Source organism: Manis javanica, chromosome 10 (genome assembly GCF_040802235.1).
Source record: "Manis javanica isolate MJ-LG chromosome 10, MJ_LKY, whole genome shotgun sequence".
NCBI lineage: Eukaryota > Metazoa > Chordata > Mammalia > Pholidota > Manidae > Manis > Manis javanica.
In genome coordinates, this window is record NC_133165.1 from 45,464,568 (window position 1) to 45,531,760 (window position 67,193).

Sequence of the window (67,193 nt, forward strand, 5' to 3'; positions counted from 1 at the left end):
ATGCTCTACACTCCAGACCTCTATGCCCATCTGCTTGCTGGACACCATCAGATGTTCCAGAGCCATCTTGGATTCAAGGTGTTCCAAACTCAATTCATTCTTCCCTCCCATCCCAACCCCTGGGTCTTCTGTGTCCTCATTTCAGCAAATGGCAAAACTATCCATCCATTTACTCAAGCCAGAAACCCCAGAGTTGCACAGACTCTTTTCTCCCAGCTCCCATATTCAACTTCCATGTTGCCTAAGCAAAGGTGGTGGGACACTCTGTGGTGAACCTCAGAATTGGAGAGTTTAAGCAAGAAAGGGGAATTTATTATAAGGATACAAGAATATCTCCAGGATACAGCTGGGCCATAGGAGTGAACTGGAGCTAGGGTAGCAGTTTTAAGCATTTTACATATTTAATCTTCACAACAACCCTATGAGGTAGCTAATATCATCATCATCATTTCCATTTTACAGATAAGAAAGCTGAGAGATTAATTTAACTCAGTAGCTAGTAAGGTAGCAGCCAGGTTTCAAGTCCAAGCAGTTTGGCTTCAGAGTCTGTGTTACTGACCCCTACACTATATTACTTCAAATGGTAATTAGTACTATTTACAAAAATCGTTACCCTATTTAAACACTATGAAAAGTGGGGACAACTTTAGAAGACGGGAAGGGAGGATGTAAGCACTGTTGGTGATCTTACTCAGCTGCTCTTTCCCCACCGGTTTCCCCCGCACCGTCATTTCTCTCTGGCGCCATCTGGCACCCACAAAGGATGTGAAGCGCCTTCGCTCTCTCGCCCCCCGCCCTCTGTCTCTTCACCCGGTCGACTCTGGTTCCTATACCTTTAAGATACCCTCTAAAATGAAGTTGAGCCCCTTGAAACTCGCTCGGATTGGCCCAATCTGGGTAAGGGGCGGCTGCAGTACACTCCACATAAATAGTCTTTTCTGTGGCTCCGCCCCATGCAGCTACCGCAAACACCTGTGATTGGTCAGGGGCTCTGGAGGCGGGTTGCGAGCTCGGCACGGCGATCTCTGGGAGCGTAGAGGCCGCTGTATTGTGGGCTGCATGTCCTTCGCGAGTGGGTATACGTGTGGGGCCACCGGGGGAGAGGGGATTGCTGCCGATGGCCCTTTCAGCTTTAGCCCGGAGCCCACGCTCGAGGACATGTAAGCCGTTCTTGCTCATCTTCTAAGATCGCCCCCCTCTCCCTCCTTTTGAGGAGGGCCCCTCCACGTGGTGGGTAGGAATGTTAAGCAGGAAAATAGATATAAGCGGGATGGAAAGAAAACAAGATTAGTAAAGCCCTCTAGAAAGGACTCAGTTAACCAATTAAAGCTAGAAAGCCAGAAAAGACTCAAAAGTTAATGAGCCAATCAGTTAAAGCTCCAAAAGTCAGGAGCAACTTGTCCTTGAATGTTTGAATATTCCCCAGATAAATATCTGAGCATAGCCCATGTCTTCATTGTGTCAACTAGATCATTGTAAGATTTACTATAGCATGCTAAAAGGCCCACCTATAAACAGCATAATAAAGACAGGGAGATCCCACCTTAAAGACAAAATTGCATTTTGAAAAAACCCAGGAAGTTTAAGAAGAAAGATTCTTAACATACTCTTTAGCAAACAACAAACAAATAACTCTGCCCACCCTGGAGGAAGGGCAGGCAGTCTTGATATGCTCCCAAACCTGGAAGCTGCTCTCCTGGGAGGGTAGTAAAGCAGTACATTTCTTTTGTTAAGCTAATTTTGCAGAATTACCTAGAGGACTGTTGATAAACTTAATGTCTCATCAAAGATACTTAAGACTACATAACAAGTCCACACCCCTAGCCCTTTGTCACATCCCTGAAAAATCCCTAAAAGGGGGAACCCACAACCTTCCAGGGTGCTCCTCCCTCTCTGAGGTCACCTGCACTTTCTCTCAAAGTAACTTTAAATAAAACTTTCACTCTGTTACACTACTGTCTCTGCCCTTCAATTCTTTGTTGCGGCGGAGACGAGAACCGAGGAAAATACACGGCGCCTCTCCCCCAACAAGAAGGTAGTAGCTGTGCTCTGGTCCCAGTTCTGCTGGCTGACGGGGCGAGCCTTCTAACCTCTTCATCTGCAAAATGGGTTTAGCAGTGCACACCTGAGGCAGGGGAAAGGGTGACCCGGTGAGTAATATTAGAACCAGCCCTGGGTGATGCAGGTATGCTGCCTCTGCCCTCCAGGAGTGGTTGGTAGGATGGGGGCAAATGCACTGCTGAGAGGTGGGAGACACTATTTCTTGCTGGAGGAAATCACAGAGGACTGCTTAGGGGAAATGACTGTGGAGCTGCACTCTAAAATCGGTATGCTTCAGCTATGCAGAGATACGAATATTATAGGTGGAGGAAACTGGAGAAACAGCAGTAGTAAGTGGAATCATGGGAAAGAGGGTATTGTTAGGTTTTGATAGAGTTTAGGGCCTGTGCAAGCAAGCACCCATTTTATAGGTGAGACCAAGTTCAATAGAGAAGAAATAACTTGCTTAAGGCCATCCAAGGAATTAGTTGCAGAATCCCCTGACACTTATGCCCCCAGTATATGTCACTGAGATAGCTGCCTGAGTCCTGTGTCTCCTTCTCCAATCCTTCTGCCCCTCTCCCTGGGACTTCAGCATAAATCATAGTCTGGTCTTTGATGTGGAGCAGAACAGGGCTTACTCTCCTCTTGGGTGTGGGCCTCTTGTCCTCTCTTCTGCCCTCCCAATGCCAATTTCCACCTCTACATCTAGACAGTGTTGGGTGTGTAGGATTTACCCCTTGTGTGACCTCAGGCACATCACTTACATTTCTGAGATACCCATGGCCTGCTTCCTTCACAGGGTTAGGTAATATATGAAAAAGCCCTGTAAACTATTGTTTCCCCTCTGAGCCCCTTTCCACATCAGTAAAAGGAGGAATTCCCCTTTTACTGGCCTCATTCCTTTTATTAATGACCTTACTTTCTCTTAGCCACTCAGGTAAAACAATCCAGGTTGGAACTGCTTCAGCTTTGCATTCCCAAACCTACCTTTCCTTTCCCCTACTAGTGACAGCAGTAGCCTTATCCTTACTGATCTTGAGACAGGGACCATAGGTGTAGTCAGAGTAGGGTGAGGGCCTCTGGAAAAGCAAGGCAAGATATTTGCAGTCAGAGCAATGTAACTACATGCAAGGAAACTCCCTACCAAAACTCTGTTAAACATTAAGCTCTAGGGTCATTCTTCACTGAGATCAGTTAATATTGCCCAGACAAAGAAGAGTAGCACATGTTTTTATTATGCTAATCATTTAGAATCATATGTAAGATTCACTTTAGCATGCTAAAAGGTCCAGGCCTGTGTGCTGTCTTTCTTCCTTCAGATCTGATGAGGTGATTTTGCAAACTGGGAAACTAATTTAGCAAGTAAGCCCAGGCATAAACAACATAGTAAAAGGCAAGAAGGATTCCACCTTAAAGATAAGATTGCATTTTAATACCTAGGAAGTTAAGAAGTTAGAAATTCTTAACTTACTCTTTAGCAAACAATACCTCACCCATCTTGAGGGCTGGGCAGGTGGCCTTGTTTGATAGGCAACCAGACCATATCTCAAGGAGAAATCATCAGAGCAAGAAGTTGCTTGTGTTAAGTTAATTCTAAATATTCAGGGACCACTTAATAAGTACACACCCCTAAGCTTTTTTCATGTTCCCCAAAATACTCAACTCCCTATAAAACTCCTAGACAACTCACCACCCCGAGCTCTTGTCCCCTCCTGGTGAGAGCCAGGAGCTCTGTCCTTTCACTGTATATCTCAATAAAAGCCTTTCCCTGACTATCCTACCTTGACTGTTTGCTAGTTCATTTTCGACTCTGCAAACAAGAACCCCAGCATCAATCTCATTTCCTCTCCCCTCTGCATAACTTGTCTTCCTTTCCATTAGCCCTCCCCACCCGAGGATACAAAGCCTGAAGTCTTCCCTACTGACAGCAGCAAAAACCTTCCACTCCTTCCCTCATACTTTTCACAGCCAAGCCTCTTGAAAAGGGTTGTTTACACCCATCTGCCCTGCTTACTCATTCTCCCATTTGTTCCCTACCTCACTCAAGGCTGGCTTTCACCCCACTCTCCACTGAAACTGCACTCACCACTTTAAACTCCTACGAATAAACTATCCGGCCGAGCTGACCACTCCTGTGAAACACTTTCCTCTTGATTTCCGAGACAATACCCTTATGTTTTTTTCTACATCTGGCTTTCTTTCACTACTCATGTACCCTCTTCTGGATTTAGTGTTATGCACTCCAGACCTGATGTCCCTGAGCTGTTATTTCCATTTACCTCCCACACCCCTCCACATTGGCCTCACATTTACCATGTCCAGATTGGGGTGTAACAATTGCCACCACTTCAACTCCTGTCCTGCTCCTCATCCTGTGCTCTCATCTCTCCTATCCCTCATCCCCAGGTCCACTCTAACTCCAATGAATTCTAGCTCCTTAATGTGTCTGATCTATCCTTCCCCTATAATCCCAATGAAGGGTCCCCACCAGTAAGATGGCAAACTTCCGGCTTCTCTTCGGGGTCGTCAGTTCCCGCCGGCGCCACCTGAAGCCCAATCACCTCTTGCCCCCCTCCCAATCCCAGCACCTAGCCAACAGCCACCAGCCCCATAGAAGTGACACCTCAATCAATCATGCCCCCTCCTATATAACCCAGCACCTTTCCCTAATAAAGCGGAACTCTCCGGTGAATTGCTGCTATGTGTCGCTCCTTTCCTTTCATTGGTGCCGAAACCCGGGAGACGGGACACCCCAACTGGGCCCCGTCTTCCCCCGACACCAGCAGCAGCTTGCCCTCGTCCTCTTTTTCCGGCGCTGGCTCATCACACTCACCACTCCTCTCTGGCCTTTAGGTAAGTTTTCCCCCCCGGAGTGGGTCGCTCTTCCCTGAGCTATCGCAGTGCCATTGACCGTGATCGTCCCGCAAGGCCCTGACGCTCGGGGATGAGGAGGGAACGCTCCCCGCCTCAGGCCTTCACGGCTGCGGCGGACCCTCAGGCCCCTCCTCCAAAAGCCATAAATCCCCGCCTCAAGCCTTTACGGCTGCGGCGGATGCTCAGGCCCCTCCTCCGACAGTCATAAATCCCCGCCTCAGGCCTTCACGGCTGCGGCTGACTCTCAGGCACCCCCTCCAACAGCCATAAACGAGGTGACTCCTTTGTGGATGAGAACGCTCCCTTTCCCCCCCTCCTCCTTCTGCTCCGTCCGCCGAAAACGCCTAGCGCTAGGTACCTCGTGACTCCGGCACTCTGCCTTCTTAGGGAAGTCTGGGTGACGACCCACACTTCCCAAGAAATTCCGACTCGTATACGAGTTTCCGCAGACCACCAAGGATCATCGGGGACGCCCTTTGTCTCCTTGTGGTCTGCTTCCAGTCCGAGGATCTCCGTTCGTCTTCCCCTGTTTGTCTCCTTCTCTGTCCTTTAGCCATGGGAGCCTCCTCATCCCTCCCTGAAAGTTCACCTCTTGAATGCCTGCTTAAGCATCTGGCTACCCTCTCCCTGATGCCTGATATAAAACCAAAACTTCTCCGTAAATATTGCTCCCAAGATTGGCCGACATACCCCCTAGACAATAAAAACCAATGGCCTGCAGGGGGAACTCTTGATCCTAACATCACTCGCGATCTTTTTAACTACTGCCAGCGCCTGAAAAAATGGAAGGAGATTCCCTATATCGAAGCTTTCCGCCTCCTCCTCTCCCCGCACCCTTCCAAGTTCTCCTAGCCTGCAAGCCGCCGCCCCCGCAGAAGCCTCCTGTTCACTCCCTTCCCCTTCTTCTCCTACAACAGCCCTTCTCCCTTCCTCCCCAACCATCTCCTCCCCCATCTCACCTCCTCCACATTCATTCCCTGCAGATTAAGCCTGAGCCTTTCAGCCCCCCTTTAACTAGGTCCCAAGAGCCTCCTCCGTCTTTGCCCTCACCACCTGTTTCTCCCCTGTTAGGGACCGCCTTTGTCTTCTCACATGTTTGTAGGGAGAATGGGAAAGCACCTTCCCCCATGTCTGAACGCAGCATGGGAAGGCACAAGCTAGAGAACAACCGGTACAGTCCTTAGAAGTTATCTGTCTACAAAAACATATCTTGCCAAGACTCCTCACTCTGAAAATAGGGAGACCTTGAAGATGTGTAGAAAAACTGCCCCTGCTTCTAAATATGCCCTTCCCCCACTTGCAGATGTGGCAGCAATGGAGAACAAAGAACATTCTGTTTACGTATTCCATAAGCAATTAACTAGAGCCCTGCTGCAGCTCAGTTAGTAGAGCATGGGACTCTTAATTCAGAGTCATGAGTTCAAGCCCAACTAGAGCGGCAGAAGTAAGCAGCTGGGCTGCTAGCTGGCCACATCCAACTAGAGCGGCAGAAGTAAGCAGCTGGGCTGCTAGCTGGCCACATGTGGGTCCGATTCTATCTTTCTTTATTTTCTTTGCCCCCCTTCTGCACTTCAGGACCTGCTCGACTAGGCACGGCTAGACCGCGTCACTCCCCCACAGACTGAGCCAGAACCCTTCAGTCCCCCTCAGACTCAGTCCCGAGAGCCTCCCAAAATTATCGCCCCCCTCCGGGAGGTAGCAGGATCCGAAGGCAGCGTGCGTGTTCACATCCCTTTCTCCTTAAGAGATTTAGCCCAACTAGAGAAACGCCTAAGTTCCTTTTCCACTGATCCCATGACATACATCAGGGAGTTTCAATAGACCCTCCAGTCTTACAGCCTCACACATCATGACATTTTCATGCTCCTTGCCAATACTCTCCTCCCTGAAGAGCGTAGACGAGTTTAGGACTTCGCCCAAATGCAGGCTACTGAAACCCACAGGACTGACCCCACTTATCCCCCTGGCCCCACTGCTGTCCCCGAACAAGACCCACACTGAAATTATAACACCGCCATGAGTCTCCGCTCTTGAGATATTTTTGCCTCCTGCTTAATAGCAGGTCTGAAAAAGGGCAGCTTGTAAAGTAGTCAATTTTCAAAAGCTCCAAGACATAATTCAAAAGAGAGATGAAATCCCCTCCGAGTTCTTAGACAGACTCACTCAAGCCCTATTACAGTATACCAGCCTGGACCCAGAAACACCTGAAGGAAGACATGTCCTTATGACATACTTCCTAGCTCAAGGCTACCCCGACATTAAAGCTAAACTCAAAAAGTTAGAACAGGGCCCCGCTACCCCACAGACTGAGATCCTAACAGTGGCCTTTAAAGTCTTCCATAAGCGGGAGGAGGAGAAAGAACGCGGTAAACAAAAGGCTGATCAGGCCAATTTCCAGATGTTGGCCCAGCTGATAAAACCACAACCTGGGCGCCCCTCTACAAACAAGCCCCCCCAAGAGCTTGTTTCAAGTGCAGAAAAGAGGGACATTGGTCAAGGGCGTGCCCCTCCCCCAGATCTCCTACCACCCCATGCCCCAGATGCCACAAAAAGGGCGACTGCGGGTCTGATTGCCCAACCACCCGAAGGGGAGGCTGGACGAACAACCCCCATCCTAAGCCCGCTGTAGTGGGGCTGGCAGAAGAAGATTGATGGGGCCCGGGGGCTTCTCGCCCGACCATTTCCATCACCAAACAGGAGCCCAGGGTTACTCTAACAGTAGACGGTCACCCCATCTCCTTCCTCCTAGATACAGGAGCCACCTTCTCAGTCTTGTGAGAATACCAGGGCCCTACCACGCCAGCCATTACTCCTATAGTCAGAGTAGGAGGTAAACAGATTTTCCCATTAAACCCCCCACCCACCCTTTTATGCACAATCCAAGACAATCCCATACCTTTCTCCCACTCCTTCCTGGTTATGCTCCAGTGTCCCATCCCTTTACTAGGATGAGACATCCTTTCCCTCCTCCATGTTTCCATAACTATATCCACTCCCACAGCCCCCAGTACTCCCTTTCTGATGGCCCTCATAGCCGACGACCCCCCTCTACCCAATGAAAACTCCGGTTCTGCCCTCATACACCCTGTAAATCCCAAAGTTTGGGACATTACAAGCCCCTCCGTGGCCCTATGTCCCCCTGCCTCTATCAAATTATGTGACCCCTCTCAGTATATCTGTCAGGCCCAATACCCCCTAACCACTTCAGCCCTCATAGGCCTCCAACCCATCATTCAAGCAGACCCACTCACTCCCCATTTAATACCCCCATATTAGCTGTTAAAAAAACCAACGGATCTTTCCGCCTTGTCCAAGACCTTCGCCTCATCAACATAGCCATTGTCCCTATCCATCCCTTAGTTCCAAATCCATACAGCCTCAGCATCCCACTTCTCAGTCCTAGATCTCAAAGACATACCCCCATATTAGCTGTTAAAAAAACCAATGGATCTTGCCGCCTTGTCCAAGACCTTCGCCTCATCAACATAGCCATTGTCCCTATCCATCCCTTAGTTCCAAATCCATACAGCCTCAGCATCCCACTTCTCAGTCCTAGATCTCAAAGACCCATTTTTCTATCCCTCTAGACCCCTGCTCCCAAGATTTTTTCATCTTCACCTGGACGGACCCATACACAAGACATTCTAAACAACTCACTTGGTCAGTTTTGCCACAAAGCTTCCGAGATAGTCCCCATATTTTTAGACAGGTCCTAGCTCAGGACCTCAAACAGTTTCATCATGATCACTCCAAGTCCACCTTATAATACATAGACAATCTTCTACTCTGCAGTCTCTCGTGGGAACAGTCTCAACTTGACACTGCCTCCCTACTTAACTTTCTAGCTTCCAGAAGTTACCGAGTATCCCCCGTCAAAGCTCAAATCTCTTCCCCTCCTTTCACTTACCTCAGATTCCTTCTATCTCAACAAAGAAAGTCCATTACCTTAGACAGAAAATGGCTCCTCTCTGACCTGCCCATTCCCAAAACCAAGACAAAAATCCTTTCCTTTTTAGGCCCTTTCTAAGCCTAGCTAGATATTTTAGAACGTAGATCCCTAACTTCTCCCTGCACCCTGTTGGCAAGACCCCTATATAACCTCAGCAAGAGCCCCCCTAAAAAACCATTATCCTCCTCACCCCGACACTCCTTCATTAAGCTCTGTCAAGCCCTTGTGGAAGCCCCAGCTCTCCATCTTCCTGATTTGTCGAAGCCCTTCTCATTATACATTCATGAGAGGTCCAGTCAAGCTCTAAGAGTCCTAGGCCAATATTATGGCCCATCCTTTGCCCCCCAGTAGCTTATCTCTCCAAGCAATTAGACCCCACAGTTCGGGGATGAGCCCCCTGCCTACGAGCATTAGCCGCTAGACAGCTCTTTCAGGAAGAAGCTCGTAAACTGACATTCAGGGCGCCCCTTACCATTCTGTCCCCACATCACCTAAAAGATCTCTTAACCTACAAAAGTTTACAGACTCTCCCTCCCTCCAGACTCCTGACCTTACTGTCCTCTTTCCTCCAAAATCCCGTTCACCCCCTTTGCCATCCATACCCAAATCATGACTTTTTCCTCCTTTACTGCTCTCTCGCCTTTTTTTCCTCATTCCTATTGTCTTCCCCACCACCCCAGCCTCCTTTGTATGGCGATTCAAAGTCAGAGAGACTTACACACAGCATCAAACAAAAGTTACTGCCCTCATTGCCACACCAGACTGCCCTCTGAAAAGCTGCTCTGAGCCTTTACACCTCCACTTTCCTCCCTCCACCGAAGTGTTCACTAGCAGCTACCCTTATTCTCCCTACCTCTGCTTCCTCTATGACCAAAAACAAGCCTATTGCAGGCGATGGTCAGACACCTACGGGAGATGTCCCTACTAGTCTTGCACCATTCACTACATAGGTAACTTCCAGTACCCACAGTATTACTCCTCCAACCGTTTCATGAAATATCCCAACAGCTCATTCTCCTTATCAATCCCAGATCCCTGGGACTCTTGATGGGCTGCCAGAGTCACAGCCTCAGTTTACTACGGGGAGTCCTCGACCCCCCACAGTACCCTTCATATCTCTCGAAAGTATGTTCCCTCTCATTCCCAGATCTCTCAAGTTGCATCAGATAGCAGACATTCCAAAAAAGTCATTATCCAAACTCTTGATAGCGCCTCTTCATCTTCTTATCCCCACCCCTCTTCCCATTTCTCCTACTCTTTATTACAGCTCATTCAGGACACCACCATCTTTCTCAACCACACCCTTAACACAGCCAATTGTTTCTTGTGCGCATCACTACAGCGCCCACTGCTGGCCGCCGTGCCCCTTAATATTTCCAACTACTCCTTCCATGCAGAAAGACAACCCCTCTGCCCCCTGGTAGACATACCCCTATGGGAACCAGAATACGCAGATAATCTCACCATCCACCACTGTGTAGGCCCAACTCCACCCCCCTCCAGCGCACTTCACTGCCTCTCTATCTACACCCCTACCTCCAGCTCTAAGACTTTTACGCAACCGGGACACTTCTTTTAGTGTAATAGTCTTTTCAACTCACTGCCTCTCAACTCCGATACACCCTGCATTCTCGTCACCCTAATCCCACAGTTAACACTTTACAGCATGGCAGAATTTCTTGAGCTCCAACCTCCCTTGCCCTCGTGCACAAAAAGAGCTGCTTTCCTTCCCATCATGGTCAGTAGCTCTTTGATCACCTCAGCCATTGGGGCAGGGTTTTCGGGAGAAGCCTTGGGTCACTCTCTATAGGCAGTTAGAGATCTCAACGCCAAACTTGAGGGAGCCCTGACATCCACTGCCGATTCTCTAGCCTCTCTCCAAAGACAGGTCACTTCGCTAGCTAAAGTCACCCTTCAAAACCGGCGGGCCCTAGATCTGCTTACAGACGAGAAGGGCGGCACCTGCGTCTTCCTCTGGGAAGAGTGCTGCTATTACATCAACGAATCTGGCATTGTAGAAACTGACATTACCAAACTCACCGACCTTGCCTCCAGTCTCCACTCTGCTTCCAATTCCAACCCATTCTCTTCAATACTAACAAACCCCCTCCTCACCTGGCTCTGGCCCATTGCAGGCCCCATAATAATCATTCTTCTCGCCTGTCTCTTCTTACCCTGTATAATAAAGTTCATCAAATCCCAAGTCGGAAAAATCTCTAATCAAGCTTTCAACCAGCTTTTACTCAGGAACTACCAGCTTCTGGCCACAGAAGATCCCTCACCCTCACGTGACCTCCTCACCACACGCTGAGATGGACCCCTCTCTCCACTGGAAACTGTTCCTGGAAACAATAGCCGCAGACGCCTGGCTCCTGACACCCATATCCTCTTGGCCAACCTATGGTTACAGGGAACCTTCATTGATTTCCAAACCTGAAGAAGTCCACATCTACTCGTCCTTACTGCGGGGAGTCCTATCAACCCTTTCCTCCCAATCCTCAAGCCCTCACTCCCTTCTCCGCCCCTGTTCAGCAGGAAGCAGCCAGAGAGAAAGCAACGTCCACAAACCCATAGAGGAGAAAGGGGGGAATGAAGGGTCCCCACCAGTAAGATGGCAAACTTCCGGCTTCTCTTCGGGGTCGTCAGTTCCCGCCGGCGCCACCTGAAGCCCAATCACCTCTTGCCCCCCTCCCAATCCCAGCACCTAGCCAACAGCCACCAGCCCCATAGAAGTGACACCTCAATCAATCATGCCCCCTCCTATATAACCCAGCACCTTTCTCTAATAAAGCGGAACTCTCCGGTGAATTGCTGCTATGTGTCGCTCCTTTCCTTTCACCCAAGACATTTTATTTTTTGCCTTGGGCCCCTTAACCTGACTTAGATCCCTAGTGGTCTGTCCTCTACTAACCTCATTGCTTTTTGTCTCTACATTCCACCAGAGGGGATGTCTATAAACTCTGACAAAGCTGCCATGCAGTTTCAGGGGCCCTCTCCATGCTTCGCAAACCCAACTCTTAACCTTCAATATCTTAAAGCTTGAACATCTGAGGAGAGCCTCTCTAAACTCCCAAGATTGCACTGAAGATTTCTCCTATCCAACAGCTTTCCTCATCACAGCTACAGTGAAAACGGACAGCAATTTGCCTGTTTACTTGTACCCGCCCTGCTATTCATCCCTAGCCAGTACCTATTTTGCTCATTTGCAGAAATGAAGGTAAAAGATTAACCTAACCGAGATGTTAAGAACTTGTTTGGAATGAAAATGACCTAATAATAACAACAAAGTACTTGAAGCCTTTAATGTAGCGCTATAAAGTTTCTACTACTGCTTATCTGTTCTTCACTCAAGGGGGCCTCCAGGTCTGTCTGCTCCCCAGAGCAGTGCCTGTTTGATCACAAACGTGCTACTTTTATGGACCCTTCCAGATCTGAGGTCATGAGAACATAAGGACCAAGTGTGGGATGACTGTACACAAACCCAATTTCAGGAACCCTTTTGAATGTATAGCCTTACTTGTCTCCTCCTAAGTTGGGGACAGCTCACTTAAGTCACCTCCTTTGGGGAAAAACCCAACTTTCCTCCTTTCCCCACCTACCTCATTCATAGGCACGAGTGGGGTGAGGATTAATACTTTATTCATTAACATGGGCCGAGGTGATGTAGTGAGGGAAGAGGGGAGGGTTCCCAGGGATCCCGGTAGGGGATTCTCCCTTTCTGCCAGTTCCACCGCAACCAGTCCTGCCGTCCCATCCTTTCCCAGACTCGAGCGGTGGGGAGGGGCAGTCGTCCAGCTCTTGCAGCCCCAGTCCGGGATCCCCGTATGCCCCCCAATCCCAGCCGGACTCGCAGCCCCGCGGCGACAAGAACTGCGGCTCAACTGCCCTCGCATTCTGGGCAGCGCTCAGTGGCAGTGGCTGCTGTGGCGCCCGGGGATAGTTTGAAGTCCCGGCCGCAGCCGGCGCAGATATAGAGACGGCGCCGCAGGTGAGCGCGCCGGTGGCGAATAAAGTGTGAGCTGAGGCGGAAGCGCCGGCCGCACTCGGCGCACGGGTAGGGCCGCTCGCCCGTGTGCGTGCGCGCATGCTCCGCCAGGTTGGAGCGGTGGCCGAAGTGGCGGCCGCACACCGCGCACCGGTGCGGCTTCTCGCCGGTGTGCACGCGCCGGTGCTTGGCCAGCGCCGAGCTCTGCGCAAAGCGCGTGCCGCAGTCGGCGCATGCGTACGGCCTCTCGCCTGTGTGCGTGCGTCGGTGGCGCGCCAGGCACGAACTGCCGCCGAAGGCGCGTCCGCAGTCCGGGCACGCGTACGGCTTCTCACCCGTGTGCACGCGCAGGTGCTGGGCGTAGTTGGAGCTCTGCGCGAAGCGGCGGCCGCAGTGTGCGCATGCGTACGGCTTCTCGCCGGTGTGGCGCCGCCGGTGCTGTCGCAGGTTCGAGGCGGCCGAGAAACGCTTGTCGCATTCGGGGCACTCATAGGGCCGCTCGCCCGTATGCGTTCGGCCGTGTTTGGTCAGCGCCGACTTCTGCGAGAAGCGCCGGCCGCACTCCGTGCACTCAAAGGGCCGCTCGCCCGTGTGCGTGCGTGCGTGCTTGGCCAGCGTGGAGCGGCGCGCAAAGGAGCGGCCGCAGTCCGGGCACGCGTGTGGGCGCGCCGGATCTACAGACGGCGCTGGCGCCTCCCTCGGGACCTGCGGGGAGAGGGGGGACAGGTCAGCCCTGACTGATAGACCGGATGCTGAAGACCTGGGTCTCCGCAAACTGCAATCTCTCAGTTCCCCGCTTGTGGGATAGAAAAAGCAATGGTGCCTACCTCAGGACAGTGGTTCACTTAAATGAGGTAATACATTAACGCACGTATCACAATGTCTATTAATCATTCTAGCTATTCTTTATTAATTCAACAAATATTTATTGAGGTGCCAGACTCTGGAGATTCAGCATTAAATAAACAATATTCCTGCTACCAGGAAGAACAGTAAGGGGTGCTGGCATGGGGGTAGGTGTATAATGGTATAATATGCTGCAAATTTAGACAGGGTTAAGAAACCTTACCGATATAACACGAGCAAAGACCTAGAGGAGGTGAGAGAGGGGGCTACAGGGGGAACAGCAAGGCCAAGGCAGGAGTTTGCCTGCTGAATTCCAGGAATGGCAAGAAAAAGTACCTAGGAAAGTAATGGGTGGAGTGATCCTGGAGGGGATCTCTTAGCTTAGGGCCTTGGAATATGAATGTGATGGGGAACCATTAGAGATGTTATATGGTTCTGAGCAAGGACTGAACAGATCAGACTCATATTTGAAAAGGCTCCCTTAGGTTGCTGGGTTTGAGAACAGAATGAAGGAAGGGAGAGGGCAGAAGCAGGAGTCCAGTGAGGAGGTTAGTCACCTGGCAAGAGGAGACAGTGGCTCAGACCCAGGTGACACTTGGAAAGTGAAGGTGATGAGGAGTGGTCTGCTTCTGGATATATTTTGCAGTTTGAGACAACAGATTTGATAACAGATTAAATGCTAGGTGTAAAGAGAGACGAGTCACAATGACTCCAAAGATTTTGAGCTTAGCAACTGCCAAGGTGGAGTTGCCATCTACAGTGATTATAATGGCAGGAGGGGTAAGTTGGTTAAGTGAAACCTGCTTGGAATCGTATCTCCAGTTCTCCTTGACACATCAGGAGCTCAGGAGAGAGGCCTAGGTTTGAAAATATTACTTGGGAAGCTGCTGGCCTATAGATGGTTTTTAAAACCTTGAGAGTGGATGAGAGCATCCAAGGAATGGGCAGAGAGAACCTGGTGCGGGGCGGTGAGGGGCGGCAGCAACATGGTGAGAAACAGCCAGAAAAGAAGGCTGAGCAGGAACAGCCAGTGTAGGAGGAGACCATGGTGTCTTAGATCTAGGCTTTTTGAGAAACTTCAGAGCAAGTACCTATCATTTTTTAAACTGTAAAGAAGAAAGCAAGTCCTGAAATGAAAGAATTTTGAAAATGAGCCAGTTTCATGAGGTCTGGGCCTCTAGACATAAAATCAGAAAAAGAAAAGAAATGCTTTGTAAGAGGCAGGTGAAGGGAAAATATTTTCTAACAGCAGAGTGAAGAGGAATGTTGAGGACACACTGCTGCCTTCTTAGAAAAGAGAACACTCATCCCAGCAAAAGTGATGTTGAGTATATACTGTGGGCCAAGCAATTAGATACATTAATTCATGACCAAATGAAATACCGAGCACGTATTAAGGACAAGACTGTTAGCTTCTCCCCATTGATGTCCACAATGTAGTTACTACTATTATCATATAGATAAGGAAACATGTTGAGAGGAAGAGTGGCAGCAAGGGAGCAGTAAGACCTTTTCTTTCTGAAGTTGCAAGGAAGGAGACTTCAAGGTGTTCAGGATCCTTTGTAAAAAGGCAGTTTTGGTCACCAACTCAGAAACTGGAAAACAAGGCAGTTTGAGAAATTAGTGACCAGTCAAGGGAACTCTGGTTTCAACACTATGTATGGAAACAGTGATAACATTACAGGGTAAAGTTTGACAGTGCTATTTTATGTACATTATTGTATTAAATCTTCCTCTCACCTCCTTGAGTCAGGTGTTAGTTTTGATAGTTGAGAAAAACAAGGCTCAGGGAGATAAATTTCACATAGCCAGTGGGAGTCAGGACTGACTCTAAAGTGCTCACCCTTATCCAGTAGGCTACACTGCTTTCCTGTCCACACACAACCAAGATGTGACAGAGGCTGGACTCCCAAGTTCCTGGCACTCTCCAAGAGGGATGCAAGGTTAAAATACAATTTGATACTTTAAATTGAGAAACTCCTCACAGAACATTTTGGCAGGTCTGAATTCAAGGTCACTTTCTAGTCTTGGTCTGGTTTTGACATCTATTGGGTTTAACACATCAGCCATTGTGGAGAGAACTCTTCTCATATCTACATCTTTCTGGTCCTCTTTTTGTTGGGGCTTGGGTAGGGCGGCTTTTCATTAAGATGACTTTGATCAACCTGAGGACTGCCTTATGCTGGGTTCACTGACTTACGAAAAAGAAATTCTTCACACAATTACCTTTTTTTATCTCCTGCTCCAAGGGGAGGGGACTTGGATGCCTCAGGAATAATCTTGGTAAGAAGGCCTAAGTCTAGCTTGTTAAGGCCCCTGCCAAGTCACTCTCATCCCATGCCTCACTGTCCCAAAGAAGGTGAAGTAGGCTCTATCAAAATTTCCCAAGTTGCACACCACAAGATGCAAGAGGATTTGGGTGTTATGTAGGGAAACTTTTATCTTATTACAATCATTATGTAATTATTTTCACAGACATTAAAAAAACAACAGACCACATAAAACCCACAATTTCATCAATACTATTGTTTGAATAAAAGCAAATTTATTTAACAAAACAATGTGAATCTATTTGAAGAAAAGCATGAAATATATGAGCACAATAGATGAGCAATATACATATGACTGAAGCTTGGCAAATACCAGACTAGGTGATTATTACAGGCCCTTACATGTCTGAAATTCTACTACTAGATTAAAAAATTAGAATAAATGGTATTTGCACTGCAACAAGGTGTACCATAGGAACACAATGTGGTATAATGATAGGATAGTCCAAATATTTGAAGTTAGTGATTTTGTGTTCCTGCTTAAGTACATTTTTAACCAGGGCAAACATCCCAGTTTCCTTCTCAGCCATTACTTTCTAACTAATGATAATAACTATTTATTGTGTATTCACTATGTGTCAGGAACTGTGCTGCTAAGTGCTTTTCACTCACGTTCTCATTTTAAATTCTCACAACCCTTTGGATTAGGTATCATTAGTTCCATTTTACAAATAAGGATATAAGATTCAGAAGTAAAGTGACTACCCAAGGCCATATGGCTGATCAGTGGCAGAGCCAGGGTTTGAAGTACAAGCCTATCATTGTCCATAACACCTTTTCTCTCAGCCATGAGGCAATTCTATCTCACTGACAAGTTTGAGGTTACCTATGCAGCTTCTCACTCTTCCCTGAACTCCTTTAGCAGTCAGAATCTCCCTTCCTTTGGATACAAAGTATAAAATGCAACCCCTATCATCTAGCTCTGAGCTGCAGGAGTGTAGTCCATAGACCAGCAACATCAGCATCACTGGGAATTTGTCAGAAATGCAGAATCTCAAGTTCCACCCAGACCTACTGAATCAAAATCAAGAAATTCAATCTGAAAGAGAGAAGAGCTACTTCTAGAGAAAGCAGGTGGAAAAGGTGAAGAGAGTTTTACAGGCTGAAAGACCACATGGGCAAACTCTTAGAGATGAGAAAGGGTCAGAGTGCCTGAAGCTGGGGCATGGGATGGGTATTGGGTAATTAGCGGTTAAGCTACGACATGAGGTTGGATGGTGAAGAACTTTGAATGCCAGGCTTAGAAGCCAAGACTTTATCCTGAATTAAACAGACAACCACTCAAGGTTTTAAGCAGGGAGAGACAGGATTGGCTGTGCACAAAACTCTCTGAGAAAATCTTTTCAATTCATTTAGGATAGATTCGATTTTGACAAGCAGTGAGAACACTCCAGTACCTGAGTGTAGCACAATTAAGAACTGTTCTGGAAAATGACTGGCCATGGGACTGAGTGATAGCTAAGAGTCACAGAATGTCAGCACTGGAAAGAGCTTTTGAGACCACTATTTCATAGAAATAGAGACTCAGAGACCACAGAGCAAGTTGAATATTTAGCACTGTGCCCACAAGATAGCTCCACAGTGTTAAATATTTATGGGATTTGTGTGTGTAATCCTCAGTTCCACTGTCCTCCTCCACATAAAGTTGCCCAGATGACAATTCTCTGGCTAACATTCAAAGATCTTAACTTTCATTATCCCATTTTACAGATGAGAAAGCTGAGGTAAAGCTGATAAGTGGTTTTAGACCAATACTTTTAACTGCTTCATGGTACTATTTAGAGTCTACATGGTATGATGATATCATTTAGTCTAGTCCTCATACTTTTCATGACTTGCCATGCCCACTCCCAATATCCCCAGCCAGCCAGTCTAATCAGCATTCCCAAATATCTCTTTCTCTCCACTGCTGCCACTACCTTAGAGCAAGCTACCAGCCTTACTTGGCGTGGTTCCCCCATACCAGCCAATGATTCTTCTACATAGAAAATCCAGTTATGTCCCTTCTCTGATTTGAGGCTTCTGATGCATAACCTACCATAATATGTCCAAATTCTTATGCTGGCATTTAACGCCTTTTACTCTGGCCTCATCTCCTCTGAGCCTTTGTTTTTGCTGTGTCCTTTTCCCAGAATGTCTTTCCTTCTCCTCCTCCATTTGCCAAATCCCCACTAAGTCTTCAAGGCCCAAGTCAAAAGTCATCTCCATGAAGCCTTCCCCATTGCCTTGAGTTGTCTGCCCCGAATCCTCTGTCCAGGCCTCCATATTGGTTTGCCTGTTCACTCCCTACTTCAGAGTTCAGATCAGAGAGGCCTTTGATCAAAATAAGTTGAAAAATCCCCAATGTCCTGAACTTCAGGGAGAAGAATGAATAATACCAGCAAATATTTAGTATATAGTGTTTATTATGTGCCAGACATAGTTCTAACTCTTTACATGTATTAACTCATTTAGTCCTCCCAACCTCTAAGAGCAGGCACTGTATGATTTCCTTTTTACAGATGAGGAAACTGAGGCACAATGAGGTTAAGAAATTTTACCAAGGTCACACAGCTAGTTAAGTGTTGGAGTTGGAAGTAGACCCTAAGCTCTAGAGTCTGAGTTCTTAACTTACATGCCAGAGATGGAGATCAGGGGATCCACAGGGTCAGAAGAGGCAGGCTGAGCCAGAATGGGCCAAGGAGGCCCAAGAAAAACAGAACTATATGAGTGTTTTGACTGGAAGAGGAGGCCAAAGCAGCCAGCCCCATCCCTCTAGGGCCTACCATACCCACCAGGGGGCAGCAGAACTTTCTTTCCCTGGGAACTGTCCCCTGTGCAGGAAGAAATCAGAGGGAGGCCTAGGCCCAGAAACCCAGAGCAGAAGGGATCCTCCAGCGGGACTCAGGGCTGTTCTGGCTGAGGGTGAGGCCCTGTTGGGATCTGGGAAATGGAAATGCACCTGGTGGCAGGCAGAGTTTGGAGGAGGAAATCTAATTCATTCTGATCTTCTCAAACATCTCTCTTTAAACCTTCAACACCCTCAGGATAAAACCCAGATGCCCCACCTAGTCTGACAACCACTTCATCCATGCTACAGCATGACTGAGCCACCTGCCGTCACTTCTCCAAGGGCTGCAATCACTCTGTTGAGCCACTGAAAAGGCCATTCCTTCTTCCCCTCAGACTCCCGCTGGTCTTGGATAAACCATCCCTTTTACTAACATTGAGACCTTGAAACAGTCACCAAACTGCCAATATTTTCTGGGCCTCAGTTTTTTCAACTGTAAAATGGAACAAATACTACCTGTCATAGAATTGAGGAACGTTGAACAGGGGTGCATAGTAAACACTACTAAGAGTCCGTTGTTACTGCTTCCAATGCCTTAAGTCTGCATGAAGTTCCCGTCTCTGGGCTTCCACACCCCCTGCCTCCACCCATCACACAAGATTATCACTGTATGGTTATTTGTCAGTCGGAACCCACTCGACATCAAGCTCCATGGGAAACCAAGGGAACCCAGGGTAGCCTTTACTCCTCAGCACCTGGCACAGAGCCTAGCACAGGTGTTACATCTGTATGATGGCAGCATGGGCAGTGGGGCAGAAGGATAGGTGGCCAACTCTGAGATTCTAGGTCCATGATTCTAATCCAAAGTCTGGATCCCTGGCTTCTGTCTGAGGGAGGCTGGATCTGAACGTGGTTTCAGAACGTAACATGAACAGTTAGTTCCTAGGGCTAACGGGGCCCCAGGGTGTGCCACACGTACCTCCTTGTCCATGGGGATCCTGAGTTTCACCACTTCATACTTCTCACCCTCATCCTCCTCACCCTTCACCAGCAGCACCATCTCCTCTTTCATCTCTTCCTCCTCCTTCTCCTCCTCCTCCTCCTCCGTCTGCTGTTCTCCAGGCATCTTGTTGTCCTGGGGCAGGGAGCTGCGTCAGAAGCTTGGGACCCACCCCCGCCAAAGATGGCCCTGGCCCTGGCCAAAGACATGGCCTTGGTTTCTCCTGGCCAGCCCTGATCTCTGGGTCTGGCCTTCTCCCCTCCACCCCAACCCGGCCCCAGGCCCTAGCACTGCCCCGGGACTAGCTTCGAAGACACTCGTCACCCCACTCATCGCGGCATTCAAGGCCCTGAACAGTTGGAATCTCCAGCCCCACCGAGTCGCAACCCTCCCCAGCCCCCAGACCGCGCTGAGTCACTCCCCTGCGCCAGGGTCGGAGGCCCGGGGCTCTAGGGCACGGGCTGCAGGCGGGGTTAAGGCGGAGACCCTGAGGCTGCGCACTTACCAGGCGCAGGATCGGCGCTCTACCTGCCCAGATCAGGGCGCCGGGCTGTGGGACACTCTGCGAGGCCGCGGCTCCGGGGGCGTAGGGGGCGGGGCCTCGGAGACGGCCGGTCACTGGTCAGAACGCACAACCCCGCCCCCGAGGAGGTGTGGCCCAGAGGACCCAGGCGTCCGGCCCCAGCTGTCCCCAGAGGGTACTGAGCACAGACCTGGCGCCCTCTGCTGTTCCCCAAGTTCCAGGGACCTCGGGCAGTTCCATCCCGGCGTTTCAAGGTCCTCGCAGCCCGGTTGTAACCTACCTTCAAGACTCGTCTCCTATGGCCGGCTCGGAGGTCTCCACTGCAGCCAGGCGCTTCTGCTCCTCCCGAAATAGGCCACGTGCGCTCCCTCCCTGGCCTGGGCCTCTCGCTGGCGCCCCGCCTGGAGGGCGGACCCTGTTACCTCCTCACCTCTTTCTTTCCTTTTTTTCCTCTTCCCCCGGCTTTTCTCCATCTATCGCGCGTCGTCTTCCCGGTCTCCCGCTCTCTGGGCTAGCTTGCGCATTGAATACTTTCCAAATCGATAGCCACCCAAACTACCGCTGCGGCTTATTGTGTGGCATGCCTACTGTGCGCCAGCAATATGCTAAGCGTTTTACACTGCTCATCCCTTTGATCCGCACAAAGGTGGGTCCATTTTACAGATGGACTAATTGGAGTTCAGAGAGGTAAATTGATTTGCCTAAATTTTACATAAAGTTTTTCATAGCATCCCTGACAACTGGTAGCTTAGGTGCAAAATTAGGGGCCCACGGGCCAAATTCAGTTCATAAAGTATCTTGTTTGGCCCTCAGGGTATTTTTACTTTCAAAAATTGGTTTAAGAAAAAAGATCTTTTACAAATTTTAATTTCTAACGTTTAAACATTGGGGTATTTCTTATAAAGATCTGAATTTCCCACTTGATCTGAAAAAGATAATCTAATTCTCCCATTGTATGAATGGGGAACAGATTGAGAAGTGAAAGAAAGAAATAACAGTAAGTGCTTACAGTCCCTACCACAGTCTCTACCACAGTCCTGTGCGAATCAATCATATTACCTCCCTGTGACAAATGACAGAACTACAGCTTAGACAGTATAAGTAATTTGCTCAAAGTCATGTAGCTGGTAAGTAGTAGATTTCTAAGCTCATGCTTTTTCTCTTGCACCAAGTTACAGAACAGAAATGAGGTTACAATAGGAAATTGGTGGTAGAGCCAGGACTCAAACCTGAGCCTCAGTCCACAGAGCCCAGGGCATAAATTGGATGTTGGGATTACATCTTGTCAAACTTTTGCTCTTCCCTAGAGCTGGGAAAAGGGGGTAAATGCCTGGATACTCACACTCAAGATCTCCAACAGTCACTTTGATTGTGTTCATTCTTTAAAGTATTTGTTGAGCCCTACTATGTGCCTGGCACAATTCTAGGTGTTGGAAATGCTGTACTGAACAAAACAGACAAAAATCATGGCAGCTATGGTGTTTCTAAGTGTAAAAAATGTAAAGAAGTTAAGACAATTTCAGATATGATAGGTGCAAGAAGCAAACTGGGCAAAATCGTGCAGTAAGGAGTGACTGTGGTTGGGGGGCTTCTGAAATGTGAGCAGAGAAGACACCTCCAAGGAAATAATATCTGAGATGAAACTTGAATGATACGAAAGGGTTAGCCATTTGAAATCTGGAGGAAAAGTGTTCCAGACAGGTAGAGGCTTTAAGGTGAGAATAAGCTTGGCATGTTGAGGAACAGAAAGAAGGCTGGAGCCAAGTGGGTTAGTGAGGGAAAATACAATGTGGGAATGGAGGAGAGGTAGGCAGGGGCCAGATTATGGCTGGAACCCCACTCCTGGCAAAAGGAAAGGCCTTCTTGCCCTGATTCAGAGAATGAGTGAGGAGACTCAGCTGGGAAAAATGGAAATCCTGCTGGAAGGGCCTCCTGCTGTGTGAGGACTAGGGAACAGATTCTTGTGAAAGGAGGAAAAGGACTCCATCCATTTGCTTTACAGACGTGTACAAGTATTTACCTGGAACCAGATCTAGTTTCTGTTCTTGAGAATCTCATAGTCTAGTAAAGAAGATGGTGATTATAAAAAAAAAATATATATATATACATACACACACACACACATATATATATATTTATGAAAAGGAAAGCAATAGGTGTTCTGGCAGGAGAATACAGGAGTGGGATGAGTGAATTACTGAATAACTCTCTTGGAAGGGAGTGGCTATTGGGTGCAGTCCTCTGTGAAGAGATAAATGTAAAGGATCTTCAAAGATGTGTAGGAGTTTGCCAGATTGACAAGGAGGTAGCTGCGTGTGGGATTGTAAATCTTAAAAAGAGCATATCATGTTCCAAGGACACTTCACCAAAATATTTAGTGAGGCCTGTTGTATGCCAGGCTCCTGTTAGGACTGAAAAGTAGTTGAATTTGGAAAAGTCTTTATCTTACTCCTCATTACTCTGCCTTTCACTATTTGCCTTTCACCTCACTAGAACTTTACTTCAGTTCTTGAATCCCCAGGGAAGGTGCCTACTCTTCATTCTGCACAGAACATGCCTCCCTTCCCATCCCCCACCTCCTCCTTTCTTAGCTTACTCCAAGTCAATCTTTAGGTCTAAACAAAATTGCCACCCTTTGGACAGGTTTTTGGGTCAGTTAGGATTCTCTCCTGCATGTATGCTTCCTGCATAGTCCTTACTACACTTGTAACGATTTGTTCAATGTCTATCTTCTGCAGGAACTGAAGGCAGAGACTTTGTCTTATTTTTATTCTTTCCACAGTACATAGCACATCGTCGGTAATGCTGTAGAGTAACTTACTATCCTCAAAAACCTCTTGATGTGTTAAATGCTCAGATGAAGGGTGTTCTAACCCAGACTGGAGGTTCAGGGAAGGCTTCTGGGAGGAATGCTGGAGTTGTTTTGACTAGAGAGATTAACAAGTGTGTAGCTGTGTGGGAGTGTGAGGGTTGCATTCTGAAAAAAGAAACAAAACATTTAAAGAGGCACAGAGCTGAAACCGCACAAGTGGAAGGCCTTGAATGCCAACCAAGGAGTTCCGTTTTACCGAGAAGACATGGGGGAGATACAGCAGGGTTTTCAATAGGGGAGTAACACAGATTTATTTTACAAAGTTCACTGCAAGGCTGGGTTAGAGGATGACCTGGTAGGTAGGGGAAACACGGAATCCAGCAGGGGAGGGTTTACCAAAAGCCCCAAAAGGCCTCCATTCAGGACTATGGGCGTGTGTATACTTCTGCACTGAAGCCGTGAACCATCCAGACTTGAACTCAATTCCAGGGTTTCGAGTTGCCTAAATGACTTGGCAGGGATGGGAGCAAGGGAGGAACCTCACTGTAGCAAGCTTTCATTGATTTCTAGGGAAGCCCGTCCGATGGCTAAGATCTCACGAGGGCTTCTATCGGGGACTGTCCCGCAGTAAATGAGCTGAGATGCCCAATCCACTAAGCGGCAATGCAATCTTGTTACTTCGTTTCTTGCGTGTGCTAACAGCCCTAGTCTTTTTTGTTTCTGGCCAATCAGGTCAGCGCCTCTCCCTTTTCTCCCCATCGGCGCCCTCAGAAAAAGCTAGAAATTGGAGGCCTGCACCTAATAACGCATGGGTCGCTGGGAAAACATGGTCTCCTTTTCTAGGAGAGTCATCCCCTTTGCCCTCTCTTTGGGCTGTGTAGCCAAATGACCTGTTTCTCAACTAATCAAAAAGGGCCTCAGGGAGGCGTGGTTTCCCAGTAGAAAGACCCTCAGCTTCCAGGCCTTCTGCGACCATACCAGACTCGCCGGCCACATTTCTCCCGGTACCGGTCGCCGTAGCAACAGCGCTCACTAAACACCCCACTACCACTCCGAGGCGTAGCGTTTTCGTTTTTTAAGGGTCGCACTGGATGCTATGGTGTAGATGGCGCCTCTGGGCAGTCAGAACTCTGGTCTATACTATCAGCTGACAGACTTGGTGGCCGTTTTCAACCAGATGTTGGAGCTAGAAAGCAGCCGATTATGCCAAGCCATCTTCGTTATTTGATGGGCTCAGAGGGCAAGGGACCCACGCGTTTTCACATGGTTTATCAGTTTCACCTGAGGTGACACTTCGACACCTTTTGCCCTCCTCACCACGCGAACGCACGCTCACATCAACGCACACAGAGTCCAAGCCTCACACAAGCAGTTTATTGGCAGGGAGATACATGGAGACATGGCTGTCGGTCCTTGGAGCGCCCCCTGGCCTCACTCCAGTCCTGCCCTTTTCGCAGCCAGGCTCTGTTGATGTGCACCAGGAGCTAGGCTTGGTATTCAGTGCTCCTTCTGCTGTCTCTGGTTTATTCTTCCAGTGTCCAGGTATCAGGGTGGTTTGGGGCTCTCCAGGGCAGATAGGTCTGGGTTCTGTGCAAGAGGGCCCTTCCTAAGACTATGACCAGTGGCCTGAGGCTGAGTACTGCCTGCCAGAGTAATACTCTTCCCACCATAAGGATTATCCAAATGTCCCCGTCTCATTGTCATCCTGAATTCCAGAAATCTCATTGTTGGCAGCACACAAGGTTAAACAAACCCTGTTCAGGGTGATGGTCTCCCAGAGCAAAATGGAACCAGTTCTTAACACAATAAGTGGCAGCAGGAATTTAGGGTTCTTCAAGGGCCCTCAGGCTAAAGCCAATTTATTCATCCAACAAGTTGAGTGTCTACTGTGTACTAGGCAGTGTTCTAGAAGGTGGGGGAGATAGCCCACACTGGCAAGGTCCTGACTGAGCCCATGCAGGACAGTTTCCTGAGCTTCAAGGTCATTGTCTCCCATCTCTTTTCTATCTATTCACTCCTTTCTCCCATTTCTTCCCCTTTCACCCTCCCACTACCTCCCAGGCCCTTTCTTCTCTGCTTAAGCAGCAGATACCCTCCCTTTGGTCTCCTGGGCCTCCACCCTCACTGGACCCATCATTCCAGTCCTGCTGGTGGCTCCTCCTTGAGAGGCCTTGCCCGACCATCCCCCACCCCAAAGGGTCTCAGGCCCAGGTGCCCACGCTGGTGCTTGATACGGGCAGAACTGTCACCAAATCCCTTGCCACACTCTGCACACTTGTATGGCTTCTCCCCAGTGTGTGTGCGCCTATGTTTGACTAGATCTGAGCTCCGGGGAAACTCCTTCCCACAAAAGCCACATACATGGGGCTGGCTGGGTCCAGTGAGTTGGGCCCGGACTTGAACTTGGGGGGCCATGGTTGCTGGGCCGGGGGGGTTATGTGGCCTCAGAAGAGTGGATGGTGGTGGTGGCTGAGCCCGTTCACCGCGATGGGTACGGAGGTGCTTGACTCGGGCTGAGCTATCAGCAAAACCCTTGCCACATTCAGGGCAGAGGTAGGGTTTTTCCCCTGTGTGCACACGATGGTGTTTCACCAGGTCTGAGCTTCGGCGGAAGCCCTTGCCACACTCAGGGCACTTATGGGGCTTGTCACCTGCGAGTGGTGGGGGTGGCTCCCCAGCCTGTGGACCCCCTGGCTCTGGCTCCAAGCCGGGAAGGCCAAAAGGCCCATCATCCGAGTGTGAAGGGCTTTGAGGCGTCAGTGGGGGACTGGTGCCAAGAGGGGGTGGAGGTGGGCTTGAGCTGGGGGGTGGGGTAGGGATTAGGGGAGCCAGGGGATAGCCTGGGAAGCTGAAGTCCTGGGGCTCCATATGAGTGAGGCGGTGGCGGAGAAGGGTGGAGCTGAGGCTGAAGGTGCGGTCACATTCCGGGCAGGCATGAGGCCTCTCGCCACTATGGGTACGGAGGTGCTTTACCCTGGCGGAGCTGTCAGCAAAGCCCTTTCCACACTCAGGGCAGAGGTAAGGCTTCTCTCCCGTGTGCACCCGCAGGTGCTTCACCAGGTCTGAGCCCCGGGCAAACTCCTTTCCACATACATCACAGCCAAAAGGCTTGGGCCCCAGATGACTGCGCTGGTGGCTCAGAAGACTACAACTGAGCACAAATCTTTTGCCACAGTCAGTACAGATATATGGCTTGTCCTGGGCCTTGGGTCCCTGTGTGGCAGCAGTGGCTGTTCGAGATGGCTGCTGTCGGGGCACCACTGGCCGAGGGGGCTGCTCCCCACGGTGTGTCCGCTGGTGCTTTATTCGGGCAGAACTATCACCAAAGCCCTTGCCACAGATGCCACACTTGTAGGGCTTCTCTCCCGTATGTGTCCGCTGGTGTTTTACCAGGTCAGAACTCTGCCGGAAGCTCTTGCCACATTCACCACAGATAGTGGGGCGCTCACCAGCAGGGATCCTGGACCGAGGAGTCTTTGGGGGACCTTGGGCTGGTGGTCGGGCTCTGTAGGGCTTTTCACTACTATGAGTTCGCTGGTGTTTGATACGGGCAGAGCTATCCCCAAAGCCCTTGCCACAGACCCCGCACTTGTAGGGTTTCTCCCCTGTGTGGGTCCGCTGGTGTTTCACCAGATCTGACATCTGCCGAAAGCTCTTGCCACACTCGCCACACACTGCAGCCCGATCACTAGTCTGGCCCCAACGTGGTTCTCCCAGGAGCCGAGGGCTTCTGTCCCGAGCATGTGGTTTTCCTGTTCCCTCTCTCTGGATCCATAAGTCATCCCAGGTCTTGATGCCTTCGGGTTTGAGAGAGGCATTTCCTACTTCATGATCTGGGGCCAAATCTTCCTCTTCCTTGAACCCCAAGTCATCCTCTTGTGGGGTATGTTCAAACTCATCTGGCTGAGACAGCTGCACATTCTCACTGCCTAGACCTGGGGAAAGAAAAGGGAGTTGCAGACCCTGCCCTTTGGCTCATTCCATGTCTTTGATAGAAATCTCCCCAGAAAGGCTTCCTCAACAATCTGGGGTCACAGGGATCTCTCTCACCCCTGAAATTCTGAAACCCTTATTATTGACCGTGCTTTTTAATAATAACAGTAACTTCCTTTACTACACCCTTCACCTATGCCAATCATTGAACTAAGCATTACTGAATCCTTGCAGACCTATGAGGTAATACTATTACTATCCTTATTTTACAGTCATGGAGACTCAGAGAATTTAAGTCACTTGCTCAAGGTTAGAAACGTTAGAAAGTAGCAATGCCAGGTTTCTAACTCAGGTCTGCCTGATACCCAAACCTACGTCAACCACAATATTATATTTGTCTCTATTTGAAAACCTGATATTTGCTATTTGTATTATGTCCTTTTTCATATCAGCCCATTTTTTTTACTTTAATCATCTTGTATGTACCTGAGAGGACCCAGACACACCTGTTCCTCAAGATGCTTGGGGTTGGGAGGTGAGAAGATAAAGTACAAATAATTATAATTGTGGGCTCAGAATAACTGTGCTGTCACAAGAGGGAGAAATAAGAAAGAAGACAGGGCCAGGCTTTCACTGCGGAGAAAAAAATAAACCATGGAAGAGAATGTAAAATAAAACTGGAAAGGAATGATGGGATTAGATTGAGCATGTAAAGTCTGGGTTGAACACTGAAGCTAAGGCTTTTAATTAGTAGGCAGAAGGGAGCCTGGGAAGGTTTTTGAGAACCGAGACAGGATTAGATCTGGACTTAGATCAATGTGGCTGCAGAGTGCATTATTGGAGAGAAAAGGGCTGAGGAGAGGCTGTTGTAATTGCCGGGATGGATAGAATGAGGCCTCAAGTAGAGCAGAGGCCGTGAGAACGGTGAAGACTGTCGAAGACTGGGAGAGAGTCCTTGAGATGATGCCCCTCACGGCCTGGGGCACAGATGCTCAGAGACGTTGGCTCCCTCTCTCAATTTTTGAACACCTCCCCTTCTCTCCCTGGAAGCGCAGTTGATGTCCGATTTTTCTGGGTCTTGGCCAGTCAGAGCCTAGCACCGGAGTCCCCACCCAGACTTTTAGCAGGTCCTGGCGGCGCACTGCCGCGGCCCTCACCTGTGCGGGCGCCTCTCAGCGGCTCCCTGTCCTCTGGGCCATGCAGATCCGGGCCCCAGGGCTCCACTGTGCGCTCCATCGCCTGCACGCCACCCTGGATAAGGGAACAGACACAATCCCACCGTCACACAGCCATGTGCGGTCCGTGGCGCCCTGCCGCTGCCCTCTGCCGGCCGGGGCGGGCACAAGGCAGCGTCCGGGTCCGAGGTGCGGGGCGCGGCTCCCGGTGACCCTCCCCTGCGCCGCCGGCTGTCCCTGCACCTGCTGCTCCTTTCCTCACACAGCCGTCCCCTTCACCTACCGGCCACCTCTGGCTCCGCCACCCCGGCGCCTTCCGGAGCTCCTCGGCTAGGCTCCGGCGCCCGAGCCTCCGGCTACACCGGGATGCCAGCTCCGCGCCCAACGGGGAGGGGGCTCGGACCCAGGCGTCCCGGGGACAGCCGCCAGGGGCGGGGATGGGAAGCGGAAGCGCTGGGCCGCTCGGAGCCGCTCTAGGACCTTGGAGGAGGTGCACGCCTGTGGGGACGACCAGCGTCCTCCGGAGCTCGGTGGCCGGCGAGCCGCCGCGTGCCGCAGAGAGGGCTACTCTGAGCCAAGAATAGTTGATGGAACTCGGTGGTATTAACCGTGTGCCTCCGGGGCTGGAGCTGGGTGATGAGAGCCAAGGACTCTTCCTAATTGTGGCTGTGTTGGGCCGCTTGCGCTGACCTCCAGGGCTGGCCGATAGTGCCAGCCACTCCGGTCCGGAGAGACAAAGAGAGATCGAAAGACGGACCCAGGGAGAGGTGTGGGGGAAAGACCAAGGCAGACAAAAGGCGGCAGAGGGCGGCGGAGACCCCGACGGGGCGGGGGCGGGGCGCCGAGACACTGGAAACAAAGCAGGGCCGGTCCGAGTGGCCGAGTGCCGGGGTGGGGGCGGCGGCTGGAGGCTGGGCTGGGCTGTCTAGGGGAGACTGAGACTGGCGCTGAGGCTAAAGGCAGATGCCTGATCTCTTCTTGGAAGAGGCAGGCACGTCGAATCAGAGCTGGGGCCCCGAACAGAGAACCTTTGCTAGAGGCAATGTTGTAACCTGAAAGCCCTGAGTCAGGACGCTAAGGCAGAGAGAGACGGAGAGACAGCAACAAACCAAAAATAAAGGAGCAAAAGATTGGCCACCAGAGACAAAGAGATGTAGAGACAGATAAGAGAGAAATGAAGTCAGTGAAGCAGAGTTGGAGGAGCGCTAGCTACGGAAAGGCAGGGACCCTGGAAAAAAAGAGACTGAGAGGCAGAGGAACAAAGACAGTGAAACCGGCAGAGACAAAGAGACAGAGACACAAAGAAAGAGGCTATGGGTAGACTAGGGACAGATCGACAGCCCTACAAAGGCCAAGCCCAGGATAAGGCTAAAGCATTAAACCCTGGTTCCTAGCTTGGTGGGGTCCTGGCTGGGGCTGTGTGTTTCGGCAGACCAGGGGCACGACCCCCAGTATCTATTCTTGGCAAGCTTGCCTTTGGGGAAGGGGGTGCCTGGAAGTATCTATAGCCCATGTGATGATGGGGATGGGTAACAGAGATACCTTATGGTAGAGTTCAGTGACTGTGGATGACACTGTCTTTGAGGCCATTGGTACAGAATTTGGTTTCTGGCCTATCATTTACTATTGTTTGACCTTGGGGACTTCTGTTTCTTGAACTGTAAAATGGGGATGATGATACCTAATTTGAATGGTTGAGGATTAATATGTGTAAAACACTTAGCAAACAATAATCAGTTATTACTCTGCTCTCAGGTGTAACCAAGGAAGAACGTGGCATTTTTAGCTAATCCTTTCAGGACAGCTAAGATTTCAGCAAAGTCCACAGCCTGGCTGCATGGAGGAAGAATGGAGAACTTCAGGCAGAGGGGATGAAATGAACAGTGGCCCACACACTATTTGAAAACCTACTGTGTTAGAAGCTTGAGATTCAAAGTTGATTAAGACCTATCCTCAAAGAGGAAAATGGAAAATAGTTCTAGCTTAATGTGTCCTGACTTACATGATAGGAAAGCAGTGGAAGCTAAAAATAGAAAGGTTAAGTTTACTCATTTGTTTTACAATATTTCCTGGGGATCCACCACGTGCCAGGCGCTTGTGTTGGGAATCAGAGGTAAGAAGGTATCAAATGGCTAAGAGCCTGTCCCTCTTGGAAGAACCTTTCCCCAAAGGCTGGCTAGCTGGCAGCCATATCCACTTGGAGAGCTAGCTCTGACTTTGAGAAGACAAAGCCTGGAGTCAGAGGTCTAAACCTGCTCTTGAATCTAAAGATACAGAAACCCCTCTAGGGCTGCCTGATGGGGGCATAGGTAGCCATGAAAACATCATGGCGAGATGAAGAAGACCAAATCCAGATGATTATTAAATGGGAAAACTTCTGTCAAACATACATTGCTCCATAGGAAGGCCAAAGTGGGACCTTTCTTTCTCCAAACAGGATCCAAACCTTATCACATGATTATTGGGCATATTGTGTTGGAGATGTCAGGATGTAAATGGAATATTGTATCACTGCTAATTCATATTATTCCTACATTTGACTCTACAAAAAGACTAAGAGACTTTTCTGCAGGGCAATTTGTTAATATGCACAAATGTCTTAAATATGTTATCTCCTTTGACCCGGTAATTCCCCTTATATAAATTAGGCCCAAGGAAATGACTAGACAAGTACACACTGATGGCACCACAAATATGTTCCTCCCAGCTCAGCATTGTTTATCACAGGAAAGAATGGGATTCAACCTAAACAATGATCACCTATAAAAATGATAATTAGATATCTATTATAATAAAAAGATATACAGAACATATGAAGTGACAAAAGCAGGTTTGCAAATGAAGTTATAGTATGATCCTAGTTTTGTAAATATATATTTAGTCATATGTATAGGGATAGGAGGAAATTTAGGAGGATAAAAATCAAAATGGGGTTATCATTTTGTGATACAGTAGTGATATTGGATGTAAATTTTTCTAACCATTTGCATTTTCTAATTTTTCTATGAGAATATATGTTGGTTATACAATAAATAAATGAACATACCTGTTATTTTCTTAAGGCTGTTGACTAACTCAGTGAAGAGTTGATCTGAGAGTCTGAAACCAGGGGTAAGGGGTAGAGGATGTAGAAAGAAAGGGACTGATTTTTTTTCTGACAGGAAGGACTTGGAAACCAATTGGATATACTTGTGGAGAGGGAGGGAGGAAGAAGCTCATAGTTTTAACGAAGACTGGAGGGCTGCTTAGCCTGCTGGGAAAGGCAGGAAGGAAGGGTTGTGGTGGAGTGGGGAGTGGTATATTTATCCCTTCCCTGGGCTTCTTGACGTACTCTGTTTATTCCCTTATTACATTGCATTTCTAAGCACCAGTGTTGTGTGCCACACTTACTCGTGGCTGTCTCTTTCTCCCCAAAGTGCTGCAACCCTTACTGATTCACTCTGGATCCAATTAATTAATCCAGAAGAGCAGTCACTAGATTTGAGCTGGTGGCACTTTCAAACCCCTCAGCTCATTAAATAGCAATAACTAGCATTCTGTGTCAGTTCATCTCACATGCCAGGCACTGTACTAAGAGCTTGATGTAGATTAGATCATAAAATCCTCATCGTGACCCTATGAGGTAGAATTATAATGGCACCATTTAACAGGTAAAGAAACTAAGTCACAAAGAGGTTAAAGTAATGCCCATGGTTACACAGTAAGATCACATAGCTCTTAATCACTATATGTTTCTATAATCATATGAACCTTGCACAACTTCTGTGAATTCAGTGTGGTAGGATCATCCAATCTTATCTGACAGATGAGGAAAGTAAGTCCCAGAGGTGATTTTCCCAAGGTTTACATGGAGTGAACAGTACTAGAAAAGAGGTTGAAGTATGGATGAGATGCATAGATTGCACCATGGATGAATCTTAAAAAATAGTGTTGAATGAAAAGTTAAACAGACATGTGTGTTCATATAAACATTTGTGTAAGCATGTACCATATACTGCATTAGACAGTTTTCAAAATGTATACAAAACCAAAAAATTACACATTTGGCACATTAGAATTATTGCCTTAGGCTGAGGAGAGGGAAGGAGTGAGCTATGATGCTGTATTTGTCTGCTCAGGCTGCCATAACAATACCAGACTAGAAGTCTTATTAAACTACAGACATTTACTTCCTCAGAGTTCTGGAGACTAGAAGTCCACAGTCAAGGTGCCAACAGGGTTAGTTGCTGGTGAGGCGTCTCTCCATGGGTCGCAAACAGCAACCCTCTCACTGTGTCCTCAATATGGCCTTTCCTCTGTGTTTGCACAGGGAGAGATCACCAATGTTTCTTATAAGGACACCAGATCTATTGGATCGGAACCCTTCCCTTATGACCTCATTTAATCTAAACCACCTCCTTACAGGCCCTATCTTCAAATACAGTCACATAGGAGATTAGAGCTGCAACACATGAATTTTGGGGAGACAGTTCTGCCCATAACACGGTGAGAAAGGAAATAATAAAACAAGAAGTGGAGAAAGAAAGTGGTGTTGGAGCAGGAGGCAGGATCCACATCAAGCAACACCTTATAGGCCATACTAAGGACATTAGCTTTAAAGGCTGAGAGGGTCAGTCAGTTCATAATTGCTAAAGCCAGAGTTTGTATATATAACTTATTGACTCCAAAGTCTGTGTGATTTGAAAACATTATGAGTCCTGAAAACAAAGTGATAATTGGAGCATTTCATTTTACTATGAAGAAAATGGAGTTCAGAGTGGTCAAATGACTTGCCCAAGGTCACACAGTAAGTGGTATAGCTGAGATTTGTGGAATTCTTTCTGATTCCAAAGCAAGTCTCCTTTTATATGTTCTTGCAGCCTCTCAGCCTTTGGCTCCAACTAACTTCATTCACTCATTCTTTCATGCTTTCATTCATCTAGTATATTGTTTACTGGCACCTTTTTTTTGTGCCAGGCCCAGTGCAAGATACTGGGGCTATAGGAATGAAAAAGATGTACTCCATGCCATCAGAAGTAGAGGAAACATCCAGGTAAGCAAGTGTGGGCATTGAAGGGACCTCTGAAAGGTGTGAGGAGTCCACAGACAGGAAAATGAGTCTGCCTGGGATGGTTGTGGAAGATTTCATAGAGGAGGAAAAAGAGCCTTTGAATCAAACCCTTGAAGGATGAAGAGGAGTTTACCTGGTGCAGAAGGAAAAGCTCAGTGTGGGCACAGCCAAGGATGTGGGCACTTGCCACAAGGATGAGTGAGGGATGGGGTGATGAGGTCAGACAGGGAAGGCTTTGGCTGCCAGGCCAGAACTCAGACTTGATAGGTCACTGGGAAGCCCCTGAAGGTTTTGAACAGGAAAGTGCCATGGCCAGAATTCTGAAGGAAGGTCTGTCTGGTGGTGGTATCCAAAAACCTGAAATCCTTTTTAACAATCCTTTTTAACTGCATGAGCTGGCAAGGAAAATTATTGACCCATTCCATCACTGATCCCATTATGGCTTTTGGTCCACTCAGGCTCTGGGAACCCTTTTTTTTCTTTAAACCACTCTGTCAAAACCTTTGTTTTACTTGCTAGAGAGACCAACCTGCTTCTCTGTCTACACTTCACCTCCCACCAGGATGACAGGGCTATATAGTAGGGCTTGGAATAAAGGTGTGCATAGAATGGAGGAGCTGAAGCTTCCTCTAGGGTTGATGGGCAAAGGGATCCAGGAGGTGAGGACCCCGGGTATTCTTTCTTGGTCCTGGCTTTCCTCACCTCTCTGGGCCAGTTTGAGCATCTCAGCTTCCTACATCACCCGCCCCCTTGTTTGCCGCACTCAACTTCCTGTCCCACCAGAGGAAGTGGGGTGAGACAGCAGGTGCAGCAACAGCTAGCAGGGCCATGGTGAGTCCTTATGCCCAGAAATCCAGGCATCTCAGCCCAACTTCCAACCCCTAGGGTAGCCAGGCCCAGGTCAACCCCCAGGAGGCTGACTTCTAGCCCCCAGGATCAGCTTATGCTGGGGCCTCTGCCTGCCACTCCCAACAGCCTCATATTGTCCCCGCTCCACCGCCACAGGACAAGGAGTATGTGGGTTTCGCCACCCTCCCCAACCAGCTGCACCGCAAGTCTGTCAAGAAGGGGTTTGACTTCACACTCATGGTGGCAGGTCTGGGTTTTGGAGAAGGGGCTGGCAGGGGGTCCTCAGGAGATACTGTCTTCTCACCTGATCAGCTGAACTTGGCCTGTCCACAGGGGACTCAGGCCTAGGGAAATCCACCCTCATCAACAGCCTGTTTCTCACCAACCTCTATGAGGATCGGCAACTGCCGGAGGCCAGTGGTAAGACTCTTTCTGTCCTCTCCAGACACTCTGTCCCCTCCCATGTCCCCAGGCTGCACTCTATTCCTTTCCATCTGGGTCTCCCATGACTTTCTGGAGGACTTAGGCAGCTCACTAGAACTTTTCTCTAGGACCCAGTTGCCTCCCCTTAAAAATGGGTGGGGGCAACTGCGATACAAAGGAAGGAAATTAGTACTGCCTCAGACTCCCACCCTGCTCCCTGACCTCTTCCTGTCCCCATAGCTCGCTTGACACAAACGCTGACCATTGAGCGCCGGGGTGTGGAGATTGAAGAAGGGGGTATTAAGGTGAAACTGACCCTGGTGGACACTCCTGGCTTTGGGGACTCAGTGGATTGCTCAGACTGGTGAGGAGTTGGGGGAGAGAATAGGGGGGCTAAGCTTCCCAATGTGGCTACTCTATGGAGACTGAAGGGTCAGTTATGGGGCTAGTCTATTCTGGCCCCCTACCCACCCTGACCCAAAAGATAGGGCCTGTTTCTGGTGGCCATGTGGCCCAAAGTGCCCTATGCTTCCTAACATCTTACCTACAGTCCTGCTAGCTTCCTTTGGTGTCTTTGGTTGGAGCCAAGGAAACTACCTCTCCACCTCAGTCCTGGCTAGCCTTGCCCCCATCCCTGCAGCACCTGATTTCTGACTGCCTGCTTTCTCCCCATCTCTCCGTGCAGCTGGCTGCCCGTAGTGCACTTCATTGAGGAGCAATTTGAGCAGTATCTTAGGGATGAGAGTGGCCTCAACCGGAAGAACATCCAGGATTCCCGTGTCCACTGCTGCCTCTACTTCATTTCACCCTTTGGCCGGGGGTCTGGAGGGCACCCTGGGGTTAGGAGGATTTGGGAAGGGGTATGGGTGTCTCTACGCCCTAAGACAGCCCTGACCAATCCCTGGCTGCAGGCTCCGGCCCCTAGATGTGGCCTTCCTCCGGGCGGTGCATGAGAAGGTCAACATCATCCCCATCATTGGCAAAGCAGATGCCCTGATGCCGAAGGAAACGCAGGCCCTCAAGCAGAAGGTGTGTGTGGCTACCTCTAACCTTTGGCCTCACATGAAGCCTAAAGTCATGATCAAACCTGAACTCAGCTTTGACTTCTTTGATCTTGGGGTAGCCTTTTTGGGCATGATGTGTCAGGCTAGACTGTGGGAGAAGGTTTTTGAAGAAGGTGGGTAGTAAACTGCCTGAAGGAGCCATGTTTCTATAGGCTCAGAATAGTTTCCCTGGGCTGGGTACTTGGCTAAGGCCTGTCTGAGGGCAGAGGCATAGACATGACTTCTGCTATTCCTCTGGCCCCAAGATGTTGAAGACTTCCCTCCAGTGTATTCAGAGCCCTTTTCCACTGTGCTTATGGTTCTCTTTGGTTTCTTACGTTTTGGTGTCTGCCTCATGTTAGAATCTTTCCAGCCTCAGTCTTCCCTGTTAGGGTGTCTTTGTTTTTCACCATCTATGTTTTTGTCTCTCATTGTCTGAGATTTTGTTTTTGGTCATCCTGTATGTCTACCTCTCACCATCTCTCTTTCACATCTTCCTGTTTCAGACACACAGTATCTGTGTCTGTATCTCACTGTCTCTGGACATGCGATGCCTGTTGCTCACAGCCTCTGTTTCTCACTGTATCTGCATCTGTCTCCTCAGATCCGGGACCAGCTGAAGGAGGAGGAGATCAGCATTTATCAGTTCCCCAATTGTGACTCTGATGAAGACGAAGACTTCAAGAGGCAGGATGCGGAAATGAAGGTGCAGAGGAAAAAGGAGGGAGGGGCAGAAAAGCAGGGGAAACGGATGTAGAGGTGGAAGCTGAGGAAGAGGTTTCTCCCTGCGAGGGGCCAACGGTGATCCCTGACACCTGCCCTCTAGGAAAGCATCCCTTTCGCAGTTGTCGGTTCGTGCGAGGTAGTGAGGGACGGTGGGAACCTACCGGTGAGGGGACGCCGCTACTCCTGGGGTACCGTGGAGGGTAAGTAAGGTTGCGCACGCCTTCTGAGGTTAGCAGGGAGCCCAGGCCGCCTCCGAGTCAACCGCACCCAACATGTGAGGTGGAGGTGAGCTCTGGCCTCTTGGGTCCTAGGAGCCAAAAGAAGGGTCCTTGGGCTGCAGACTGCGAACCCTCCCTAGAACGGTGGCGGGACTCCTGCCGGTAGGGCTAGACCCTAAGCTTCGGGACTCTCCCGGTTCGCCCCCCAGTGGAGAACCCACATCACAGCGATTTCCTGAACCTACGACGGATGCTGGTGCAGACACACTTGCAGGACTTGAAGGAGGTAACGCACGACCTGCTCTACGAGGGCTACCGCGCCCGCTGCCTACAGAGCCTGGCCCGGCCTGGAGCGCGGGATCGAGCCAGCCGTAGGTGAGAGCCAGCGCTGACTCCCAGGTGCTTCAAGGCCCCGCCCTTACCATTCCAGACCTCCCCTCCACCACCCACATTTTTGACCACTCACTTTGCTTACGGCACTAACTTCCAGGACACGGTCCCGCCTCCTAACCCCCAACCTTTCCCCAGGGCCTTGGTCATGTCTTTGACTCCTGGCCCTTTCCCCCACTTCCTAGTAAGCTCTCCCGCCAGAGCGCCACAGAGATCCCTCTGCCTTTGCTGCCTCTGGCCGAGACGGAGAAGTTGATCCGCGAGAAAGACGAAGAGGTGAGCAAGCATCTCGCTTCCCCCGCGACCAAGGCCCTAAATCCTTTTCGAAGTCCCTTTCTGGCCTCCCTCGGTAACACCGCCCACAATCTTGTCCCGCACAGCTGCGCCGAATGCAAGAGATGCTGGAGAAAATGCAGGCCCAGATGCAGCAGAGCCAGGTTCAGGGCGAACAGTCGGACGCTCTCTGAGGTCCCCGCCTGGGCCCTGCTTTACCTCGGCTCCTCCTTCAGTCTGTCCCTTGTCCAGTCCCCGAGTCCCAGGCTGCCCAGTGCCTTATCCCGGAGCCCCAAGATCCGCCTTTGAGCGGGCTTCTCTATAACAGATTCCCCCAGTCCCAGAGTTTGTGGCCCCGCCTCTAGCTCCGCCCCGACCCCACCTGGGTTACGCCCGCCCCGCCCACTTCACCGGCTGTGAGCTTCCAACCCAGTCCTTGACCTCCCCCACCCCGCCCTTCTTCACCACGCTGTGACATCAATAAAGTGTTCCTTTAGGCCACGTGAGTCTTTACTTTACCAGCGGGAATAAGAGGCTGGAGTAGCGGGTAGAACTACCCCACCAGGCCGCCGGGGCACTTTATTCATTCATTTGTTGGGCACTGGCTTTGTGCCAGGTAATGTTTTCAGCTCAGGCTCCCACCTGAAACATGCTGAAGGTGCCCGCCAAAAAGAAACAAAGACCAGTTCAATTTTATTAGGAGTCGGTGTCGGGGTCGTACTGGCAGGAATGCGTTGGCCAGCAGAGAACTGAAGGGTCCCCTACTCCTGGTCCTTGGCGTCGCCATGCGTGATGACGTAGCAGATGTTCTTGTAGTCTACGTTGCCGCCCACGTCGGGGGGGAAGGCCGCCCACATGTTTCTGATCTAGAAAATACCCAGTGGCGTCGCCTACCTGTTCCTTACTCTCCGCTCCCCCATCTCTCCCCCTCTACTGGCCCGCTCCCCCACTCACCTCTTCCTGGGAGAAGCGGTCACACTGCGTGGTAAGCAACTCCTCTAGGCTGGAGAGAGGTGACATGGGGAGTTGAAATAGGGCTTCATGATTCATTTCCATTCTTCCACCTCATTCTTGTTGACATTCCCAGACTTGCCTTGAAAACGGGTCACTCTAGATCCCTCATTGCTCTCCCAAACATTCTGCATGTGCTGTGAAAATTCAATCCTGTCGCCCATTTCCCCAGTCCTAATCTCCCTTATCCCTAGCAGCGCCTAACCTTTGGTAGGAATTTAAGGAGGCTTTCTGTGCGTAAGGAGCTGGAGAGGTCACTTACAATTGCTTCTTGATGGTGCCCTTCCCCTCAGGGTCCAGGACCTTGAAAGCTCCAGTGATCACGTCCTCGGGGTCGGCACCTGGTGGGTTGGAGGGCATATGAAGCTTAAGGGTTCTGGTGGGACTTGAAGGGTCTGTTCATGAAAGGTCTGGGGAGGATCAGCTGGGGGCTTAGACCCAAGACCCTTCATTTACCTTTGAGCTTCTCCCCAAACATGGTCAGGAAGACTGTGAAGTTGATGGGACCGCTGGCTTCCTTCATCATGGCATCAAGCTCCTCATTCTTCACATTGAGGCGCCCTGGAGGTGGTGGTGGGGGACCATGGGCTGGAGTGGAGTCTTGGGGCTAGGGGATGATGTTTCCCATAAATTCAGATGATCTCACCCATTTTTAATCTGGGTAGACTGAGACCCAGCAGGGCTAGAACCCAAGGTTGCTGAACTGAATTTTTACAGGTGGAGTGGGGGCTTACCCATGGCTGCAAAGGTGTCCCGCAGGTCTTCCTTGTCGATAATGCCATCACGGTTCTGATCGATTACCGTGAAGGCCTGTGGAGGGCAGGGACAGGGAGGGTTTACAGACCATGCTTTAGTATCCCTACCCCAAACAGATCAGATTCTGGCTCCCTGCCAGTTGTCCTCTTACATTCTGAGCAGGGAGGGGAGCAAGGAACTCTAAACCCTTCCCCTCCCCCCCCAAACAGGTGCACATTCCAGGGAGGGGGTGGTGGGAAGGAGGGGCAGCAGGGGGTGCTTTTGGTCAGCCTTCAGTCTCCCTTCTGTCTTCACTCACCTCCTTGAACTCCTGGATCTGAGTTTGATCAAACATGGAGAAGACATTGGAGCTTCCACCCTCTGCCGCTGCCCTTCTCCTGGCCTTCTTGGGTGCCTGGGGGGTGAAGGTTGGGCAAAGGGGTCCATGGATCCATCTGTACTCTCTGGAGGCAGTGGATTAGATTTGGGGTTCTTTGAGTTCATTCTTCTAAAGGAACTCTTCTGGATCGAGGCTTCCCTCTCCTTATGACCTCTTTGTTGAGGGGACTTGTTTTGGTTGCATCCTCAAATTCCTTTCTGTAGCCCTTGAGTGTCCATCTCTCCAACCTACCCAATGATGGGAGGGTCCTCCCTTTCTCAGTGCCCTAAGCCTGCCTCCTCTGAGTCCCAAACTTGCTGTGTGACCCTCATCTACTCATTCATTCTGTCTGAACCTCTACTTCCTCATTTATACAATGGCAGTGAGAATCCTTGCCTGACTGGTCCCAGAGGGTTTCAGGAAGATGCAGGAAGGTATGGAGCATGCTTTGAGAGGGACTCCATGAATGGAGTGTCTGGGCAGATAATCATTAGGCCATTATTCTGTACTCATCCCATTAGTGATACCAAGAAAAGGAGGATTCATTGTTTTTCCTCTTGCTGGACTGGGAACCAGCTACTTTCTTTCAAAGGGTGAGGCTGTCCTGAGGTCTGAGGGATCTGGGCATGGGCTCAGGGATTCTCACTCACCATGTCTTTGCTCTCCTAGGGGCACAGCAGTGGCTCTGTCTAGAAAGGAGCAGAGTTAGTCTAGGGCTGTTCCTCTGGGGTTATATAGTCCTGCCCCAGGGAGCCCTTAACATACCAGGGTAACCTTAGCCCTGTGAGTGCCCACTCCGGATACCAAAATAACCCTTCTCAGGGCCTCTCCTATCTTGGAACGCCAGCAACAGCTGGAGCTCAGGGAGGGAGGGAGTAGGGAGTGGATCTTGGTATGCATGTTTCTCTAGGACCTGGGCAGGAAGGGATGTTCTTTCTCCCAAAGAGGGGCTGGAATGTGCCAGAGTTCAGAGAGGATCCAAGCTGAGGCACAGTACTGGGAGAGAGATGAACCAGGCCCCTGCACTTCTGAGTAGGGTGTGCCCAGATTTAAACCCAGTTGATTTGTTGAGCACCTATAGTGTGCCAGGTACTGGGCTGAGCTTTGTGGGGGCACTTTGGCAAGCACAATCTCTGCACTCCTATTGTGGAGTTCAAGCTAAGTGTACATATGTGTCGTGGTAGTGGCAGAGTTGAAATTTGGGTGGGAGGGAGCCATCTGGGGAAGCTGAAGGTCAGGAAGGTCATTACATTCCCTTCAAGGAGAGGGGGGATTTTCTGAGGAAAGATACAGGGCATGGAATCACTGGGTCTGAAGAGACTAGACAGCCTGGAGCAGAGAGCCTGCGCTGTGATCTTAGGCTTTGTGCTTCAATTCCCTGGGCCTTGGTGTCCCCCTCTATAAAATGGGGATTAATTCCTATCCCACAGAACTTTCAAAGGTGAACATTATTTGGTAACAGTTGTGAAGTATAATCATTATAATTAATATTTAATTATAATGGCCCTGCCTTGGTGGAACTTAGAGTCTAGCTGTGGAGACAGGATATAAGCAGAAAATTACATACCAGCTGATCAGGAGTGCAGAAGTAGAGGCTGTAGCAGCTCTGGCTAGGAGTAAGGGCATGACTTTATGAAGGTCAGTAGGAATGAGTCAGGTGAAAGTGGAGGAGCAGGCATACTAAGCAGAGGGCATGGATGGGCATAGAACTGGAGAAGTGAAAGGTCACAAGTGTTCAGGTTGCTACAACTGTGATCATGCTTGAGTATAGGATGCCAAGGGCTGGAGACCAGACACTGGAAGGCCTTCAATGCCAGGATGAGGGCTGAGACCTTTGAGCCTTGGAAAGGTTTGAGACAGGACATGGTCTAGTGTAAGTCTATAATAATTTCTTTAGATACTGGTGTGAAAGGTGGAACCTAGAGCAGGTGAGTCAAAGATACCAAGAGGGAAACTAATTGGTCACCTCCTCCTGGGTGGCTGGGATGGCCAGTAGCTTTTCACTCCATTCTGGGCAAGAACCAGCTTGGCTGACTGTGTGACTCTGAGGTTCCTTCTCCTAGGGGAAATAGTGGCTGAGGAAGCTGCAAGAGGCCAAAGTTGGCAAGGACACCCATCTCTCCCTCCTGCTCCCTCTAGGACCTGATGTCCTCAGGAAGGTCCCTCCTCTCCACTCCCTCCTCCAGTCTCATGCCAATGCCTCTAAGACATTTTCTTTTCTGGGCACTGGGGTCCAGCCACCTGTTGTCTCATAAGAAAAGAGAAGGAGCCACCCTAAACTTAGCAGCTGCCCTTGGCCTCCTGCACTGGCCCCTCCCTGTTTCAGCTGACAGATGCCTCACCTTATATGGTTACCATGGGGGTCCAGGCCCAGGGAGGAGCCCACCTATTACTGGGTTCTGGGAGGGGAGGACAACTCTAAAGAGGGGAATGGGGCAAGTGCTCAGAAAGCTTGGGTCAAATGGAAAGTGGAGAAATTGAGAAGGAGGAGATCAGAATCCATGTATCTCAGACACTGAATGTAGTTCACAAGATCAGGTCTGTGCTGGGAGCAAGGAGCCTCAGAGAACTTAGGAACCAAGGAACTGGGAAGTTGGGAGCTAGGCCTGACTGAAATTTCAGGATGGTGGACTCAGTATGGAAATTACAGCCCTCTAAACTGGGGCTGAGGGGAATGGGCATTTTAAAGTGTAAGGTTCGTAAAGTCAGAGCTTTGTGTTTGTAGTCTACGTTAGCCTGGTGTGGCTCATGAGATTGGAGCCTGGTTTGTCAGCAGAAAATGAGGATCACAGAGAGGTGTGGCAATGAAGGGAGAGGAGTTGAAGGGATGGATCCTGAACCCCCAAAAGAATAAGAACACAGATATGGGAGTTCACGGTATTGGGAATTCATGGTTTGTGGTTTGGGATCCCCACTTAAATTAGGGTGGTTACTCAGGGTTAGGTAGAGAAACTGGAGCCTGGATTCTAGGTAAGAGTTCATATAAATGAGGGTTTGAGGAGAGGGGCTTGGGGCTTGGGATTCACACAGGAGATGGTGGATCCAGAAATATGAGTCCCTTAGAGCATTTGCGGGGTCTGGTTATAGTCGTCTGGGCTTGGAGTGCTGGGGTTAGTTGCCGGCCAGGATGAGAGAGAGAGTGGCAGTCGAGAGTACTTGATCAGGCACTGAGTCGGTGGTGGGGCCCAGGATCTCACAGACCGCCAGAGGAGAGGAGTTCGGGAGCTGGATGGAGAATAGGGGCCCATAAAGGACTCAGGCACGGCAGCGCAGCTCTCTTTATTGCTGCACTCTCTTTAGAACTGCACTACGGGCCCCGCCCCCTGTCTACGCAGTCTCCAGCTGTCACACTACCTCCCGCGCTTGTCTCCGGCTGTCACCGGTATCCCTGGGCTGGCACCGCCCGCTGGCTCTACCCCAGCCGTTTGGATGCTGCCAGTCGCTGAGACAGCTATCTTCCTCCCTTGTTGCTAAAGTGAGAGGATGCGCTCATTGGCTGACGAGGCAAGTTAATTGCAAATTTGGTCCGCCCCTCCCAGCTGTCATTCCTTTCTGATCTTGGGAGCGCTTTAGAATTCCTCAGATCTTTCTATTGACTGCCGATACTGCCTGTCACCGCCCAAATAGACGCCACTGTCTGTCAATTTGACCTCCGCCTATTTCCCTTTCCATTGGCTTCCTTTTTACGGTTCTTGTAGCAAGGCCCGCCTCTTTTCGCGCAGCCCCCGCCTCCTTCCGCAGGCATTCACTCTTCAGCCATCTTTATTGGCCAGGAGGTTCAGCTTCACGCTTTTCTATTAGTTACTTCCTTCTCCTCGCCTCCTGCCTTCACTCGCCCTCTCATTGGTCTGATTGCCCCTACATTACCGTTTCCGCTTTCCAAATTATCCACCCCCTTCCCTCATCCGGCCCCACCCATCCTTCCAACGATTGGCAGAAACCCAGTTTCCTCTCACCTATTATTCGTTTAAGCCCTCTGACGAGGCGGGAGAAAAAAAGGAGCGCAATGGAACTGCTCGCGCGCAGGCGTGAAATGCCGAAACGCGGGCCGCTTAGCCGGCACCGGGGCGAGTGCGCAGGCGCGAGGTCGGCTGCTCGCCCAAAAAGAGAGGGAGGGGCGGCGGCGGGAGAGCGCTAGGAGTTATAGAGGGCGCGAACGAAACCCTCACGCCTGGCGCTCCCGGAACCCTGCCCCGCCTCCGCGCGCCCGGCGGCCATCCGCGCGCCGCTCCCTCCTCTGGCGCGCTCCAGGCCGCGCCCTTCGCCCTCTCGCCTTCCTAGGCGGGCGGTGCGGAGCGGCTTGAAGGCCGGCGCCTTCTGCGGCCGCCCCGGCAGAGGGGATGTGAGGGGCGGCCCGCGGCCATGGAGACGGGCCCGGCGCCCCTAGTGGCCCCGCCGCGCCGCCATGGCGCCTCCGCGGCCCCCTCGCCGCCGCCCCGCAGCTCCCGGGCCGGGCCCTTCGTGATGGTGGCTCAGGGGCCGCCAGTGACCACAGCCACTTCGGCCCCGGTCACTCTCGTGCCCCCTGGGGAGGCGCTGCCAGCCTGGATACCGGGGCCGACCCAGACCTCGGCTCCAGCCGCGGACGCAGCCCCGGCGGTCGCGGGCAGCACGGTGGTGGTGCTGACTCTGGAGGCGTCACCCGAAACCCCGAGAGCACAGGTCTCCCTAGGCCCAGAGCCCCTGGTGCCTGCGGCAGTGGCAGGAGACAAAATGTCGATGGCTCTGGCTCCTGAGGCCGACTCTCTGAAGACGGAGGAAGCTAGAACCTCACCCGCCCCTGGAACAGGTATCCCCACCAGGACCTCTTCCGGAACGGCTCCTGGGGCCCTGTCCGCCAAACCCCCGCTTGCACCCATGCCGGGAACCATAGTGGCCTCAGGAGTGACTGGACGGGTTGCAGCAGTGACAGCCGGACAGGTGACAAGTGGGCATGGAGGTGCAGCATCAACAGCATGGGCTACAGAGAACCCCTCGGGGCCTGGCACAGGCCCTCCCGGGACGTGTGAGGCCCCGGTAGCTGTCGTGACGGTGACCCCAGCTCTAGAGCCTGCTGAAAACTCTCAGGACCTAGGCTCCACGTCCAGCTTGGGACCTGGCATCTCTGGGCCTCGCGGGCAGGCCCCTGACACTCTGAGCTACTTGGACTCCGTAAGCCTCATGTCTGGAACCTTGGAGTCCTTGGCAGATGATGTGAGCTCCATGGGCTCAGACTCGGAGATAAATGGGCTGGCCCTGCGCAAGACGGACAAGTATGGATTTCTTGGGGGCAGCCAGTATTCAGGCAGCCTGTGAGTATGCGGTGGGCACCCAGTAAGAATGCTTTAGGGAAGCAGAGGTTGTGGAAGGAAAAATGATACAACTTTCCCAGGTTTATAATCCAACAAAAAAAAATGATACTCTGGCAGCCAGTCACCTCTTCAGTTTTAGGGGGTGATTGGTGGAGGTAGGATACTTGGTGAGGTTTCTGTGGCACTCTTTAGAGTTTCTGACCAGGTGTCAAGAGTTCTGGGATTGAGTTTCAGCCTTGCCTTTGATGTGTTGTGTGCCCTTGAGCTAGTGTCTTCCCTATATCTGTGAGGTTTCCTTCTCTATAAAGTGAGAGATTGAGTGAGATGATACTTAAGGTTGTCCCAGGTCCTTGATGTGAAAGTACAGCTACAGGCCAGATATTATGGCTGGTTAGCTGGGCAGGGGTTCTGGTAGAGACCTTTGGTCCCATAGGGGTAGAGTCTGGAAGGGACACAGGTGTCTCCCCTACTCCATACCCCTAGGTCTGATGGGGTGGTGAGTTGGGGAAGTCTGAGTGATGGAGGGGAGACCCTGAAGGCAAGGCCCTTCTGCAAAACAGAAGGGCAGTCTTGTGTTTTCACTGAAGGAAAGGGGTTGGGGGAGGCCTCTTCCCCATTTCCTCATTTCCCCAGCCAGGCTTATTCTTTCCTAGTTCCCTCCAGGGGCCTGAGTCACTCCTGATGTGGGGGTGTGATCACCTCTGACTTCTTCCTTCCCTCTCTCTGGATCCTGTCCATTGTCCCTGTGTTCCTTTAAGTTGCTGGTCAGTTCAACCTACAGCATCTGAGCACCCAGGTGCCAGGCCCTTTGTTGGGTACTATGGATAAAATAGTTGTTTCAAAGCACTCGTCATCTAGAGGAAGAAACAAATACTTACATACCTGGTTTCAATATGTGTTAGATTTAGCCTAGATATCATCACAGGATTTTGTGAGCACTTAGGGAAGGGTTATTTTGCCTAGTTTGGGAGTTCAGCTGAAGTTGATCTGAATTGTGAAAATGAGTAGGATTTAGTTGGGGCTGTGCAGGAAACCTGCCTGCTGGTAGGGGAAGCCCTGTGGGAGGGTATCCTAGGTAGGGTTCATAATCCAACAAAAAGTGAGAACACCTTTGACTGGGCACCAACATTCACGGTCCCTATGAGGGGAAGGCAACTGAAGTTTGACCTTGGTGCTTTCCCATGCATGAAGGATGCATTGCTGTATCCAATTTATAGGTGAGGAAACAGGTTTAGAGCAGCTGAATGAATTTCCTCACTCAAATAATCTGGATCTATGTAACCAACAGCTCTCTACTCAATACCATGCTGCCCTAAGGAAGGTGAATTGAATTTGATTTTAATGAGCCCCTCTTGTATTCAGGCTCTGTGCTGGGTGCTATTTCTCTGCTTTGTTATTTTGTCCCTCTAAAATCCATTCTCCATGCTGGAGGAATGTATTACTTAGGCAAGACCGACTGAGGCACTAGTTACCTTTAAAGCTTTTAGTAACTCCCCATTGGCCACATAGGCTCCTTATTATCTGTGTCTGCTTGTCTGGTCTTCCTCACCATTACTCACTATGCGCTTTGTGCTGTGGTCCTGTTGAACTGATTGTAGTCTCTCTCCCTACATACTAAAGTTGTCCCACCTGCCAGAAAAGCCTTTCCCCCTCTTTTCCTGCTAAGCTCTACTCAGTCCTTCATGGCTTACTTCAGATGTCCCCTCCTCCAGGAAGCCTTCCCTGCTATCCATTTTCCCCACTCCAATTAAGGTGCCTCTTCTGTGCATTTTTGTCATGGTAGTCCCATACCACATTGTAGTTAATCTCCCCTGCTAGCTTGAGCCCTTCTTGAGGACAGGAAAGGTATTTTACTTTTACTTGTCCTTAGTAGAGTTTGGAACTAACTTACAGAAGTTAATGAGAGATAGTCTGTCTGTTTAAGGAGCTTCTAGGACAAAAGAAACTAGTATTTAATGAGACCTTCCATTTAATAACCCTTTGTATACAATTTCTCAATAATCTCATAACTGTGATGTGATGTAGGTGGTAATATCCCATTTTACAAATGAGGAAGAGACTCAGGCTATCATTTGCCAAGACTACCCAACTTCTAAGGGACAGAAGAGGGATTAGAGTTCAGGTCTGTCTAGAAACTCAAGCTTGCTCTTCCATTTCTCTCACCTCCTGGTACTGGCTCCTACAAGTAACTGTTTCAAGACTGATAGGGCATCTTGAGAATGAAACTTGGACAGAGCAGAGGGTGCAAAGAAAGTTTGATTTGCCTGGAATTCTGGGGTGATTTCAGGAAGGAGGAGGCAGAGGGAATTGCATATGGCCCAAGGGATCTCAAGAGTCTGATGGAAGGATATCTAGACATTTGCTTCTAAGGAGACAGAGTGGTATATTAGTTCTGTATTTTATTTTATGGATAATAATTGCTATTACTACTATACCTCATACAACTTCTCAGATACTGTTTTTCTCTCTATCTTATAAGGAAATTGAGGCATAGAGGAATTAAGTGACTTGCCCAAGGTCACCAATGAATATGTGGTAAATCTAGAACTTAGATCTAGATCCAATGCAAGGTGTGGCTTTAAATATGCCATACTGTCTCTGCAGACTTGTATATGTCATAAGTAGGATTTGAATACACCTCTGTATAGAGATCTAACATGAGAACATAATCTCTGTACAGAGATTCCTTCCAAAAGGAAAATGTTCTTGCAGTGTGGCAAACTAGGGCCTTGGATGGCTAAGTGGCCAGATATTCTGATATTTGGTAGCTCATGGAATGCTTTTATGTTTGTTTCTCATTTGAGCCTGGGGCAGTGGCTTGCTTCAGTTTTTATACTGCTAACTGATCCCTTCCATGTCTCCCCATCTGGCAGTGAGAGCTCCATTCCGGTAGATGTTGCTCGGCAGCGGGAGCTCAAATGGCTGGAGATGTTCAGTCACTGGGATAAATGGCTATCACGGCGTTTCCAGAAGGTTTGAGAAGGCTGAGTGGTGGGCAGGGGAGGACCCACATGCTCTGGGGAATCCCAGAAACATGATAGTATCTTCTCTGTGACCACACTGCGGCTGGCGGCGGTGGGGGGTGGTACTTGGGCTGGGAGCAGTATCTTTAAAGATAGAAAGCCAGGGTAGGTCCAGTGGAGTGATATCTGTGGGATGTGGGAGGGATGTCTCAAGGAGCCTGAGGACTGCTGGGCAAAGCGTGGAGGCTGTGCCAGCTCCTGAAGCTATCCATCTACCTGCTACTCTGCCTTAGGTGAAGCTGCGCTGCCGGAAGGGGATACCCTCCTCCCTCAGAGCCAAGGCCTGGCAGTACCTGTCCAATAGCAAGGAACTCCTGGAGCAGAACCCGGGCAAGTTTGAGGTATGTCCAGGGTGTGGGGTCACGTGGTAACTATCTGTGCAAAGGGTGTTATCAGTCCCCCTAGGTTCTGAAATAATCCCTGCTGTCCCACTGCAGGAGCTGGAACGGGCCCCTGGGGACCCGAAGTGGTTGGATGTGATTGAGAAGGACCTGCACCGCCAGTTTCCTTTCCACGAGATGTTTGCTGCTCGAGGCGGGCATGGGTAAGGTGGCCTGATCATGTGAGTCAGCAAACATTTGTTGAAGGCTTCAGTGGATGAAGGCAGTTCTTCCTCCAGGACTTCTAGAAGAGTGGTCTTAATGGACTGAGTGTCAAGCCATACTGAAGGCAGTATACTGGGATGGAGACTCTGGCTGGGGTGGTGGAGGTGGTGGTGGGGGGGGGGAAGAGGAGGCACACTTAGGTCTCACTGAGTAGATTGCATGTGAGCTGGTTTTGAAGGATAGATGGGAGCAGAGTGTGTGAGTGGGGGCCAGGTTTCCTGGATGAGGATTATATAAGATGTGTTTGGGCAGTGGGGTTGGGTAGAGCTGAGACTGGAAAAGCACATTAAGGCCAAATGACCAAGGGCCCTTAAATGATGTTCCAAGGCACTTGGGTTTTGTTCCATGTGCTAGGCTTCCTCAAGATGTATACATACCATTCCCTAGTAATATGCAAGATAATCTTAGGTGGTTCTCATATGGATAATTTAGTAAGTTCATTCTTTTAGCAGATATTTATTGGGTACCTGATATTTGCCAGGCACTGTTCTAGTCACAGATGACAGCAGTCAGCAAAAGATAAAAACTGCTCTCATGGGGTTAATTATACTTTAGTGGGGATAGACAATAACTAAGATAAAGAAGGAAGCATGTTGTTTGTGAAATCATGGTATTAAAGAAGAGTTTAAAGCAAGAAAGGGGAATGGAGAATGTAAATGGAGATGGAGTTAGAAGTGACCTGAGCTGACTTGTGTTTTAAGAGGACCATTCTGGCTGCTGTGCTGAGAATAGACTATAGGAGACAAGGGCAGAAGCAGAGACCAGCTAGAGACTATATTCATAATCCAGGGTAGAGATGGTGATTGATAGACCAGTATGGTAGCAGTGGAACTATGGGGAGAGGTAGTTGGATTCTGGATACATTTTGAAGGTAGAGCTAAAAGGGTCTGCTGGTGGATTAGACATGGAATGTGGGAGAGAGAGAAAAGGAAAGAGGAGTGAAAGCTGACTGTTAAGGCTTTTGGTCTGAGAAACCAGAAGAATGGAGTTGCTATATGGATGGGGAAAACTGGGGGGGGGGGGGGGGAGTAGATTCAGAGGGTATATCAGGAGCTTGGTTTTAGAATGTGAACTTTGAAATGCCTATTGCATATCTAGATGGTGATGTCAGGCAAATTGGATGTATGATATATATACAAGTCTGGATTTGGGGGAAAGATTTAAATTAAACTGTTGATAAATTGGAAATTGAGAATTGTCAGAGTCTAGATGGGACTAAATCCCACCCATGGGACTGGATGAGGTCATTAAGGTAACAAGTATAGATACGAAAGGAAATTCAAAGATTGAGACCTGCAGCTCTAGCATTTCAAGAATGAGAAGATGAGAAAGAACCAGCAAGGAGATTGGAAGGGGAAGTTGGAGAGGTAAAGAAGAACCAGGAGAGCATGATTCCTGGAAGCAAAGTGAAGAGGGGTCTCAGGATCGGCTATACAAAATGGTACCAATGGGTCAGCTAAGTCAAGCCTGCAAATTGACATCTGGACTTAGCAGTGTGGAGGTAGGTCATTGGCAACCTTGATAGAAGCAGTTTTGTGTGGAGCAGTTGAAGCCTGACTGGAGAATGGGAGGAAAGAAATGGAAAACGGTGAGCCTGTACTCTGGAGGAGTTTTGCTGAATAGGTAAAGGAAAGAAATGGTGTGGTATCTGGAGGAGAAGATAGGGTCTAGAGACTTTTTTTTAAACTAGAGAAAAGCTAGATGTTGGTGTATCAACGTGAATAACCAGTAAAGAGAGAAATTAACAATGCAGTAGAGATGAGAAGGTTGCTGGAGTGATGGCCTGTGTAGGAAAGAGGGGATGGGATCCAGTGCCCAAGTGAAAAGGCTGTGCTTGGCCAGGATCACAGACAGTTCACCCACAGCAACAGGGGAGAAGGCAGGGACACAGAAGCAGATGGGTTGGTGAATGTAGATGGGAACTGGTGGAAGTTACACTTTTAATTTACTATGCATAATGTACAATAACTAGCATATCAAACCTGGTGTTTCATGGATGCTGTTGCACAGTGGGGAACAAATATTACATAAATAATAGGGGTGGTATGCCGATAAAGCACAAATGAAGATCACACTTCCATGACTGAAGTTTGGGTAATGCTGTTCTAAGCAGTGGTCAGAAGTATGTGTGTGACTGGAGGCAGCTATCTGGGAGATCATTATTTTTGCGTAAGAGATGAAGGTCTGAGCTGTGAAGTGGCTGTGGAGGTGGAGAGAAGGAACAGACATGAATGAAATTCAGGATATAGTGTTTGTGAGACTTGGCGGTTAGCCATGGAGAGTGATGAAGGCTCTCTGTTTCCTGATGTGGGGCTGAGTGCATGGAATTCCCACAGTGACAGGGCACCCTCAAGGAAGAGGAGCAGGTCTAGGGTAGAGATTTTATCCTTTTGGATACAGAGACAAGAAAAAGGCTTCTCAAGCCTTCATCAAGAACCTGGGTCCATTCTGCATGCTGGCAGGGAACTGATGAAATCCAGTTGAGATGGATAATGCAAGACGTGCACTGGGAGAGCTCCTGGTCCGGGATGATAAAAGCATTCAGGCAGTGCTAGAAGAGGGCTGATGCTGTGGTTAGTGAAAACTTCCAGAAGTCGGTGACCTTGAAGGTTTATGGGATGGTTGCAGATGGAAGGAGAGCACAGCCTGTGCTGGGTATGGGCAGGGAGCAAGTGGTGTGTGCAGGCAAAGGTGGAAGACTGGGGCCTGGAATGCTTTGATTAGGGTCTGAGTCTTTTGTTTGTGGTAAAGCTTGGAAGTTAACCTGGAACTGGCTCTAGGAGGGATCTGGGTTGGGTCTGTTGCGGCGGTGGGTTTAGTTGGGGGCGGAGCACTCCCAACTCCTATGATTGCCCTCATGTCTTTCCCAATACCCACAGGCAACAGGACCTGTATAGAATATTGAAGGCCTACACTATCTACCGACCCGACGAGGGCTACTGCCAGGCCCAGGCCCCAGTGGCTGCTGTGCTACTTATGCACATGCCTGCTGAGGTCAGCATGCACTGGTCCTGGCTGGGGAGGGGCTGGGAGGATCTGGCCAGCAGTGGTGATGGGGAATCTCTCTGCTCATTTCTCAGGCCCTAACCCTCTCTCCTTGCTCTTACCCTTCTCAGCAAGCCTTTTGGTGCCTGGTGCAGATCTGTGACAAGTACCTCCCCGGTTACTACAGTGCAGGGCTGGTGAGCATCTCGAGGCTGGGTGCAGCGGGGGCTGTGACCATACCACAAGGGTGCAGTGAGGTCTTTATCCCACACTGTGCTCTATCCCTTTGCTATGTGCCTTGCCCACTGAGGTGAAGACTCCCTACCAGGGCCAGTTCTATCCCCAGGGAGCCACATCAGGCCTCTTCTTACGGCTTAACCCACTTCCAGGAGGCCATTCAGCTGGATGGAGAAATCTTTTTTGTGCTGTTGCGCCGGGCCTCCCCACTGGCACATCGGCACCTGCGGCGGCAACGCATTGACCCTGTGCTCTACATGACGGAATGGTTCATGTGCATCTTTGCTCGCACCCTTCCCTGGGCTTCAGTGCTGCGTGTCTGGGATATGTTCTTCTGTGAAGGTACTTTTGTAGCCATTCGGGCCATGAGGGGTCTGGGGTTTCCATGATGGCTGCCAGAGGGTGGCCCACTGCCAGAAGGTACTGTTGGGCCTAGGCTTCACTGTAAACAGTCTGGGGGCTGGGGAAAGTGAGGCCTGTTTTGTCTCCACAACCAATCTCAGACCCTGTTTTCCCTCCCAGGAACTTGAAACCCATGGCAGCTCATTTCCCTTCTTGGGCCTTCAGTTTCCCCATTTGTCAGGTTGGCAGTAGGCAGAGATGGGGGCTATGAGTCCTTCCTAAATGGGACAGGCTGAGATCCCAGGCCTGGTCACCCATACTCTCTTCTCTGGTCCTGCAGGCGTCAAGATCATCTTCCGGGTGGCCCTGGTGCTGCTGCGGCACACTCTTGGCTCAGTGGAGAAGCTGCGCTCCTGCCAAGGCATGTATGAAACCATGGAGCAGCTGCGCAATCTTCCCCAGCAGTGCATGCAGGAGGACTTTCTGGTGCATGAGGTAGGTCCTGGCCTGAGCACACCCCATACCTGGTTCAGCTCATCCCCACCCTTACTTCATTCTGATACCCATTTCTTCTCTGCTAGGTGACCAACCTCCCAGTGACGGAAGCACTGATTGAGCGAGAGAATGCAGCCCAGCTCAAGAAGTGGCGGGAAACCCGGGGGGAGCTACAGTATCGGCCCTCACGACGACTACATGGCTCCCGGGCCATCCATGAGGAGCGCCGCCGGCAACAGCCACCCCTAGGTCCCTCCTCCAGCCTCCTCAGCCTCCCTGGCCTCAAGAGCCGAGGCTCCCGGGCAGGTGGAGGAGCCCCCTCTCCACCTCTTCCTGCCCGCAGGGCCAGTGTTGGGCCTACCCCAGGGCCAGTGGTCACTGCTGAGGGACTGCATCCATCCCTTCCTTCACCTACTGGCAATAGCATGCCACTTGGTTCCAGCAAGGAGACTCGAAAGCAGGAGAAGGAGCGGCAGAAACAGGAGAAGGAACGTGAGAAGGAGCGGCAGAAACAGGAGAAAGAGCGGGAGAAGCAGGAGAAGGATCGGCAGAAGTGGGAAAAAGAGCAGGAGAAGGAACGGCAGAAGCAGGAGAGGAAGGCCCAAGGCAGAAAGCTTTCACTGCGACGGAAGGCAGAGGGGCCCCCAGCTCCACAGGATGGTGGGGACAGGTCTGTGGCTTCTGAGGCCCGGCAGGATGCTTACTTCTGACCTCTGTTCTGGGGCTGGACTGCATGGCCCCCCTCTTTTTCCCTCAGCCAGGAGTGCTGCCTCCAACGCCCTGGCAGGAAAGTGGCTTGATTCTCCATCTCCTTGCTAGCTGCCAGGACAGTCAGAGTGAACAGGGCAGCTGCATTTCCCTGGGCAGCCATGACCAAGTCTGGAGTCCCTCACCTCCAATTAGGCCCAGCTGGGGTCTCTGTCACTCCTGCCCCAATTCCCTCTGGGGTCCCTTCCCAGGTGCTGTCCTGATTGGCTTTTTGTCACCTCAGGGGTGACTCTTGGCAATGGGAGTCAGCAGTTTTCAGATTCTTATATCTTAGTTGATCCCTTACCCATGAAGCGGAGCTGGGTTCCTATTTCCCTTCTTCAATCCTGCCTGTCTCCTCCACTTCCTGGCTGGGCCCAAGGCTCTCCTCACTCGATTTCTGGACATCTCTGTGTTATAATTACGTACAGAAGACATGGTCAGCCTGGGGTGGGGGTGTTTGCTTTGTCTTCTGTCGTTTGGTTTTCCTTCCACAGTGTTCTTACACTCAAGTTTATTTAAGGGGACATGCACTGGAACAGGAATGTACCCCACTTCCCTACCTACCACCCTCCTTGATTTCCTTCCTCTTCACCTACCTTCCTATGTATTTCCAGACATCCCCCTGCTTTGTCTCACCAGGGCCCCCATCTTTCACCTGTTCTCTTCCATCTCTCCAGCCCCTTTTGGGGTAAGGGGTCTTCCCTTGAGCTCCATGGGGTGGAACCCAATGTTTACATTCTCTTCTGTCTCTGCCCCACTCTGCGGCGCTTTGAGGAGCAGGAAAAGAATCTGCTGTTGTACTTGGGCCTGTCTCCTGCCTTGTTATTTGATGAAGGGCGTCAGAATGAGGACTAGGGAGGGAGAAGGCAACAGAGCGATTCAAAATCTGGGTGTCTATTGAAGCAGCTGGCTGGTCTTGGCAGGTAGGTACCTCTTGGCCTTTGGTCCATCTCTCAGTCATTCATCAGCAAGCAATGGTTGAGTTCCTGCTCAAACTTTGCTTGGAATCTGCTGCCTCCATTATCACTGGCCTCCTGGAGCCCTCTCTGTACCACTTGCAGTACCAGGATCTCCTTCCCAAAGTGTTCATGCAACTCCTGGAAGCTGGAGGGGAAGCTGAGGGTGCTTAGGAAGCCACAGTCCTCTAGAGGTGAGCTGGGCTCTTGCCCAGCTGCCTGGCACAGCTCCTGGTACTGGGCCTCCAGGCAGGGTAGCAGTGAAGCCAGCTGCCTCCAACTCACCCCAGCCAGTGCCTACAGCCAGGCTCCTAGCTCTTCCTGGTTTTCTGCTGTCAGCTTGTAAGACCTGCCCACCTGTTGTGCCCTCCAACCCTGGGGTCAGGATGGTAAAGGCATAGGGTTCAGTGGCTCCAAGGCGTGACTCCACCTGGCAGTTCTCCAACAGCATGAGGCTTAGGGGGTTGCGATCTGCCTGGTGCTCCAGGTAGAAGAGGTTTACCCAGAGGCTGAACCAGCGGTGCTGGTTGATGATATTTAGAGTCCCTTTCTTTAGCAAGATTCCTTCACGGTCTGGAGCCTGTGTTTCTGGAGCCTGTGTTTCGTACCCTCGGAAAAAACAGCACAGACTTTCAGTGCAGTATTCATGATAGACCTGTCTGGAAGGAGACCCTGGGGGCATGAGAGAGAAGGGTTGGCCCGTCTTATCTGGGAAACTCCCATACTGTCCAGTAAGCTCTTCCTGGGCACAGCCTTAGTCTAGTGGGATTGAGACAAGTGTCCTCAAGGGCGAGAGGTCTTGTCCCCACAGTACTGGGACCTGCTCCTCCCTCTTCCCAACCACAACTGGGCTGATTATAGAGCCTGGGCAGAAGTCCCCGGCTGGGGCCGTTTTAAAGAGAGGGGCTTTATCCTGTGGTTGTGGTCTGAGAGAAAGGCACTGCTGCTCTTCTCCAGGCCTACCTGAGATCAGGGCACAGGCTTCTAACCAGACTACTGGGTATGGTTGCCACTGCCACCTCTCCTGTGATGGCTCTTCCCACCTCAAACCACGAACTCAGTATAGGCGTGGGGTGAATGACTTCCTCTGGGCCCCAAAGGGAGCTGGGTTTATAAAGTGCCCCAGAAACATAAAGGGCCTTCAGGTGGGCTCCCCAGGGAAAAGAGGAAGGTCGCACCGGGACGCTGAGAGTAGGAAGGCAGGATTTATGAGATGATGAGGGGCGCAGAGCCCTTGGCCAGTCCTGGGGGAAAGGTGACAACCCTGGGAGGGAAACTAAGGCAGAAACCCACTGGACCTGCTCGAACTTTGCTCCTTTATCGTGACCCCGGACGCCCCTTTAAGTACATTGCACTCCACTTTTTCCCCGGAGCCTCTAGCTGCTGTAGGAGGGAATCGAAATCACTTCCTGCTATCCCTCTGGTTCGATCAGCGTCTAGGCGTTCACAGGTCCTCCCTTCTAGCCACCATCGCCCCACAAATCACGTCATTTCGGTGACGGGGTGTGTCTTCCTCCGCTCACGGCCCACTTCCGCTCGCTCTTCCAGTTAGTGCTCTAACGCGAGGGAAGCCGCTTCCGGCCTTCCGTGGCGCCTTCAGAAGTTCTCTTCCGGGTGATGGCGGCCGGGTGTCCCGGATATAGCCCTGGCGAAAGCGTCGTTGCTCTTCCCTGATTATCCGGGTCCATTAGGTGAGAACAAGGGTGGGACTGCTCGAATTTCCGTGGCCCTGCCGCCTCTCTAGTTTGTACACACTAGCCCTGGATAGTTGGGGGTCATCCTGCGGAGTTGGGAGGCCACGCGGGAAGGAGCGTAGCAGACAGGGCGCCAAGTCCTGGGCCTTCCGGGCGCCGAGGGAGCTGGGAGTGGAGGAGCGGTGTCCGCCCGCGGAGCCCCATTACGCCCAGGACTGCGGGGAGTGGGGTGGTCATGCGGGGGAGCCCAGCTTCTTTCGTCAAGGGTGGGGGTGCCCATGGGGAGCTCCTCCGCGCGTCCTCCTCAGCGTCCCCGCTCCAGCAACTCTTTCGGATGAAGTCCCTGGTGCCTTCTGGCTGACAACATTCTTTCGGCACCAGGTTCTTGTGTTCCCTTCTCTCCCCAACTGGATCTAGTTACGTACAAGCTGAACTATTTGTTGTACTGGGGGCCCTCTCGCGGTGAGGATCCTCATTGCCCAGTTCCCTCAATCTACTCCCTTTCCTCGGCTCAGCTAGGGGAAGGCCATCTGTGTCCAGTCATGCCAAAGAGAAAAGTGACCTTCCAAGGCGTGGGAGATGAGGAGGATGAAATCGTTGTTCCCAAGAAGGTGAGGGGGCCAGATTCCTGCGTTCTGGGGAGGAGTGAAGAGGAAAAAAGGAACTAGAAGCCAGGAGAGGAAAGAAGTTGTGGGGACAAAGAAAGGGTAAAAAGGAGTAACATTTCTATATGTTGTCTGAGAAATGGTTTGGAGGATTTGCAGTTTGAGTCCAGATCCTAGAGTATTTGGAGGAATAGTCAGTAACTGCATTTCATGGCTTGCTGCCTCCTGCTCACAGCTGTTGGACCCTGTGGCTGGGGCAGGGGGTCCTGGGAGCCGCTTCAAAGGCAAACACTCTTTGGACAGCGATGAGGAGGAGGAGGAGGGGTCCAGCAAATATGATATCTTGGCCTCAGAGGATGTAGAAGGTGAGCTAAACCCCAAAATTGACTCTCTGTTGGAGGAATAAATAGGGGCTTCTGGGGATGTGGGATAGGGAGGCGCCTTTCTCTCTTTTGCATGCCTAGCATGGGACCCCTGTATCTTTGGTACAGGTCAGGAAGCAGCCACACTCCCAAGTGAGGGAGGTGTGAGGATCACACCCTTCAACCTGCAGGAAGAGATGGAGGAAGGCCACTTTGATGCTGATGGCAACTACTTTTTGAACCGGGATGCTCAGATCCAAGATAGCTGGTTGGACAACATTGACTGGGTGAGGTCCAGGGCCTGGCATGCCTGGAGGCCTGAAGGCAACAAGTGCTGGGCTTGAGTCCTGCTGGCAGTTTGTAGAACCTGCCCCCCCCACCCCATTTTCATCTTACAGGTGAAGATCAGGGAACGGGCACCAGATCAGCTCCCCCTGTTAGACTCAGAAGAGGAGGACAACCTGGGTCGGACACCAATGAGTGCCCAAGCCCTCCTGGAAGGCCTTCTGGAGCTGTTGTTGCCAAGAGAGACAGTGGCTGGGGCCCTGAGGCGTCTGGGGGCCCGGGGTGGAGGCAGAGGGGGCAGCAGGGGGCCTGGGCGGCCCAATTCACCCCAGCGTTTAGACCGGCTTTCCGGGTTGGCCGACCAGATGGTGGCCTGGGGCGATCTTGGTGTGTATCAGGAGACAAGGGAACGCTTGGCCATGCGTCTGAAGGGGTTGGGGTGTCGGACTCAGGGACCCTCTGACCCCACACCTTCACCCTCTCTGGACATGTTTGCTGAGGAAGTGTCAGAGGGGGAGCTGGAGACCCCAACTCCTGTCCAGAGAGGAGGTAAGGTTGAATGGCAGAGAAGGGGTGTGTGGGCAGGGCACTTGAACTAAGCCCAAATGACTTTGCCTGTTTTTAGAAGCAGAGTTGTCAGGAGATGGTCTGGTGGATGTGATGTGGGAATATAAGTGGGAGAACACAGGTGATGCTGAGCTGTACGGGCCCTTCACCAGCACCCAGATGCAGGTAAGCCCTTTCTACTTCATCTGTCTTTTCTCTCCCTGCCCCCACCCCATCAGTCTTCCCTAGCTCTGCTCTCTTGCAGACCTGGGTGAATGAAGGCTACTTCCCGGATGGTGTTTATTGCCGAAAACTGGACCCACCTGGTGGACAGTTCTACAACTCCAAGCGGATTGACTTTGATCTCTACACCTGAGCCTGCTGAGAGCTCATTTTGGGGGCCCGTTTTTCCTGAACTCTGTGGAGGAACCTCCAGCTGCCTTAGGCAGTGAGCATATCCAGGGGCCACTTTTCAGTCAATTTCCCTTTCCCAATAAAAGCCTTCAGTTGTGTATTAGGGCCTTGGCAGTGCTTGTGACCAGAAGCCAGGAACCTTCTCCACAGCCTGTTTGGACTCATCTCAGTCCTTGAGTGTTTCCTTTTGAAGTTCCTCCTTGGGAGTTTCTGGTCCTTTGAACCACCTCACCTTTTTTACCACTCCTAGGGGAGAGCCGGGGCTGGCTCTGCCTGTGGTCTTCTACCTGGACTCTGCTCACTATCTACAAATCTCTTTACTCATGTACTGTTTTGGTTTCCTCTGGAGTTTCCTGTTTTGCGGTTCTTATATGGCTTTTAGGACCTCAGAGTCTCTGTCCTTGGAGCCAGTATAGGATAGAGCCCCAGAAGAGATTTTAGGGCTGGAAGGGGTGGGACAACTGTTGGGAGTGAGCAGGAAGCCTGGTACTAACTGGCTTCCCACTATCTTAAGTGCAAACTCATTGTTGGCACTTGAAGGACTCTAGAAGGCCAGCCATGCATTGAACAAGCACAAAGAGGGGCACTTGCCTCACTGGAGGTCACACAGCAAATCAGAGGCTGGCCCAACCCAATGGGTTTCTTTTCCAGACTTTTTCTTGGCACCAGGCCTTTTCTGCCTGGCCTTTGAGGCCCTGAGACTTATATTTCCTAGGCTCCCACAGTGTGCCTGGCACTTGGCTACTGCCTTGAGGGAACTGAGATAATGGCTGGTCTCCTTTCAGGAATTCAGAATTTGGAGGGGGTTGGGCAGGAGACTGGTATAATTGTATTGTCTGGACCTAACACCTCACACCTCCCAGCAGTGCTGCCAGGTGCCACCTCAAACCCAGTTAGGCTGATTGATCTTTTCCATCTCAGCTGTCCTTCGGAATCTCATGGGGAGCTATAAAATTACTCAGCTTCTGAATTAATTGGTCTAGGTAGTGGCCTGGCAGTTGGGTCTTAACAGCTCCCAGCTGTTAGCAGTGTACGGCCAGGTGGTTCTCTGCTGGCATGACTCCCACGACAGGTTATACCTTAGGAGAGGGGCTGGGTCCTGGATCCTGCTGTGGTAGTCAAGCTGAGTGTGCATGTGGCCAGGTCTCTGGTGGAGTCTGTTAGTTGTGGGAGAGCTGAGCACCAGAGCCCAGGGACACATGGGAACTCCAGAGTGGAAGGACCCAGGCTAGGAACTAGGAAAGACTTGATGTGGGGTGGTGATACTTGAAGCTCTAGTGAAGTCTCTGACTTTGTAATAATTAGGCCCACTAGAGTGCCAGCCCAAACCTGGCTTTCAATGACTCCAAGATGCCTTCAGTTGTAAAGCATCCTCCTTTATGTGTCATGAAGAAAGAAAACTGTCAATTAGTGATAAAATGTCATTAACTGAAAGATACTTCCTGATTTCAGCAGTGTTCAGAAGTGAAAAGGTATCTTAGGACCAGTGACATGCAGTGTTCAACTTCATATCCCCAGTGATATGGGAGGTGTAAATGGTGAATAGATGGGAGCCAAGGGAGTCCCTGGATGTGGCACAGGCACCTCAGGTTCCCTCTATCCTGGGCTGACCTCACTTTCCCCTCAGGGCCTCCAGTGTACCTCCCTGGTGACATCCTGTGAGGCAGAGTCCCTGAAGATGTCCACATCCTCAACCTCAGAACCTGTGAATGAGCCCAATGTAATCACAAGTGTCCTATAAAGACAGGAAGTCACAAGGGTCAACGTGAGGCAGGTGAAAATGATACAGTGCTGCTGGCTCTGAAGACAGGGGAAAAGTCCTTGTGCCAAGGAACAATGGTCTGGAAGCTGGAAGAGGCAAGAAGACAACTATTCCCAGAGCTTCCACAAAGAAGCAGCCCCACTGAGGATTTTAGTCTAGTATAAACCATTTTGGACTTCCAACGTCAAAAAGTCTAGTAAAATTGCTTTGTAAAACAAACAGTATGTGGTCATTACAGCCCCAGTAGGAAATGAACACATACCCCACCCAGCTGAATGCCTCTCCCCTTAATGAATGTCCCTTTAATTCTCTCTTCCTGTGGCCATGTCCCTCCCTCTTTCAAGCCTTTATCAGCAATTAACTCCTTTGCTTTCAAAAAAGAAAACAACTATGTATATGTATGTGTGTATATGTAATTTTTATTTTAAACTTTTTATATTTTACAATGGCTTTGCAGATTTACAGAAAACCTAACAATAGTACAGCAAGTTCACCCAGTTCCCCATAAACATCTTTCAGTGGTACATATGTTACAGCTAATGAACCATACCAATACTGTTTTGTTTTTTTAAAATTTTGGTATCATTAATATACAATTACATGAGCAACGTTATGGTTACTAGATTCCCCCATTATCAAGTCCCCACCACATACCCCATTATAGTCACTGTCCATTAGTGTAGTAAGATGCTATAGAGGCACTACTTGTCTTCTCTGTGCTATACTGCCTTCCCGTACCACCCACCTTTCACATTATGTGTGCCAATCGTAATGCTCCTTTTCCCCCCTTATCCCTCCCTTCCCGCCCATCTTTCCTAGTCCCTTTCCCTTTGGTAAGTGTTAGTCCATTCTTGGGTTCTGTGAGTCTTCTGCTGTTTTGTTCCTTCAGTTTTTGTTTTGTTCTTACACTCTACAGATGAGTGAAATCATTTGATACCTGTCTTTCTCCACCTGGCTTATTTCACTGAGCATAATACCCTGTAGCTCCATCCATGTTGTTGCAAATGGTAGGATTTGTTTTCTTATGGCTGAATAATATTCCATTGTGTATATGTACTACCTCTTCTTAATCCATTCATCTACTGATGGACACTTAGGTTGCTTTCATTTCTTGGCTATTGTAAATAGTGCTGCAATAAACACAGGGGTCCTTATGTTCTTTTGAAACTAGGCTGCTGCATTCTTAGGGTAAATTCCTAGGAGTGGAATTCCTGGGTCAAATGGTATTTCTATTTTGAGTTTTTTGCGGAACCTCCATACTGCTTTCTACAATGGTTGAACTAATTTACATTCCCATCAGCAGTGTAGGAGAATTCTGCTTTCTTCACATCCTGGTCAGCACTTGTTACTAGTCTTTTCTATGTTGGCCATCCTAACTGGTGTGAGGTGATGTTGTGGTTTTAATTAGCATTTCCCTGATAATTAGCAATGTGGAGTATCTTTTCATGTGTCTGTTGGCCATCTGAATTTCTTTGGAGAATTCTTTGACTATTTGGGGTTTTTTGTGGTTCCATATGAGTTTTTCTTTTCTTTTTGGTATCATAAATCTACAATTACATGAGGAACATTATGGTTACTAGTCGCCCCCCATCACCAAGTATCTGTTCAGCTCCTCTGCCCATTTTTTAATTGGATTATTTGCCTCTTGTTTGTTGAGGCATGTGAGCTCTTTATATATTTTGGATGTCAACCCCTTATTGGACATGTCGTTTACAAATATATTCTCCCATACTGTAGGATGCCTTTTTGTTCTACTGATGGTGTCCTTTGCTGTACACAAACTTTTTAGTTTGATACAGTACCACTTGTTCATTTTGCTTTTGTTTCCCTTGCCCGGGGAGATGTGGTCGTGAAGAAGTTGCTCATGTTTATATTCAAGAGAGTTTTGCCTATGTTTTCTTCTAAGAGTTTTATGGTTTCATGGCTTACATTCAGGTCTTTGATCCATTTTGAGTTTACTTTTGTGTATGGAGTTAGACAGTAATCTAGTTTCATTCTCTTACATGTAGCTGTCCTGTTTTGCTAACAACTGTTGAAGGAGGCTGTCATTTCCCCACTGTATATCCATAGCTCCCATATTGTATATTAATTAACCATATATACTTGGGTTAGTATCTGGACTCTCTATTCTATTCCACTGGCCTAGGGGTCTGTTCTTGTGCCAGTACCAAATTGTCTTGATTACTGTGGCTTTGTAGTAGAGCTTGAAGTTGGGAAGTGAGAATCCTCCTTCTTTTTTCTTCCTTCTCAGGATTGCTTGGCTATTCTTGGATTTTTGTGGTTCCATATAAGTTTTTTTTTTTGTGGTATCATTAATCTACAATTACATGAGGAACATTATGTTTACTAGACTCCCCCATCACCAAGTTCCCCCCACATACCCCATTACAGTCACTGTCCGTCAGCATAGTAAGATGCTGTAGAATCACTACTTGTCTTCTCTGTGTTGTACAGCCCTCCCTGTGACCACCCCCATTATATATGCTAATAATAATGCCCCCTTTCTCCCCCCGCCCCATCCCTCCCTTCCTACCCATTATCCCCAGTCCCTTTCCCTTTGGTAAATGTTAGTCCATTCTTGGGTTCTGTGAGTCTTCTGCTGTTTTACTCCTTCAGTTTTTTCTTTGTTCTTATACTCCACAGATGAATGAAATCATTTGATAACTTGTCTTTCTCTGCCTGACTTATTTCACTGAGCATAATGCAACGGAGTGCAGAGAGTATCAAGAGTCAGGAAAAAGAACTAATGACACTTAACCTGACTGCCTACAGCGAGAGCCACCCAGTCTTTTCTTGTGTAAATTACCTGAGGCTTTTGAGAAATGTGCCTACCCTAAGTTAGATAACTAGAAGTGAGCAACAGCCTGGGAACGCCTGGGGATGTAAGTCACATAGACATGCTTGGGTAAGCAAGAGATAACAATTGAAGCGGGCAGGCAACTGGTGCGTTCCCTAAAAAGGTTACAATGTTTCCCATTGGTTACAATATAGAGTGTGTTTTAAACCTATTAGTTGTAGAACTGCATGGGCTTTGGTGTAATGGCTGTGAAGATCCTATATAATCAGTACCCAAAGTTGCTTCGGGGTCGGCAGCTCAGACTCGGCCTGCATGTCAGGGGAGGTGCTGTTGACCCCAGCTTGCTGGCTGAATAAAGACTTTGCTTGGATTTTCATCTCCGTGTCCGTGTGTCTTGTTCTCTGGGAAACCCCGGAGTCCTAGACCCTAACATTTGGGGGCTCATCCGGGATCCGTGCGGCTTCCCTGAGAACAAAGGACGGCTGGAGGCAAGGTCTAATTGTCTGGACGGGGCAGTGTAATTTGAGGGTCGCCCCCTCGTGTCTGCATAAATCCATTATAAAGCGGGAGTCACCATTCCATGTATGGTCTCGGGTTAGTGACCCCGAGTGAGAGAGTCTGGGTTGGTAGTCCTTGCCCCTGGGTTAGTGACCCTGGGTGAAGTCCAGGTGACTAACCCTGGCCCTAGGGTCTGAGTGACTCGGCCTTAGGAAAGCGAGTCCAATCGGCAGGAACCTGGCGCCCGACGAGGAAAGGATCGAGCTCGTCACCCTGCGGCAGTCCAAGTGGACGCCTTTTGGGAGAATCATGAGAGTTTTTGAGGATCCTGAAAATGGTGAGGGTTGTGCGCACCAGAGTGAAAGAAGGACCGGTCCGAACGAGTGCGATCAGATGTGGTGTGTGTGCTTGGTGTTATCATTGATTGTTTTATTGTGTTTTGGTTTCGGTTTATATTTTATTTTGCGCTTCTCATTTTAAGTTTCCTTGTTCTAAGGTTCTCCTGCTCTCTCCGTTCCTCCTTTCTGCCACTACATCATTCCCCGCGGGCATGGGTCGGGCAATTAAGAGCCATTAGGGCACCCGCCCGTAGAAGACTCCCATGACAGGATAAGGGGGTCACAGCCACGAATCCCAGATAAATTCGTGTCCCCCGCAGAAGAAAAACTGTGCAACGACAGGCACCCGTTCACAAGCACATACAACAGTCATCTTGTTTGAAGTGGCATCTTCATCCTTTGCCTTTCTCTTCCTCATATTCTTTTTCTTCTTCTTTCTCACTATGGGTCAGACTCAGGCTACTCCTAAGAGTCTGATCCTTTCCCATTTCCCGAAGGTCAAGGAACAGGCCTTAAATATGAGCCTTGGCATCAAGAAGGGTAAGCTCGACACCTTTTGCTCAGTTGAGTGGCCTTCCTTTGGAGTAGGCTGGTCGACCCAGGGGTCTCTTTCCCTGGACCTTATCGGCAAAGTCAAAACCATTATCTCCCGACCAGACCCTGAGGGCCACCCTGACCAACTCCCCTATATCTTGGTCTGGGAAAATCTAGCCGAGAATCCTCCGTCCTGGCTGAGGCCCTTTTTGGCGGGGAAACCTCATACTGACCCACTAAAGACCTCTGTCCTAGTTGCTCAGGAAGAATTAAAGCCCTCTGATCGCAGGGCCAGAAATCCTGTGCGCCCGAGTGCTCCGCCTGTCCTCCCTGACAGTTCTCTCTACCCCCTTCTGCCGATTGAGCAGCCACCCCCATAAGCGGAGGAGAGGGGTGAAGCTGCCGGGAGGATAGAAAACGAGGCTGGAGAACCCAGGGGGAACCAGGTGGCCGCAGCTTCCCCAGACTCTTCAGCAGAGGGAGGCAAGAGGCCGGAAAGAGCTTCCCCACACTCCCCCACCCTGGCCCCACGCTGGGTGCCAGGCAGAACAGGAGGAATGCAGTTAAGGCCTCGGGGAGCCAGGGAACAAGAAGGGGAGGCTCCCTCCTCCACCTCAGAAGGAGCAGTGCCGGTTCTGCCTGTGCGCGCCATTGGTACAGGCATCGCTCAACAATATCAATACTGGCCCTTTTCATCTAGTGACCTCTATAATTGGAGGACTCAGAACCCTCCCTTCTCAGAGGACCCCAAGTGTCTTATAGGTCTAGTGGAGTCTATTATGTTTACCCATCGTCCCACATGGGACGACTGCCAGCAATTGCTCCGCACTCTTCACGATGGAAGAGCGAGAGCGTATCCTCAATGAGGCCAGGAAAAATGTCCTCGGAGAGAATGGAAGACCCACTACCCTCCAGCCCATCATCGACGAGGCGTTCCCACTTACGCGCCTGGATTGGGACTTTGGGACTGCAGAAGGTAGGGAGCGTCTCCGGGTCTACCGCCAGACTCTGATGACCGGTCTCCGGGCGGCCGCCAGATGGCCCACTAACCTGGCTAAGGTAAAAACTATTGTTCAGGGGGAAATGGAAAGGCTGTTTGACGCTTACAGGCAGTATATCCCCATAAACCCGGAAGCAAAAGAACATAGATCAGCTGTAGTCCTCTCATTCATCAACCAGGCAGCCCCCGATATCCGGAGAAAAATCCACAAGCAGGAGGACCTGGGGGAGATCTCTATTAGAGAACTGCTGCAGCAGGCGGAGAAGGTCTTCAATGCTAGGGAAACTCCGGAGGATAGAGAAGAAAGGCTGAGGAAAGAGAAATGGGTAATGCAGGAGAAAAATAGGAAAGAAGACAGAGAATTTCAGAAGAGGGAGAACAAGAAGCAGAGAGAGGAGATGGCCAGGATATTCCTGGCCGGGGTGAAGGAGGGCCCTAGGCCACCTCGAGGAACAGGACCCCGCCAATCCCGACTAGGATGAGATCAATGCGCCCTGTGTAAGAGATATGGACATTGGAAGAGAGAGTGCCCCCAAAGGAGGGAAGAGGGAACCCTGTTAAGACCCTGCACCTAGGAGAGGAGGATTGACGGGGACGGGGCTTGGCACCCCTCACCAAGTCCTGGGTAACCCTGTGCGTGGAGGGGACTCCCATTGGGTTCATGGTAGATACTGGGGCACAATATTCAGTTCTTAACCAGGCCCACGGTCCCCTGAACCCAGGACGCACAAGTATAGTCCAGGGAACAACAGGGTCCAAGAAATGTGCCTGGACCACTAGCAGAAAAGTGGACCTAGGAAGGCATCAGGTCTCTCACTCATTTCTGGTCGTACCTGAGAGCCCCGCACCGTTGTTAAGTGGAAACTTACTAACCAAGGTTGGGGCGCGCATTCATTTTGAACCCAAAGAGATAAAAATCATGGACAAAGCAGGGCAGCCCCTACAACTGGCGCATGTGTTAACTCTGTCCCTGGCTGACGAACATCGTCTGTTTCAGGCGGATCAAGAAAAGGGGGGCCGGGGAGAAATGGACTCTTAGTTGCAGAGGTTCCCTTCCGCATGGGCCGAGACTGGAGGAATTGGTCTTGCTAAACACCTATCCCCGGTCGTTGTTCAACTCAAAGCTGCGGCTCTACCCATCCGGGTCCGGCAATATCCAATGCCGGAAGAGGCTAGGAAAGGGATAGCACCCCATATCCATAGACTGTTAGAGACAAGAATCCTTAAAACCTGCCAATCTGCATGGAATACACCCCTGCTTTCAGTGAGGAAGCCTGGCAGTAGAGATTACAGACCAGTGCAGGACTTGCGGAAATTCAATGAGAGGGTAGAAGACATCCATCCTACAGTGCCCAACCCTTACACCCTACTCAGCCACCTGCCACCCACGCATGTGTGGTATACTACTCTGGTCCTGAAAGACGCCTTCTTTAATATCCCACTCTCTGAAGTTAGTCAGCCTTTGTTTGCCTTTGAGTGGCAAGAGCCGGTGGGGATGGGGGGGAAGAAAAGGGCAGCTTACCTGGACTAGACTACCACAGGGCTTCAAGAACTCTCCCACCTTATTCAATGAAGCCCTAAGCCAGGACCTGGAGCCCTTTCGCAAGAGCCACCCCCGTGTGACACTGCTGCAGTATGTGGATAACCTGTTGCTGGCCACAGAAACCCATGAAGAGTGCGAAGAAGCCACGGGGAACTTTCTAGCTGAACTGGGCGAACTGGGATATCGAGCCAGCGCCTAGAAAGCCCACATCTGTCAGAGGTCAGTAGTCTACTTGGGGTACAAAATATCTAATGGGGCCAGGTGGCCAACACAGGCCATGAAACAAACTGTCCTGACTATCCCCGTCCCTTCCTCACCCCGGGAAGTGAGAGAATTTATTGGCTCAGCCAGGTTTTGCAGGCTCTGGATTCCAGGGTATGCAGAAATAGCCCGACTGCTATATGAAGCGACCAAAGAAGGGCTGGACTGGCAATGGACTCAGGAACAACAAGAGGCTTTTGACAGATTAAAAGAAGCTCTCCTCCGGGCCCCCGCCCTATCTCTGTCAGACCCAGAAAAACCCTTTATCCTGTTTATAGATGAAAAGAAGGGAGTGGCTAAAGGAGTCCTGGCTCAGCAGCTGGGCCCCTGGAAAAGACCTGTGGCCTATTTGTCCAAGCGGCTAGACCCAGTGGCCTCCAGGTGGCCACCTTGTCTGCGTATCCTAGCAGCTATTGCTCTACTGGTAAAGGAGGCAGACAAGCTGACTTTTGGCCAGAACCTGAGAGTAACAGCCCCACATACCGCAGAGGGGATCCTCAAGCATCCTCCAGGAAGATAGATGACGAACGCAA

At 50.2% G+C, this 67,193-nt stretch overlaps 6 protein-coding genes and 1 long non-coding RNA gene across 11 annotated transcripts; 3 read left to right on the top strand and 4 right to left on the bottom strand.

The window, feature by feature from the left end:
* Positions 1-290: 290 nt before the first annotated feature.
* LOC140844067 (uncharacterized) lies at positions 291-6,958 on the bottom strand. The gene is made up of 2 exons (XR_012122231.1): positions 4,877-6,958; positions 291-3,122 (listed from the first exon to the last, which is right to left on the bottom strand). It is a non-coding gene; the product is annotated as an uncharacterized lncRNA (long non-coding RNA).
* A 5,530-nt stretch (positions 6,959-12,488) lies between these two features.
* On the bottom strand, positions 12,489-20,674 carry ZNF771 (zinc finger protein 771). 2 transcript variants are annotated; one of them, XM_017672116.3, is made up of 3 exons: positions 20,601-20,674; positions 19,777-19,932; positions 12,489-13,556 (listed from the first exon to the last, which is right to left on the bottom strand). In XM_017672116.3, exons 2-3 carry the CDS (start codon positions 19,921-19,923, stop codon positions 12,744-12,746), a joined length of 960 nt encoding a protein of 319 aa, XP_017527605.1. In that variant the 5' UTR covers positions 19,924-19,932; positions 20,601-20,674; the 3' UTR covers positions 12,489-12,743. The 2 variants fall into 2 exon arrangements, with proteins under 2 accessions (XP_017527605.1, XP_017527604.1); XM_017672115.3 differs by lacking the exon at positions 20,601-20,674 and adding an exon at positions 20,303-20,539.
* A 3,812-nt stretch (positions 20,675-24,486) lies between these two features.
* On the bottom strand, positions 24,487-29,789 carry ZNF48 (zinc finger protein 48). Its single transcript, XM_017672112.3, has 3 exons — positions 28,524-29,789; positions 28,223-28,316; positions 24,487-27,067 (listed from the first exon to the last, which is right to left on the bottom strand). Exons 2-3 carry the CDS (start codon positions 28,299-28,301, stop codon positions 25,266-25,268), a joined length of 1,881 nt encoding a protein of 626 aa, XP_017527601.1. The 5' UTR covers positions 28,302-28,316; positions 28,524-29,789; the 3' UTR covers positions 24,487-25,265.
* Positions 29,790-33,255: 3,466 nt separating this feature from the next.
* Positions 33,256-37,708, top strand: SEPTIN1 (septin 1). Of its 2 annotated transcripts, none has more exons than XR_005061649.2 (11): positions 33,256-34,121; positions 34,296-34,386; positions 34,473-34,559; positions 34,803-34,926; positions 35,248-35,382; positions 35,474-35,591; positions 36,210-36,311; positions 36,432-36,531; positions 36,759-36,948; positions 37,125-37,215; positions 37,320-37,361. XR_005061649.2 is itself a non-coding variant. In XM_037019596.2 (11 exons), exons 1-11 carry the CDS (start codon positions 34,119-34,121, stop codon positions 37,404-37,406), a joined length of 1,104 nt encoding a protein of 367 aa, XP_036875491.1. In that variant the 5' UTR covers positions 34,055-34,118; the 3' UTR covers positions 37,407-37,708. The 2 variants fall into 2 exon arrangements, 1 of the variants encoding a protein (XP_036875491.1); XM_037019596.2 differs by having other exon boundaries at positions 34,055-34,121; positions 36,759-36,924; positions 37,320-37,708.
* Positions 37,709-37,715: 7 nt separating this feature from the next.
* Positions 37,716-40,132, bottom strand: MYL11 (myosin light chain 11). Its single transcript, XM_017672118.3, has 7 exons — positions 39,988-40,132; positions 39,278-39,373; positions 38,958-39,033; positions 38,680-38,784; positions 38,486-38,564; positions 38,167-38,215; positions 37,716-38,078 (listed from the first exon to the last, which is right to left on the bottom strand). Exons 1-7 carry the CDS (start codon positions 39,988-39,990, stop codon positions 37,974-37,976), a joined length of 513 nt encoding a protein of 170 aa, XP_017527607.1. The 5' UTR covers positions 39,991-40,132; the 3' UTR covers positions 37,716-37,973.
* Positions 40,133-43,523: 3,391 nt separating this feature from the next.
* Positions 43,524-53,870, top strand: TBC1D10B (TBC1 domain family member 10B). The gene is made up of 9 exons (XM_017672107.3): positions 43,524-44,628; positions 47,502-47,601; positions 47,885-47,992; positions 48,089-48,195; positions 51,136-51,250; positions 51,373-51,438; positions 51,631-51,820; positions 52,161-52,315; positions 52,402-53,870. Exons 1-9 carry the CDS (start codon positions 43,700-43,702, stop codon positions 53,023-53,025), a joined length of 2,394 nt encoding a protein of 797 aa, XP_017527596.2. The 5' UTR covers positions 43,524-43,699; the 3' UTR covers positions 53,026-53,870.
* Positions 53,871-54,018: 148 nt separating this feature from the next.
* Positions 54,019-62,862, top strand: CD2BP2 (CD2 cytoplasmic tail binding protein 2). Of its 3 annotated transcripts, XR_012122232.1 has the most exons (8): positions 54,019-55,712; positions 56,231-56,326; positions 56,556-56,685; positions 56,812-56,969; positions 57,081-57,516; positions 57,593-57,699; positions 57,779-57,961; positions 59,555-62,862. XR_012122232.1 is itself a non-coding variant. In XM_017672109.3 (7 exons), the coding sequence occupies exons 2-7, from the start codon at positions 56,258-56,260 to the stop codon at positions 59,666-59,668; spliced, it is 1,014 nt and encodes a 337-aa protein (XP_017527598.1). In that variant the 5' UTR covers positions 54,019-55,712; positions 56,231-56,257; the 3' UTR covers positions 59,669-62,862. The 3 variants fall into 3 exon arrangements, 2 of the variants coding, with proteins under 2 accessions (XP_017527598.1, XP_017527599.1); XM_017672109.3 differs by lacking the exon at positions 57,779-57,961; XM_017672110.3 differs by lacking the exon at positions 59,555-62,862 and having other exon boundaries at positions 57,779-58,096.
* The last annotated feature ends 4,331 nt before the right edge of the window (positions 62,863-67,193 follow it).

What these genes read in the sequence shown, in the direction of transcription:
- SEPTIN1 (XM_037019596.2), top strand. An exon ending in ATTTCACCCTTTGGCCGGGG is followed by an intron (nt 35,383 to 35,473) that starts GTCTGGAGGGCA and finishes CCCTGGCTGCAG; the next exon opens with GCTCCGGCCCCTAGATGTGG. An exon ending in GGCAGGATGCGGAAATGAAG is followed by an intron (nt 36,312 to 36,431) that starts GTGCAGAGGAAA and finishes CCTGCCCTCTAG; the next exon opens with GAAAGCATCCCTTTCGCAGT.
- ZNF771 (XM_017672116.3), bottom strand. Translation starts at nt 19,923, where the DNA reads ATGCCTGGAGAACAGCAGACGGAGGAGGAGGAGGAGGAGAAGGAGGAG. An exon ending in GGATCCCCATGGACAAGGAG is followed by an intron (nt 13,557 to 19,776) that starts GTACGTGTGGCA and finishes CTCTCCCCGCAG; the next exon opens with GTCCCGAGGGAGGCGCCAGC.
- MYL11 (XM_017672118.3), bottom strand. An exon ending in GGACACCTTTGCAGCCATGG is followed by an intron (nt 38,785 to 38,957) that starts GTAAGCCCCCAC and finishes CACCACCTCCAG; the next exon opens with GGCGCCTCAATGTGAAGAAT. An exon ending in GTTTGGGGAGAAGCTCAAAG is followed by an intron (nt 38,565 to 38,679) that starts GTAAATGAAGGG and finishes CCAACCCACCAG; the next exon opens with GTGCCGACCCCGAGGACGTG.
- CD2BP2 (XM_017672109.3), top strand. Translation starts at nt 56,258, where the DNA reads ATGCCAAAGAGAAAAGTGACCTTCCAAGGCGTGGGAGATGAGGAGGAT. An exon ending in AAATCGTTGTTCCCAAGAAG is followed by an intron (nt 56,327 to 56,555) that starts GTGAGGGGGCCA and finishes TCCTGCTCACAG; the next exon opens with CTGTTGGACCCTGTGGCTGG. An exon ending in AACTCCTGTCCAGAGAGGAG is followed by an intron (nt 57,517 to 57,592) that starts GTAAGGTTGAAT and finishes GCCTGTTTTTAG; the next exon opens with AAGCAGAGTTGTCAGGAGAT.
- TBC1D10B (XM_017672107.3), top strand. Translation starts at nt 43,700, where the DNA reads ATGGAGACGGGCCCGGCGCCCCTAGTGGCCCCGCCGCGCCGCCATGGC. An exon ending in TTATGCACATGCCTGCTGAG is followed by an intron (nt 51,251 to 51,372) that starts GTCAGCATGCAC and finishes TACCCTTCTCAG; the next exon opens with CAAGCCTTTTGGTGCCTGGT. An exon ending in AGGACTTTCTGGTGCATGAG is followed by an intron (nt 52,316 to 52,401) that starts GTAGGTCCTGGC and finishes CTTCTCTGCTAG; the next exon opens with GTGACCAACCTCCCAGTGAC.
- ZNF48 (XM_017672112.3), bottom strand. Translation starts at nt 28,301, where the DNA reads ATGGAGCGCACAGTGGAGCCCTGGGGCCCGGATCTGCATGGCCCAGAG. An exon ending in GCTGAGAGGCGCCCGCACAG is followed by an intron (nt 27,068 to 28,222) that starts GTGAGGGCCGCG and finishes TTCTTTCCCCAG; the next exon opens with GTCTAGGCAGTGAGAATGTG.